At 35.5% G+C, this 72,089-nt stretch overlaps 1 protein-coding gene and 1 pseudogene across 1 annotated transcript; one reads left to right on the top strand and one right to left on the bottom strand.

Annotated features, from left to right (window-relative positions):
• Positions 1-13,703: 13,703 nt before the first annotated feature.
• Positions 13,704-15,357, bottom strand: PGK2 (phosphoglycerate kinase 2). Its single transcript, XM_060615716.2, is given in 2 exon segments — positions 13,704-15,045; positions 15,048-15,357. Coding segments are annotated over 2 exon segments (1,251 nt in total). The 5' UTR covers positions 15,235-15,357; the 3' UTR covers positions 13,704-13,981.
• An 11,200-nt stretch (positions 15,358-26,557) lies between these two features.
• Positions 26,558-27,911, top strand: LOC132666430 (serine/threonine-protein kinase Chk1-like; annotated as a pseudogene).
• The last annotated feature ends 44,178 nt before the right edge of the window (positions 27,912-72,089 follow it).

Consider the following 72,089-nt stretch of genomic DNA (forward strand, 5'->3'; position numbering starts at 1 on the left):
CCAAAAGTATTCCGTCAAACCTGCAGTGGTTACACTTTTGCTTTTCTCTTCCTTCAGGTACAAACTGACAAAAATAATCCTTCTAAAGAAATCAGTGTCTAAATAATTTCAGAGTTTTAGGAATATAGTAAGAAAAAGTTAAATACCTTGAGCAAATATAACTTCCATTTTTAAAAAAATGGTTTAGCATCATTAGGTAATATTTGCTTTTCTAAAAATGCAATTTCATAATCAACAGCTATAAATAACACATTAAACTTATACCAATTGCTTTCTAGTAAAGGAATTATGTATGTTTTTAGAGAGAAAAAAAACACACCTAACGTTTAGACAAAATTTAACTAGGATTTTTGGCAGAAATGTTCTGTTACCTTTCCAAATTTTTTCCTGTGGTTGATTTTGAGTTTCATAGCATTGTGGTCTGAAAATATACACGGTATGATCTCGATCATTTTGTACTTGTTGAGGCCTGATTTGTGTCCCAGTATGTGGTCTATTCTGGAGAATGTTCCATGTGCACTGGAGAAGAATGTATATTCCACTGCTTTAGGATGAAATGTTCTGAATGTATCTGTTAAGTCCATCTGGTCCAGTGTGCCATTCAAAGCCATTGTTTCCTTGTTGATTTTTTGATTAGATGATCTGTCCATTGTTGTGAGTGGGGTGTTGAAGTCCCCTTACTATTATGGTATTACTATCAATGAGTTTCTTTATATTTGTGATTAATTGATTTACATATTTGGGTGATCTCACATTTGGCATGTAAATGTTTACAATTGTTAGGTCATCTTGGTGGATAGACCCCTTAACTATGATATAAAGCCCTTCTTCATCTCTTGATACAGTCTTTGTTTTAAAGTCTAGATTGTCTGATATAAGTATGGCTACTCTGGCTTTCTTTTGTTGACCATTAGCATGATAGCTGGTTCTCCATCCCCTTACTTTCAATCTGAAGGTGTCTTTAGGTCTAAAGTGGGTCTCTTGTAAACAGCATATAGATGGATCTTGTTTTCTTATCCATTCCATTACCCTATGTCTTTTGATTGGAGCATTGAGTCCATTGATGTTTAGAGTGAGTACTGAAAGATATGAATTTATTGCCATTATGTTGCTTGTAGAGTTGGAGTTTCTGGTGGTGTTCTCTGGTCCTTTCTAGTCTTTGTTGCTTTTGGTCTTTTTTTATTTGTGTGTGTGTGTGTGTGTGTGTGTGCACGCGCGCGTGTGCGTTTTCATCTTTTCTCCCCTCAGAGAGTCCTCCTTAAAATTTCTTGCAAAATTTCTTTGTCTGGGAAACTGTTTATCTCTCCTTCTATGACAGCCTTGCTGGATAAAGAATTCTTGGCTGCATATTTTTCTGATTCAGCACACTGAATATATCCTGCCACTCCTTTCTGGCCTGCCAAGTTTCTGTGGATAGGTCTGCTGCAAACCTGATCTGTCTTCCCTGGTAGGTTAGGGACTGTTTTTCCCTTGCTGCTTTCATGATTCTCTCCCTGTCTGAGTATTTTGTGAATTTGACTATGATATGCTTTGTTGATGGTTGGTTTTTGTTGAATCTAATGGGAGTCCTCTGTGCTTCCTGGATTTTTATGTTTATGTCTTTCCCCAGGTTAGGAAAGCTTTCCCCTGTGATTTGCTCACATAACCCTTCTACCCCTATTTCTCTCTCTTCCTCTTCTGAGACCCCTAAGATTCTGATGTTCCTTTTTAATGAGTCACTGATTTCTCTAATTCGTAAATTGTGCTCTTTTGCCTTAATCTCCCTCTTTTTTTCTGCTTCATTATTCTCCAGAAGTTTGTCCTATATATCATTGATTCTCTATTCTGCCTCATTCATCCTTGCTGCTATGGCAGCCATTCAAAGTTGCAGCTCAGTTACAGCACTTTTTATTTCATCCTGGCTAGGTTTTATTTCTTTTATCTTTGCAGAAAGGGATTTTAATCTATTTTTGACTCCAGCTAATATTCTTATTATAGCGATTCTAAATTCCGGTTCAGACATCTTGTTTGTATCTCTGTTTTTTAAGTCCCTGGCTGTCATTTCTTCTTGCTCTTTCTTTTGGGGTGAATTACTTCGTTTCATCATTTTGAAGGGAGAAAAGGAATTAATGAGGTAAAAAATTAAACTTAAAAATATATTAAAATTAAAAAATTAAAAACAAACACATACACACACACAAAATCGAATAAATGATGCTAGATCCTACGTGTGTTTTGGTCTGGGTGTTGAAAGGGGCTTGATACATTAGATAAAAAAGGGGCAAGAAAAAAAAAAGGAAATCACTTGAAAATTTGAAAAAATAAATACACTGAAGTTGACTAAAATGAAATGATGGAAGTAAAATAGATTTTGAAAAACTTTACACAAAAGTAAAAAAATATAGTAGAAAAAATTAAATAAAAATATTTTTAATAAAAATTGAAAATAAAAATGAATTTTTTCTCTTTTTGTATGCAAGAAAAGAACAAAAATGAAAAAGAGAAAAAAGAAAAAAGAAGAAAGAAAATTGAATAGATGTACTGGCAAACAAACTGAAATATGACTGAAATTACTTCATTTTCCCCTATAGGTCAAACTATGAAGCGTTTCATAGTTCATAAACTAAGCAGGCAGAGACTTCTGTTCCTGAAGAGCAAGGTTGGCCCAGTTGGGTGGGGCTTAGTGTAATGGCTCCGTTCTCCACTAGATGGTGTGGCTTTGCTTTCTGGAGTGGATTGTTGTGGCACTTGTAGGTGTGTATGCGCATGCGCGGGAATGGTGATAATGGCGTTACCCAGCTACCCAGTCTCTAGTATCAGAACTCTGTTCTCCCTGATCAGCAATCGCGCACCTGTCCTGTGTCTTCAGCTTCCGTCCACTTCCCGCTTTTACACAGTCTGTGACCAAGCCCCAGGCAGCACCTCCCTCCTGAGTTTTGTCTCAGATGCGGCTGTTTTTCCTGACCCCTTACTTCTGAGGGACCGTGGCTTTGACCCATTCTGTCCCTCTGCAGGAGGGTCTCACGGAACAATGGCCAGGTGCCGGCCGCACTCAGGAATGTTTGCAGGACCGTGGTGCTACCGGTGCCCAGAGACTGCAGCCGGGTGCCAGCCCGCTCCAGAAAAAGTTCGCAAGATAGTGTAGCAGCAGCATTTCAGAGATTATGGAAAATCACTAGACGTCTGGCACCAGGTTTCACCCTTAATGACCTTGTTCCAGCACCAGTGAATGTGGTTGTTCTCTTGGGTCCACTGGGGCCTTGCCTTTAGGGGACCCACACAGCCTCTACCAGGTGTCCTCCCAGCAGGGGAACCGCCTCTCCCCATTTGGCCTGAAGACCCCCAGACTGCACTCTGCTGCTGGGATTCACCCTTCTCACCAGAACACCGCCAGGAATTGTGCTGCGGAGTTTCAGACTCTGCACTCCCCGTTTACAGTCTTAATGGAATCTAAACCCTCTCCTTTCTCCTTTCTCCCTTTTTAGTTCAGTCCCTGAGGCTGTTTCCACTTTTCCACTTTCTCTCCAGATGCTTTTTGGGGGGTGTTTTTCCCATACTCTCCCCTCCACCCCATCTCTGTCCTCTCTCTGCATGCAAAAGTGGCTTCCTGCCCCCCCCCCCCACTGTTTCTCTCTCCCCCCAGTTCACCTCTCCATGCTGTGTACCTGCTGAGTTCTGTGGTTCATGTTGTGCAGATTGTTGTGTTAATCCTCAGATCAGTTTTCTAGGCAAGATGGTTCAGTGTTGGTCTGGCTGTATTTCATGGACACGAGACACACAAAAAACTTCCATGCTGTTCCTCCACCTTGGCTCCTCCCCTGACAGAAATATTCTAAATCAACCACCTGTTCTGCTGACCTCTAGACAGATCTGTAAAATACATGAAAAATAAAGAATTGTCATGAGATTTTATAGTAACCCATCTTGGGAACATTGAAGGGCATCATGTTCTTTTTAATTGCTTTTTTCTTCTTTTATAGGTAAAGATAACTAAGAACAACATGAGCACATTTTAGAGCAGGGGTGGAGCCAATATGGAAGCCAAAACTGATCTTTTTTTTTCTTCAGCATTTAAACACACACATATTCAGAGGTCATATTTGGGTAGAGATTTGTTTTGAAATAAGCTTTGTTTTGGCGGGTTGGGAGATTGTGTCTTCTGAAGCATTCTGTGAGGTTTGAATCTACAATCCATCTTCAGGAAGGCCTCTGTATGATTCTGAAGAATTAGAGAAACCTGCAAGCATCCAGAGAGAGACATTGAAGACTCAGCTTCTTAGTCTCCTTAACTCTGGGCTCAGAGCCGTCTTCAGCATGCTTGGCTACCTGAGTTTTGAGGGACAGTGGGTTCAGCACAAAATGAAAATGTCAGGCTCCATGTCCAAAAGTATTAGGAATTACAGATGGTCAGGGCCCCTGGGTGGATCAGTAGGTTAAGTGTCCAGTGCTTGATTTTGGCTCAGGTTTGTGACTTTGAGCCCGAAGTCATTCTCTGTGCTGCCAGTGCAGAGCCTGATGGGATTCTCTCTGTCTCTCTCTGTCTCTCTGTCTCTCTCTCTCAAAATAAGTAAATAAGGTTTAAAAAAATTACAAAATGGTAGAACATTAAAGCAAAAATGGAATTCTTCTGAGACTGGAACCCTGTGTGGCTGACTGCACAGGTCACACATCTGTGACATTGAGCCCGGCTTCAGGTTTCCTTCTGGGTTGAAAGCTCAGTTTATCTGCATTGAAAAAAAAATCTGGAGATTCAGAGCAGAAACTGCAAGAGTAAAGGGTTTGTGTGGAGCACGCACCTATAACTTTTGGCAAACCAAATATGTTAAATGATGTGTATGGTGTATATAGTATGAAAGGTATGAGAAGTACCTCAGTGATAGAAGTTTTTCTTTATTAGAAAATTCACATGGAGAACAATGAAGTAGCAAAGTGTGATTCTATTAAAATTGAATAAGGTCTTTTGGAAACCTATTGCCCACATTATCCCATAAAGAATGGGGTCACAAGTCATCAGCACATTATTTGTCAACTCAAATAATACACTTCATCTATGTTATGTAGTACTTATCATAATGAAGTAAAAGCATTTGCTTATTTTTTTCTTTCACTCATAGGTCTGTGAAATATTAGAGGAATTGACTATCTTATTATAAAATTAAGAACTAGTACTGAATACTTGAATGTGTGAGTAAATTAACCTACCTTCAGAACAAGATTATTATTTATAAGACACATTTGATGTGCACAGTTTCAATCTTTAGGAGAAAAACTGTCTTTCTTTTAATTTGTTATTCCACATGTAATGTATTCATATAAATAATGAGACCAGTGACGTCTACTCCTAATAGACAATGTGTTTGTTTTTGTCCCTTGAATTCAGGCTTGATTTCCTCTTGCATGACAGACGGCTTCCATAATGTGGCTCAGCCTCTCATTCCATCTGAGTCACATGTGCGATTATCTAAGCACTCCTGAAGCTGCCCATGGCCCCACACAACTCATCAGAACTTCATGTATGACCCTTGAAGGAAACAGTGGAAATTAAAATTAAAAAAAATTTTTTTCCAAGTGTATCCATGTAGGGGTGCTGGGTGGCTCAGTCAGTAGAGTGTCGGACTTTAGCTCAAGTCATGATCTCAGGGTTCCTGGGTTCAAACCCCACGTCAGTCTCTGTGCCTGGAGACTGCTTTGGATTCTGTGTCTGCCTCTCTCTCTGCTCCTTCTCCACTCAGGCTCTCTCTGTCTCTCAAAAATAAACATAAAAAAAAAGTGTGTCCATGTAGTGATTTAAATTTTTTAAATGTTTATTTACATTTGAGAGACAGGGACAGAGCATGAGTGGGGGAGGGGCAGAGAAAGAGGGAGACACAGGATCTGAAGCAGGCTGCAGGCTCTGAGCTGTCAGCACTGAGCCAGACCTGGGGGGGGAGGAGGGGCAGGGAGGGGAGTGTGTGTGGGGGGGTGGGCTTCGATCTCATGAAGCATGAGATCATGACCTGAGCCAAAGTTGGACATTTAACTGACTGAGCCACTCAGGTACCCCTCCATGTAGTGATTTAAAATTACACTATAGCCTTTGGGAAATCTTATTGCCTATAATATAAGAGGCCAAAGAAAGGGTTTAGATTGATGTTCTATTTAGCTTTGCAAACATAACTGTGATGCTAGGCTTTTATGTAATTTATTTTGTAAGCAGTGGCCAAATCCACTGTTTCTCACGCTGTGCCCCAATCTGCTTTTGTAAAAACCCAGAAGAACACTTGAAAACTATTGTCATAAATTCAAACTGCTTGAGAAAAATTGGTGAAAGTCTATCACAGTTGTTTGACAATACTCTGTTAACCCTGGTGTACCCATACCTTTTACATACTTTCCTTTTGTTCTCTTTTTCAGTTTCATTTTAAGCATATTTTTGTTATTCTAAGACAAAATAATGAATTAATTTATCAAAACTAAAAACAAACAAAACAAACAAACCAAGGACAACAGCAACCAAGAAGCAAAACGAAAATGAAAACAAACTGAGTGGTTTAGATTCCTACTAAAAAAAAAAAAATGGCCTATGGTTTTAATTAAAGATTCAGTATGAACATTTGGACATATAGTGATTTATTTCCACATGAGAAAACTTATATAGCCCTTGCCATTAAGGAAAATACCTGTGATATATCAAATTTAACATGCAAAGCCAACCTTGCATTGTAGAAATATAAAAGGTTCCAAAGCTGAGTTATATGTTGGACTGAGGGATAGCTATCTGCTGACTAAAACAATCCCATACAAGAAATTTTTAGTGGATGAGTTTTGACTGAAGAATGGATAATTTCAGCCAACTTAAAACCTATTATTTCATTGCCCTAATTATAATGGATTCCATAACATAATATCTATAAAATATGTTAAGAAATCAAGAACATGTTTGAGTCTGAAACAAAAATAAAAACAAAACCAAATCTTCAGTTTGCTGTCCAACATGGAAGAACCTTACAAAGTCATCATTGTGTACTAATATAAGTAAGGTTGAATGAACTGAAAAATAAGCTCTTCTTAGATCTGTCAGAGCTGTTAAGCCACAGGACCAACTGCTGCCTCCAAAACTGCAGAGAAGACAGACACATAGATATAGATAATCACAATCTACCAGAGAGGAAATCCACTAGCAAAGAACTCCACAGAAGCCAGCACCATGATAGGAAAATTAGGACTGTAACTGAGGAGTTGACAGAGGCTCAGTGTAGATAAGCCTGAGAGATGAATACTTCATCTCAGCCCCTAGCTACTTGGTCCCCCACACTCACTTTTGTGTTTTAACTGCAGAAAGTCTGTCAAGTCCTCGCAGTAAAGATCAGAGAAAAATCCCCTCAGGCTTCTGAGGTGGGAAGAAACTAGCCATTTCAAAATAAGACAGAGCATTCTGATCTGCTTAACAAAACCTGCCTTCAAGAGAAACTGTTTTACCAGAGTGTAATTTGCTGGGGATTTTTCAGAGCCTGGTGGACTTGGGGAAAGGAAAATACCCAACTTATCTTGTTCTAGCCTTCCACATAGGGTAAGTTGCATACCAACTCCAGCCCCCTCTAGCTTCCCTGTACCACCAAAGGGGGTGAAAACAAAACAACAGTTGCTAAAAGACTGACGCTGAATCATAGGACTATAAAATAATTCCTCTATGCCCACACCTTACCAGTGTATTACTGAAGGTCTATTTACCACAGTTCCTTTTACTTAGTACATCCTGTCTTTCCACACAAAAATCTGCACATAGATGCTTATAACAGTTTTGTTCATAATTACCAAAACTGAGATGCAATTAGGATGTGCTTCAGCAGGTAATGGAGAAATAAACTGTGATACATCCTAAAGAGAAAGGAGCTATCAAGCCATGAAAAGATATGGAGGAAACTTAAATGCATACCATAAGTGAAAGAAGCCAACACATCATGATTCTACCTGTATGACCTTCTGGAAAAGGCAAAACTATGGAGATAGAGGGGGCATCTGGGTGGCTCATTAGGTTGAGTATTGGACTCTTGATTTCATTTCAGGTCATGATCCCCAGGTCATGGGATTGAACCCTGTGTTGGGCTCCACACTGAGTGTGGAGACTTCTTGGGATTCTCTCTCTCTCCCTCTACCCCTCTCCCCTGCTCGTGCCCATGCTCTCTCTCAAATAAAAAAAAAATTAAAAATAAAAAAAAAAAACCCTACAGAGATAGTAAAAAGGTCAACTGTTCCAGAAGTCAAGGTCACAGAGGGATGAATAGCCAGAGCACAGAGAATTTTTAGGGCAGTGAAACTATTCAGTATGATATACTATAATGATGGATACATATCATAACACATTTTTCAAAAACCTTGGAATGTACAACACCAACAATGAACCCTAATGTAAAATATAAAGTTTGGAAATGATAATGTGCCAATATAGGTTCATTGATTGCAACAAATGTACCAGGCAGTTGCTAAACATTGATAATGGGGGTTGTATATGTGTATGGAGACAGGGGAACATGGACACTCTGTACTTCCTGTTCCAATTTGCTATGAACCTAAAACTGCTCTAAAAAATATGCCCTCCCAAGAAAGCAAGTGATCTGACCAAGAAAAAAAAATCTTACCAAAATTAGAAAAGAAAGGATGACAAATTTAAAAGCTGGATCTTTAAAAGATTATTAGTGTAAAACTCTGAAAATAAATGATTCAGCTTTCACTTCTGATTAAGGTGGAATAGCAGGGAGTAGATATACCATCTCATCTGAACGAGTGAAAAACAGGCAAAATCTATGAAACAACACTCAAGGGAGAAGAAACAAAGAAGGTAAGCCCACAGTTGCACTGTTTACTGTCAGGCCACTAAGTAAGGAAAGGAATCTTGGGGTCTCTAAGGGAAGGATAAACCAACTAAAATATTCTCTTTTATATATAAACTCAAATGCTTTTCTAATTTGTCATTTTCCAAATATTTCACTCTTAATTTTTATCAGACATCCCCACCTTTCTTGGTTTATTATTAACATGGATTGAATTAGGAAACCCAAGCTTTGCTATGATCACTGGGAGATGTCTAATAACTAACTAAAATATGAAATACTTAAAAGCAAAGTTAATGGAAGCATAAATCCATGAAATATAGCCACCTAATTTTTAAAACAAAGTTTCTTCACAGCTTTATTAACTAACATTGCTTGAAATAAGCTATTTAAATACAGTATTTTTAAATAAAAAATGCACAGAAAATGGGGCACGTGGGTGGCTCAGTCAGTTGAGTGTCTGACTCTTGATTTTGGCTCAGGTCATGATGTCACAGTCGTGGGATCAAGCCCTGCATTGGGCTCCTGACTGAGTGCGGAGCCTGCTTAAGATTTTTTTTTTCTCTCTCTCTCTCTGCCTCTCTCTGTCTCTCTCTCTCTCCCCCTTTCTCTTTTCTGCTTGCACTTTTTTCTCTCAAAAAAAATGCACAGAAAATAAGTAAATGGTAACCTCCAAGTGCATGTGTTAAATAATTCAAATTGCAACCTTGGAGGAAACAAGTAAGTCCCACACTTTTGGTTTGAACCCAAAACCCAGAGAAGTCCCACCATCCTGTGGTTAACACCATAATTTTCAGTTTCTTTTTAAAATTGGTTTTGGGCTCAGTCGGTTGAGCATCTGGCTTCAGCTCAGGTCATGATCTCCTGGTTCCTGAGTTTGAGCCCTGCATTGGGATCTGTGCTGACAGCTCAGAGCCTGGAGCCTGTTTCAGATTCTGTGTCTCCCTCTCTCTCTCTCTGACTCTCCTGACTCACACTCTGTCTCTAAAAAATAAATAAACATTAAAAATAATTTTAAAAAATTGGTTTTAAAAAGTAAAAAACTATTTTTAATGTATATAATTATTAAATGTAAGTATAAAATTGGGTTAAAGAAGTGATGGGGATTAAGGAGTGCACTTTTTGTGATGAGCAACAGTGATGTACAGAAATGTTGAATCACTATATTGTACACCTGAAACTAATATTACGCTGTATGTTAACTATCTGGAATTTGAATAAAAGCTTAAAAAAATAAAAAAAAAAGATAAAAATAAAATGAAATAAAATTTCAATTACAACTATATACTATATATTATTCATAAATATACACATCATACATGTATGTATGTGGTATGTAAGTATGTGTATATATATTCACACATACACACAAATATTTCTTACTTTCTAGGTCTGCTTGAATTCTGTTTTTTCCCCCCAATCTTCTAATTCAAGGCACTGATTCTTTCCCTTGCAGTTTTAATTCTTTTATGTAATGGTTCTAACACCATTTAATATTTTGTATTAGCAATACTTAAATTTGTCACCTCCTTTACCTTTTGCCAGCTTATTTTCAGTCTCATAGTGCCTTCTTAACTCATTTTACTTCCTTCATAATTTTTTTCCATGAAGTATGCTTATTCTCTAAATGTACAGAAACATGATCTTTAAGATCTTTCAGTGTCTTCTAAAGTTTTAATAAGTCTTTCCATTTGATGTTGTTTTAAATTCACCTTTAATTCTTTTTTTTAGTAATAGTTTCGACTGAGCCCATGATCACTCAGTCAAAGAATGCACTGCCCTTATTCCCAGTGAGCTAGATATGATCACATTGCTAAGTTCAGGCCAAAAGAACTTCTTGTTCTCTTTCTCAAAGACATGGTGCTTACTCTGGATTCCTCTTTCTCTATCCTGTTGGCTGGAAAATGTCAACAATTGAATTGATCTTTCTGCTCCTAGAGATGAAAGCCAGGTGCAGGTGTTAACAGAGCCATTTTCCTAGCCTGAATCTTTGGATCGGCTCAAGAAGTGCCTACTTAGCCATTATCACCCTGGGGAATGTCACATGAGAAAGAAAGAAATCTCTGTGTTGACATTTTGGGCTAGATTGTTCTTTTTTGTGAAGGCTGTGTTTGTATTGTAGGTTGTTTAGTAGCATCCTTGGCCACAGCAACAAGATGCCTATAGTTCCTCTTCTCATCCCAGTTGTGACTAACAAAAATGTTTCCATTCTTTGGCTAATATCCTCTACAAGGAAAAATTGTCTCTGGGTGAGAATCACTAGTGCAGAGACTAATGTAGAAATTGTTACCTGTAGGTGGGGTGCTGCCTTAAAAAAAAAAAACCTCATACAACATAATATTCACGTAGAGGTCAGGTGGAAGGAAGAGAGTAAAATGGCATGGAAGGCTGGGAGGTGCTGATCGTGTTTCTGCTGTGGCATTTGGTAAAACTGTAGTAGGCACAACATGTTCCTGTAGAGCTTAAAGCTACAGAGAAAGTGTTTAGAAAGAGGCAGAATATCAGTACATTTGGTTATTACATGCTGTCTTAAGCAAAATACTGCAACCCCAAAATGAGCATATCCAGGAAATATTGGACAATTTCTTTGTTGCCTGCAACCCAAATTGGCTAATACACCAGGAAAGTAAGTTCTCTCAGAGTTGGAAAAGCTAACAGTCTCACTCTCACAAACAACACAAGAAAGACTGTCAGTTTTACTCAAAGGTCTCCCATTTGGAGTCTTCAGCCAAAAATAATGAGGAGGCCACAGGCAAATATCAGGTGATAGGTGTTGCCTTCCCACTGCCTACTTTTTTGGAGGGCCACAAGTTAACTAATCTTAAAATGAAGAAAAAGGAAGTTAGCCCAGCAAAGCAACCAATTAATTAAAAGCAAGAGTCAGGAGAATAAGAAACATAACTAGAAGATATTTTTGGGTGAGCTTCTTTCACACAGAGATCTTGATTCTTAAGTTGAAAAGTCACTAACCTGGCCTTGAAAGGTTTTCAACTGTGTGATATGAAGAAATCCTTGATTTCTTAAAACCACAGCATCAAAGAGGAAGCTATGAGAACCATGTGGTGGCCTAATGTGGCCCAACTCTCCAACATCAGCTTTAGAAGATGGCATGGAAGATTAGGAAACAAGGAAAATTTCCCAGGTGATCAAACTTGGGGCCAAAAAAGGGACAATGGATAAGAAACTTCCTCCCAGAGAAGAAAACCAGTCTGACCACGAAGTTCTTTTACTGCCAGGCCGTGGGAGCTTTTGAAATTCTGAGCCAGCACTATTTATTTCCCAATCGTAATGAACCAATGAGTTTTTTAGGTGAGGGTTTTTAATTGTACTTTCTTATTTCTTCGCCACCATTGTATATTGAGTGTGTATGAGTGCTGGAGGTGAGAGAAAAATAAATGACTGCACTTTTCTGTTCATCAGACTGTTGGGCTCCCCACAGGATATCGAAAAGATTGTGTATCACCCAGAGATAACTCAGTTTTGAGTGGGATGCAGTAACTGGACATTTTATTATATTTCTTGGAGAAAGGATATTTTCTTTATGTAGGAAGAAGGATACATGGATACTCATACATGGATACTGGGGTGGCCAGAGTGAAAGTCTATCAGGAGCCTTTACTTTTCCCTTGATATTTATTGCCTCTCCACTTCCTTTTAGTAATAGAATCTGTTGATCTTTAGTTGAGTACAAGGTGTCCAGCTACAGAGAATACATTCCCAGGCCTCTCTTGCAAAATAGACCCCATCATGCGACTAATAACCAGCAGAACACAAAATGGCCAATAAAAGAAAAATTCCTGAATTTTGGGGGACATGTGTGTAAAAGAAACACATTGCCTTTCACTAACTTCTCCTTTGGACTGGGTATCAAGCAGTAAAAATGCAGACTGACACCTCACACACAGAAATGTAACTCACTTATTGAGAGTAAGAGATTTGTTTCACGAGGTTGGTTCCCTAGATGACCTCATGGAGAAGAGTCCACCTTTTTGCCATGGACTTTTATGAAAGAAAATAATATGGTATAACCTTATTTCAACTGCTATAATTTTGGGTTTTTGTTTTACTTGTTTTTAAATCTATATCTTAACTCCTATATTTTCTCTGGGATTATCATGGCATTATGAATATCGTCCTCAGGAATATGCTGAAGTTTTGGGCATATTAACATTAAAAGTTTAATTATTTAATTAATTTTAGTTTATTTTAATTAAGTTAATTTATAGAATTGACCTGGTGCTATGGGCCGTAGGCTATTACAACTGGGATAAGTTACTCTGCATTTTTACTCTAAACTTAACAGTATTGCCTTGTGACAGCTCTTTGTATATAGAGTTAGGCAAAATATTTTCCAATAAGTATTTTAATTTATTCTACATTTCTGAGTATTTTCTTATTCTATTTTCTAACAGGGAAGACTTTTTATATCCTTATTTTTCTCATGACTATAAATATATTTATCTCAAAAATCTAGTTTTAAGATTTAGCAATTACATATATTACGTATTTATTAAAACAATTCTGCTTTACATATTAAGCAATTATTTAAAATGTGGATTGAATTTGTAGATCCCATATGATAGTACACAGACATATATATGTAGTATAGTGCATCCACACATACAGACATAATTCCTTTCTTGGGTTTCATTTCTTTCCCTTTTTAACTTCTTGAATTCAATAAATATCTTTTATTTCTCTTCTTTCTTATTTAGTAAGAAATTTCCTTTTAGCTGAGCTTTGTTACCCATGAATTCTTAAACACAATTATTTTTCTTGATTTATTTTATTGTTTAAAAGTTTGTTAGCTTCTACCCCAACCTTCAACAGTTTGGGTTTTCTCTTGTTTTCCATGTTTCAAGTAGTGAAGCAGTAACAAAGCTGTAGTAAAATTAAAAAAGAGAGAGAGAGAGATTAAGTTTATTCAACTCACTTTAATATGCAATGCAAGATTATGTCCTTCCTGTGTATCACAATGGTAAAGTTCAAATGAGATCTTGAAGAGAGCAGGCAAATGCATGGCCAAACTGGGTTGCATTGCTGTACTAATGTTAAGAGTTCCTGATAGCCAATCTCTTAGTCATTGCATAGGTCTTGATCTGGGGCTAACTAACAAAAGTCAAGTTGAAATGTAAAGCACTAAGTTGAATTAAAGCCTATGGACAGGAAATAGTAGACAGGAATATTGTCAACTATAGATTGCTGAGAGCTTCCACGCCAGGAAGGACTTTACCTTCCAGAAGTTCCAGACTAGCACCTCCTCCAGTGCTCACGTGGCTCATTTTATCTTCAGTGTTCCATTTGGCACAGCAAGTAGCAGTGTCTCCACCTCCTATAATGGTGATACAGCCCCTGGAAGTGGCCTTCACAATTTCATCCATGAGGGCTTTTGTTCCATTAGCAAAGGCGTCCCATTCAAATACCCCTACAGGTCCATTCCACACAATTACCTTAGCGTGAGCCACAACTTGAGCATACTTCTTGTTGGTCTCAGGACCACAGTCCAAACCCATCCAGCCAGCAGGTATGCCTGATTTTACAGTGGCTTGGCCAACCTTAGCATTCTCCTCAAACTTGTCAGCAGTGACAAAGTCAGTAGGAAAGGTAATGTTCACACCATTCTTACTAGCTTTAGCCATGATATCTTTGACAATCTTGGCCCCCTCTTCATCAAAGAGGGACGCACCAATCTCCATGTTGTTGAGTACCTTAAGGAAGGTATAAGCCATTCCACCACCAATTATCATCTCATTGACCTTATCCAGCATATTTTTGATCAGTTGGATTTTGTCTGCCACTTTGGCTCCACCAAGTATAGCCAGAAAGGGTCTCTCTGGGTTTTCTAAGGCTCTGGCAAAGTACTCTAGCTCCTTTTTCATCAGGAATCCAGATGCCTTCTGGGGAAGATTCACTCCCACCATCGAACTGTGGGCCCGGTGAGCAGTGCCAAAAGCATCATTGACATATACATCCCCTAGTTTGGAGAGTGATGCTCGAAAGGCTTTTATTTTACCTGGTTCAGCTATAAGCTTATTTCCAGAAGGATCTTGGCCTTTTCCTTCTTCCTCCACATGAAAGCGCAGGTTCTCCAGTAGGATGACTGAACCAGCAGCCGGGTTGGCACAGGCTTTCTCCACTTCTGGGCCCACACAGTCCTTTAGAAACAGAACATCCTTGCCCAGCAAGGATTTGAGCTCAGCAGCAACTGGCTCTAAAGAGTATTTATCAGGCATGGGAACACCATCAGGTCGACCTAATGACTCATAAGAACTACTGACCTGGCTCCATTATCTAGGCAGTACTTGATGCTTGGGATGGAAGCTTTGATTCTCTGGTTGTTTGTAATCCGGTTCTTCTTCATGGGAACATTGAAGTCTACTCTCATGATGACTCTCTTCCCTTTAACATCCAGTTTGTCCAAAGTTAACTTCTTAGAAAGAGACATCTTGATAATACAAAGACAGAAGCGGACACCTGGATCCCAGTGCTGAAGAACCACTTTACTGCTCTCGGCAGGCTGGATGGGTGATGCTTTCCAACGGCTTTCCTCTTGGCCCGCCCCTTCCTTTTCATCACTAAGTCCCCCACAGGGCAGGCGTGATTGAACTAGGGAGAGGGAAACTTGGCTCTGCAATTGGTTAACGGTGCTGTCAATCTTGATTTGGAATGTGTTGCCGTAAAGCGTCAAACTGCCCGTGCTGAACACGAACCCCGAGTAGTGACTGGTAGCTGGCTTGCAGTGAGAGCTGGGGCAGTGAAGAAACCTTGGAATAAGAATAGTTCTGCTAAGGCTCTTGCACGTTCTTTTTCCACATCTCTTTTGACTCTTGGTCTTTTAAAAACAAAACAAAACAACAACGAAAAAACCCTCGACCATGTCAAATCTTAATTATATTGAGATATAAAAACTGCAGTACCAAATAAAGAGATGGGTTGAAATGATGGGTCTATAAATCCTTATTTATTCAAGGCAACATATTATGCTTCTGTTTTTCCTTGATACATATTTCCGTTAACAGTCTAGCTTGTTGTTAGCCATTGGCTTTAGGTATATTCTAGGGTAAGCGGGAATGATTTGTTTTTATTACCTTGCTTATTCTGTTCTCAAACAACTGTGAGAGAATGCTTGGTGGCTTCTTTAGGATAATCCCATGAGACAAAGAGGGTAACAGTTAAACACTGCAGGTGATAGTGACTTTTCTTTCAGATGACAAAGTTATGATAAGCCCTCTTTTTTTGGGGGGGGGGCTTTTTGATTCATTACCTGTATGAATCAGAAATTGAGCTGAAAAGAGGAATGATTTTCATGAGGATGAAAATGTCTATATGAATTGAAAATGAGTAAGAGATTTAATTTTTGGGGAAAGAATATATGGCTGATTGGCTTAATAATAAAAACTGGCTTTGTAATTAGTTGATATGGCAGTTTCCATAAGTTGAACGTAGCATATATTATTGACAAAAATATGTTTGAGGCATAATCCAGTAGGATGGCTATAATTTAAAACAAGGCAGACAATAACAAGTGTTGACAGGGATGTGGAGATATTGGAATCCTCACATATTGCTGGTAAGAATACAAAATGCTGCAGCCACTTTAGGAAAAAGGTTTGACACTTCCTCAAAATATTAAACATGGAGTTACCATAAAACCCAGCAATTACACTCCTAGGTATATACTACAATGATAAAATTATACTCTTACAATGGCTAAAATTCCAAACTATGACAATAATACATGCTGTCAAAGATGCATAGCAATAGAAACTCATTTATTGCCAAGAAGAATGAGGTATGCTACAGCATTGTTTTGGAAAACAATTTGGCAGTTTCTTATAAACATAGACTTACAATACAAGCCATCAATTCTACTCGTAGGTTTTTGTTCAAGTACACAGAAAACCTATACTCTTTCAAACTTGTGTATGCAAATGTTTAGATCAACTTCATTCATAATTGCCAAAAACTAAGTGCTTTTCAATTGGTCACATCTATAAAACTGTAGATATATCCATGCAATGAAATATTCTCAAATAAAAGGAATATGCTATTTACTTATACAAAATCCTGAATACAAGTTCAATGTATTTTACTAACTAAAGAAGCCAGACATAAAAGTATGTAGACCTCGTAAAATTCCATTCACATGACATTTGAAGAAAGATGAAACAAAGGGATAGAAAGCATATCAGTAGTTGTCAGGCCTTAAAGGAAGATGGAGGAGGTCAACTATTATTAGTTGAGATTTTTAGTATGATAAAACTTTTCTATATAGCACTACAGTATTGAGTACAAGTCAAAATCCATAGAATTATATATTATAGAGACTGAACTTTAGTGAATGTAAATAAAATAAAATGGACTAGGATGTTGAGAAATCTCAGGTTGGAATGCAGACTGACAAATAAGCCAAACTATTACAATAGATGACAAATACCATTAAAAATGTTGGGGATAAAAAAGATCACTTAAGTAACTTTGGAAGAAAGGTTTCTAACTGATAAAGCTGAAGACAAAAAGAACCATACACAAATGTAATCTTCCGTTGATAAATTTGTTTATCTTTTTACTCTTGGAATCTCTGATTTTCACTTCTGTTGTATGTCTCTTCTACTTTTAGCCAGAAAAAAATTCAGTGGGCTAGAACTCATTGATTAAGTTGGGCTTGCATGGATAATCCAAGACAAATGCCTTATATTAAATTCCATAACTAAACTCATAGCTACTGTTACTGTTACTATGGTTTATATCTCTATACACTTTGTTTTCTATATCATATAAGATACTAGTGCACTTGAAAAAGTTAATAGTTTATGTCTTGTGATAACTGAAAGTAGGAGAGACAGAGCTATAAAATGGCAGTGTTTTTGTATGTTATTGATGTTACGCTGGTATAAATTCAAATTAGACTGTTATAACTTCAGTTGCTAACTACCAACAAAAATAGTTATAGAATATACACAAAAGTAAATGAAAACCAAATTTCACTACAAAAGTTAAATAAAGACAAAAGAAAAAAAACAATCAGTAATGCAGGAAATAAGGGGCAAACAAGTTATAAGGCATATAGAAAACAGCCAAATGACAGAAGTACTTCCTCCTTATCAGTACTTACTTAACTGTAAATGGGTTTAACTCTCTAATTAAAAGACAGAGATTGGCAGAATGAATTTAAAAATATGATCCAGAGGCACCTGGGTAGCTCAGTTGATTAAGTGACTGACCGACTTTGGCTCAGATCATGATCCCGCAGTTTATGAGTTTGAGCCCCACTTCGGTACCTGTGCTGACAGCTTGGAACCTGGAGCCTACTTTGGTTTCTGTGTCTCCCTCTCTTTCTGTCCCTCATTGCCCACACTTTTGTCTGTCCTCTTTCAAAAATGGATAAACATTAAAATATTTTAAATATGATCCAACTGTATGCAGTCTACAAAAGACTCAGCTTAGATCCAAAGGCAAAATTGATCGAAAGTGGAAGGATGGAAAAAGATATTCCGTGCAAATAGTAACCAAAAAAGAACAGGAGTAGCTATACTAAAATTAGGAAAAAAAATGACTTTAAATGCAAAAGGATTAAAACAACAAAGAAAGACAGTATATATTAATAAAAGGGGCTTAATACAGGGGCACCTGGGTGGCTCAGTCAGTTAAGCTCCAACTCTTAGTTTTGGCTCAGGTCATGATCTCACGGTTCATGAGTTCAAGCCCTGCATGCATTGGGCTCTAAGCTGACAGCCCACAGAGACTGATTGGGATTCTCACTCTCTCTCTTTGCCCCTCTCCCATTCACATGCATGTGCATACATGTTCCCTCTCTTTCTCTGTCAAAATAAATAAAAAAAACTTTTTAAAAAGGCTTAATACAGCAAGAAAATCTAAAAATTATCAGCATTTGCACATTTAACAGATCATCAAAATATATGAAGCTAAAACTGGCATCATTAAAGGGACAGTTTAGACAGTTCCCCAACAACAGCTAGAGATTTCAATAACCCATTCTCAATAATGAATAGAACAACCAGATAGAAGATAAGTAAGGAAAGAGAAGACAATCCAATAAACCAATTATATCTAAAAGACATACATAGAACATCCTACTCAACAAGAATGTACACATTCTTCTCAAGTGCAATAGGACATTTTCCATGATAGACCACATATTAAGCCACAAATTAAGTCTGAATAGATTTAAAAAGTATATATAAAGTTCTTCTGTGGTCATAACTAGATGAAGATAGAAATCAATAACAAAAGAAAAACTGGGAAACTCATAAATTTGTGGACATTAACACACCTTTAAACAACCAATTAAAAAAAGAAGAAATCACAGAGAAATTAGAAATTGCTTAGAGAAGAATGAAAATAAAAACAATATAATTAAATGTATGGAACACACAAAAAATGCAATTCTAAAGTGGAACTTTCTTGCTATAATGCTTAAGTTAAATAATAAGATTTCAAATTAACAACCTAAGATTACAACTTAAGAAACTAGAAAAAAAAGCAAACTCATATGTTGCAGAAGAAAAGAAATAATAAAGATTAGGACAGAGGTAAATGAAGTTGGGAATAGAAAAACAATAGAAAAAATCGATAAAATAAAAACTGGGGGAGCATTTGGGTGGCTAGTCAGTTAAGTGTCTGACTTGATTTCTGCTCAGGTCATGATCTCACAGTTCATGGGCTCAAGCCCTATGTCAGGCATTGTGCTGACAGTGTGCAGCCTGCTTGGGATTCTCTCTCTCCCTCTCTCTCTTCCCTTTCCCCCCAAAATAAATGAATAAACTTAAAAAAATGGACTAAGAAAAAAAATCCAAATTACTAAAATCAGAAATGAAAGTAGAGACATTACTATTGATTTTACAGAAAGAACAATGATTATAAGGAAGTACTATAAATAATTTCCTATCAACAAATCAGATATGCTATGTTAAATGGACAAATTCCTAGAAACACATATGCTGCCAAGACAGAATCATGAAGAAATAAAAGATCTGAATAGATTTATAACTAGTAAGTTGCTAGAATCAATAATCAAAAATTTCTTTACAAAGAAAAGCCCTAGACCTGATGGCTTCACAGATGAATTCTATCAAACATTTACAAGCAACTAAACACCAATTCTTCTTTAACTTTTTAAGAAAAATGAAGAGGAGGAAGAACATCCTAGCTCATTCTGTGGTCTCAGAATTACTCTAATATCAAAACCAGACATAGGCAACTTAAGAAAAAAACAACAAAAAAACCCCTGATGATCAACATCTCTTATGAACATTGAAGCAACACTCCTCAACCAACTACTAGCAAACAGAATTAAGCAGCATATTAAAAGAACTATACAGCATGGCCAAGTGGGATTTATTCCTGGAATGCAAGAATGGTTCAATATATGAATATTAATCAATGTAATACACCACATTAGCAGAATCAAGGAAAAGAAAACACATCATCTCAGTTGATGCAGAAAAAAACATTTGACAAAATCCATCACCTTTTCATGATAAAAACAGTCAACAAACTAGGAATAGAAGGAAAACTACCTGACATAATAAAAGCAATATGTGAAAAATCCATGGCAAACATCATACTCCATAATGAAAGACTGATTGCTTTTTCTCTATTATCAGGAACATCTCTCTATTATCAAGAACATCTCTCTATTATCAGGAATATTTTCTCTTTTCTCAGGAACATCTCTCTATTATCAGTAATAAGGCAAAGATTATTATAGCACTGGAAGTTCCAGCTAGAGAATTTAGGCAATAAAAAGAAATAAAAGTTATCTAAATAGGAAAGGACAAAGAATAATGCTCTCTGTTTACAGATGGTGTCATTTTTTTTAAATGTTTATATTTTGATGGGGGGGGGTAGTTGGGGGAGGGCAGAGAGAGAGAGAGGGAGTCACAGAATCTGAAGCAGGTTCCAGGCTCTGAGCTGTCAGCACAGAGCCCGACGTGGGTCTTGAACTCATGAGCCATGAGATCATGATCTGAGTCAAAGCCAGATGCTCAACTGACTGAGCCACACAGGTGCCCCCAGATGGTGTCATTTTGTATGTAGAAAACACTACTCCACCAAAAAAATCTATTAGAACGAACAAATGAATCCAGAAAAAGTAGCAGGATACAGAGTCAACACTTAAAAATCTGTTGCACTTTTATACATTAATAATAAACAATCTGAAAAAGAAATTGCAAAACAACTGCATTTATAATAGCAAGAATAAAATACTTGAGAATTAACCAAGGAGGTAAAAGACTTGTACAATAAAAACTATCAGGGGCACCTGGGTGGCTCAGTCAGTTGAGCGTCTGACTTTGGCTCAGGTCATGATATCATGGTTTTTGAGTTCAAGTCCTGAGTCAGGCTTGCTGCTGTCAGCACAGAGCCCACTTCAGATCTTCTGCCCCCCTCTCTCTCTGCACTTCCCCACTTTCACGCTCTCTCTCTCTCAAAAATAGGTAAACCTTTAAAAAACATCGCTGAAAGAAATTTAAAAAGACATAAATAGGGGCACCTGGGTGGCTTAGTCAGTTGGGCATCTGACTTCGGCTCAGGTCATGATCTCCGGTTCATGGGTTTGAGCCCCGCCTTGGGCTCTGAGCTGACAGCTTGGAGCCTGGAGCCTGCTTTGGATTCTGTGTCTCCCTCTCTCTCTCTGTCCCTCCCCTGCTAACTCTCTCTCTCTCTCTCTCAAAAATGAATAAACATTAAAAAAATTTAAGAAACATAAATAATGTAAATGGAAATATATCATGTGTTCTTAGATTACAAATCTTAGTATCATTAAAATGTCAATGCTACCCAAAGTTATCTACATATTCAAAGCAATCCCTATCACGTTCTCAATGATATTTTTGTAAAAATAGAAAAAAAACTATCCTTAAATTCATATGGGATTGAAAGAGACCCCAGACAACCAGAACAATTTTGGAAAAGAATGATGCTGCAGGAATTGGACTTCCTTTCAAATTTACCACAAAGCTATCGTTGCCTAAACACTGTGGAATTGGCATAAAAACACACATACTGGTCAATGGACTAGAATAAAGAGCCCAGAAATAAATCCTCACATATATGGTCAAATCATTTTTAACAAGAGTATCAAGACCATTAAATGTGGAAAATACAGTCTTTTCAACAAACGGTACTGGGAAAATTGAATATTCACCTGTAGGAGAATCAAGTTATACACTTATCTAATACCATATACAAAAAATACCTCAAAACAAGTCAAAGATCTAAATGTAAAATTTTAAACCATAAAACAGGGAAAAAAAATAGGGCAAAAGCATCATGATATTACATTGGCAATAATTCCTTGGATAGGACACTGAAGTCATAGGCAACAAAAGAAAAAAAATAAAGTAGACTTCATGAAAATTAAAGGAGTTTTGCATCAAAAAACACTATCACACAGTAACATAGTAAAGAGTCAACCCACAAAATAGATAGTATTCGCAAATTGTGTATCCAATAAGAGGTAAGCATCCAGAATATACATAGAACTCCTAAAACTCAACAACAGAAAAACAACTTTATAAAAATAGTCAAACGACTTAAATAGCCACTTTGTTAATAAGCACCTAAAAAGGTGCTCAATATCATTAATCATTAGGAAAATGTAAGTCAAAACTAAAGTGAGATAGCACCTGAGCCCATGAAGAGGGCTACTCCTCATGGAGAAAAGAAAAAAGAAAAGAAACGAGAAAAGAAAGAAAAGAAAGAAAGCAAGGGAGGGAGGGAGGAAGGAAGGAAGGAAGGAAGGAAGGAAGGAAGGAAGAAAAGAAGAGAAGGGGATGGAGGGAGAAAGGAAGGGACGGAGGGAGGAAAGAAAGAGAGAGGCTGGGAAGGAGAAGTGTTGGCAACAATGTAGAGTCAGTGGAAGTTTTACACACTGTTGGTGGGAATATAAAAGACACACCTGCTGTGCAAAATAGTATGATGCTTCCTCTAAAAATTAAACATATAATTACTATATGATCTAGTAATTCCTCTTCTGGGTACTTATCCAAGATAATTGAAAATGGCATCTCAAAGAGATATTTGTACATCTATTTTCATAGTAGCATTATTCACAATAGCTAAAATATAGGGGCGCCTGGGTGGCTCAGTCGGTTAAGCATCTGACTTCGACTCAGGTCACGATCTTGTGGTCCGTGAGTTCAAGCCCCGCGTCTGGGCTCTAGGCTGATGTCTCGGAGCCTGGAGCCTGCTTCTGATTCTGTGTCTCCCTCTCTCTCTGCCCCTCCCCCATTCATGCTCTGTCTCTCTCTGTCTCAAAAATGAATAAACGTTAAAAAAAATTAAAAAAAATAAAATATAGAAGCAACCTAAATGTCTATTGACAGATAAGTGGATTAATACAATGTGTTATATACATATAATGGAATAAAAAGGAATGAAATTCTTGCACAAGCTACAACATGGATGAAACTTGAGGACTTTCTGCCAAGTGAAAAAGTGAGTCATAAAAAGACAAATGTTTTATAGTTTCACTCATATGAGGTGCTTAGTGTAGTCAGAATCAGAAAGACAGAGGATAGAATGGTGGTTGCCAAAGATTGAAAGAAGGTAGGCATGGAGAATTATTGTTTACTGAGTACAAAGTTTCAGTTTTACAAGACAAAAGAGTTCTGGAGATGGATGGTGGTGGAGGTCATACAACAATGATGGATGTATTTTAATATCATTTGAACTGTACACTTAAAAATTATTCAGATGGTAAATTTTACATTATATGTATTTTGCCATAAAAATTTGGAAAAAATAGAAACATTCTAAATCAAACTCACCATCAAGAAAATGAATAGGCAAGCATACACTGGGAGAAACACACTCATAAAACATGAATCTAATGACAGTGTTATCCAAGATACATAAAATACATTTAAAATTTAAAAATAAAAGACAAACATCCCAACTTTAAAAACAGGCAAAAATTTGAACAGACATTTCCCAAATAAGATGTGTGTGTGTGTGTGCGCGCATGTGCGTATGTGTGTGTGTAATATATGTATCTGGTCAGGACATGAGAAAGTGCTTAATTTCAATAACCATCAAGAAAATGAAAATTAAAACCACAATAAGAAACTATTACATACAATAATGGTAAAATCAAAAAAATTATTAGCATCAAACATTGGTGAGATTGTGGAGAAACTGATTCTCACATTCTTAGTGGAATACAACCATTTTGAAAGAAGATCTGGCAGTTATTTATAAAAATCCTACATCAATCCTGTGACCCATCAGTTATAATTTTAGATATTTATCCAAGATAACTGAAAATATATGATGACAAAAAGGGGTGTATGGGAATGTTCATAGCAGCTTTGTTCATAGTAGCCAAAAAATGTGAAATATTCCAGGTATAGTCATAAGTTGGAATGCTACTTAGAGAAATAATATTTATAAACTCCGTTAATACAATAATATGACTTTAACTCAAAAAGCATTGTGGTGTTAAAAGAATTCTTCTGTAAATGAGTGCATATTGCATGATTTCATTTATATGAAATAAAAGAGAAAAATTATAATGAACAAAAAATTAGAAGAGTGACTACTTCTGGGGTAGAAGTAGGAGGACTTAGTGGAGACATGAGGAAATTTCTGGAATGATAATACATTTCTATATGTTAATAATTGTTTGAGTTACACATATATGTTTGTAAAAATCCTCAAAAATCTGCAAAATACTTTGAAATTCATCAAAAGTAACTTGGAGTAATGCATGGGTAGAAGGATGGCTAAGTGGATGGATAAATGATAAAACATGTAGTAAAATGTCAATGATAAAATCTAGGTGGTGTGTATACAGGCATTTTCTGTGAAATTCTTCAATTTTATTGTTTATTTGAAAAATTACAAAATTCAAAAAAAACAAAACAACTTCTTAATGTTTATTTTGATTATTAGTAATTCTCCTGAAGTCATTAAATATTTATATTTACATGTGAAGAACAAGACCATAAAAAGAGTATTGTAAAAAAAAATTTAAGTTGAAATTGCTTGGAATCCATTTTAGAATTTACAGTAGTACTTGTATGTGCAGCTATGTAATTTTCTAGAACTACACTTAAATCCCAAGGGCAAATATGGAAGACTTGCATAGTTGAATATAGTTGTTTGTGTTTTTATGAGAAAGATATATAGTTGGTGCTCTTTAAATGTAAATTTCAGAAGCAAGGAGTGGATCCAGTCTATTTACTTAGGCCTAATGAATTTATAACTGGAACTCAAAGAAAAATTGCACTGGAAAAGTATGGAACAGAAAGCTTGACTCCTATTTCTGGAGTGGTTGAAAGAGAGGGAAGCAGTGCAGGGTGAAGACTGAACTATCATTGTCTTAAGTTGATTTGCTTTTAAGGAAAATAAAATATTGTAAATATAAATAGCTGCTATGAATAAATGGAAATTTTGAGTCAGAAAGTACAGAGTTCGTTGTATTTAATATTTGGACACATTTTATTTTTTAGCATTTAACTATTTCTAAACCAGTATGGTTCTAGCATTGAACCAGTATGGTTCATGGTTGTTTTCTTTTTGTTTTGTTTTCTTTTTAGCGACTTATAAAACAGTACATCTTAGATGAGGTTTAGCGAGCCATTGATATCCATTCCAAGGTTATCATGCTTCATTAGCCTACACTTTGAAACACTTGAATTTTCCATGTTTTATATGTGGAAGATGTTAACAGTGCGTAGCAAGGAGTTTGTATTTTTAGAGACAAAGTTAATAGTTGTTTTTACAGGAGAAAAGTCTAGCCAGAGTGTGTAAGAGACTCACAGGGGATGCCTGTCACTTTTGTTCCTTCATTCTCACACAGTATTTCTTTGTCCCATTCCCAAATTTACTTTCTAAACTTCCCTCCATAATGAAACATGACCTTCTCTGTCAAAACCACTTCACCAGTGCAGGATTTATTTTTGGAAATGTTTTATAATTATGCGACCTGAATTTGTTGCTTTGCATTCATTTGGAAAATTACATGAAAGTGTCAATTCTTGCATGAGTCATCTGTGTAACAGGAATAACTCCTACTGTGAAAGGCTGCCTGGATCAATAAAATAACTGATAAACATCAGTCATTAAAGTGATAAATAGGTTCTGATTGTTCAGAGTAGTAAGAGATATTAGTTGTAACTCTTAGGTATTGAAGACCAAAAGATGAAATATGCTGTTCTGTATTGGCATCTTTCTGTAAGGACAACTTGCGGTGTATGTTGCATTGAGCTAAATCACAAGGGCTTTTTGTCTCTCCTGTTTTCCTTCATGTAATGAGATCAAGCCCTGAGGATATTTTCTCCCAAAATTAAAAATCCTGATGGCATATATCACCCCACTTATAGGTCAATCTGAAATGTCTTCTTAACAAAATCCAGTTTTCATGTGTGTTTACAAACCTTTACATCTTCCTGCTTTTCTTGGGCAGGTTTTCTTGGTTTTCCTTATGCAAATATCCTCTATTTTTCTAGCAAGTCCTTAAATTGCTGCTAGCATGACTGCTTTTCCCCATAGTGCTGATTGAACTCTAGGGCGAAGAGATCTCATTACCGATTATTAACTTTTGGAGATATTAAAAAAATCCTATAAAAATTGATGCATATTATGGGTATAATCCATTAATATCTCTAGTAGAAACTTTTGAAAAATGTGGAGGAGTTTAGCTTAACTTTACCTTTCTGTTGACCTTAGAATATACATTCCAGATTTGGAATTCTTGTGGTGGCGGGCAAAGAATGGCCTGCATGGTCCACCATGAAGTAATGGAAGTGCCCTTTGTGGAAGACTGGGGCTTGGTGCAGACTTGGGAGAAGGTGTCTATGGAGAAGTTCAACTTGCTGTGAAGAGAAGAATTAAAGGAGTAGTTGCAGTCAGGATTGTAGACATGAAGCATGTCATAGACTGTCTAGAAAATGTTAAGAAAACGATCTGTATCAATAGCGTGTTAAATTATGAGAGTGTAGTGAAATTCTACTGTCACAGGAGAGAAGGCAATATTCAGTATCTATTATTGGAGTACTGTAGTGGTGGAGAACTTTTTGACAGCATAGAGCCAGACATCGGCATGCCTGAAGAAGATGCTCAGAGGTTCTTCCATGAAATTATGGCAGGGTGGTTTATTTGCATGGTATTGGGATAACTCACAGGGATATTAAGCCAGAAAATATCCTTTTGGATGAAAGGGATTACCTCAAAATCTCTGACTTTGGCTTGGCAACAGTGTTTTGGCACAATGACATGAGTGTTTATTGAACAAGATGTGTTTACCTTACATTGCTCCAGAACTTCTAAAGAGAAAAGGATTTCATGCAGGACTCATTGATGTTTGGTCCTATGGAATAGTACTTATGGCAATGTTGCCATGGGACCAGCCCAGTGATGGTTGTCAGGAATAGTCTGATTGGAAAGAAAGAAAAATACATACCTCAACTCTTGGAAAAAATTGATTCTGTTTATCCAGCCTGGCTGCATAAAGTCCTAGTTGAGAATCCATCAGTAAGAATTACTACCCCAGACATCAAAAAAGATAGATGGTATAACAAACCACTCAAGAAATGGGTAAAAAGGCCCTGAGTCACTTCAGATGGTGTACATAAGTCTCCTAGTGGATTTTCTAAACACATTCAATCCAGTTTGGACTTCTCTGTGGTAAGCAGTGCTTCTAGTGAAGAAAATATGAAGTACTCTAGCTCCCAGCAAGAATCATGGACAGGTCTTTTCTTATGGGACACTGGCCCTTCATAATATTGATAAACTGGTACAAGAGATCAGTTTTTCCCCATCCACATGTTCTGATCGTATGCTTCTAAATAGTTACTTGGCACCCCAGGATCCCCCCAGACCCCCTGAAAGAAACTTGTGAGAAGTTAGACTATCAGTAGAAAAAGAGTTGTATGAGTCAGGTTACTGTATCAACTGATAGGAGAAACAATAAATTGATTTTCAAAGTGAATTTGGTACAAATGGTTGAGAAGTTCTTGGTTGACTTTCAGCTTTCTAAGGGTGATGGATTGGCATTTAGGAGACACTTCCTGAAGAGTAAAGGGAAGCTGAATGATGTTGTGAGCAGCCAGAAGGCCTGGTTTCCTGCCACATGAGAGATCCATTGGATTCCTGGTGAATATAGTGCTGCTGTATTGACATTATTCTTCCTAGAGAAAATTATCTTGTTCTGCAAACTGCAAACAGTAGTCTCTGAAGAGTTATCTTCCTTCTAGCCAAACATTTTCCGATTCTTTTTGTATGTTCTTCATATAAACAATACCTATATCTTCATTGTAAGTAAAGCTTTTGGGGAGGGATGGATAGAATTCATTAGATGTTTCTTCATTTTGTGTTTGGTATCTGAAGACCCATGTGATGGAAACCAAGCTCTGGGGAATACATGAGCTTACCAGCTTTTATACCAATGTAATGAAAAATTTAATGAAAAAAAATCAACCATCATTTTGGTTTCATACAGAAAATACATGTTTCCTCCATGTTGATTTAATTATATGGGTAGATTAGTAAGAAAAGCAATTTTTATGACTTTTGGAAAGTAGATATATCAGTCTATTATGTGAAGCCAACTTCAAAAAATGTATCTTCAAGATTTGTACTTGTTTTTGCAAGGGCCTGACACAGTATATAAATAAACCTGTTTTGAATTATAACTGCTAATTAAAATTGCAAGTAAGTACATTTTTTTCCATTATAGTTAATAATATATAAAATAACGATTGATCTTTCAAGTAGAAGTTGAGCATAAAACCCTAGTGCTTAACTGTGCTTAACTACCTTTACTCTAAAATTACTATTGCACATTTTAAATTTTATTCTATATTATTTTCTACGTTCACAGCCATATTTTAATTCTTTATTACACAAATAAATTCTATTTCAAAAATGAATAGCTAACTCTGTGGACTTACTGGTGACCAAGCTTCTAGGTGGTAGGGAATAAAAGAGGGAGAAGTAAGAAACCATGATAGAAAAGGATCTGATTCCTAGTTCGTTTGCTATCAGATTTACTAAGACTTTGTTCTTGTGATAAAATTTATTTTTTTAATGTATTAAGTTGAGGCCTGTATTCTTTTTTCTTTGTAATTTATAAAATTAATCATCTTGGTCTGAAGCTAAGAACATACGAAATTTTATGGTTAGAGTTTATCACTTAGTGTATACTGGTAAATTGTATTACTGCAGTATACCCATAGGAGAGATAAATTTGTACCAATACAGGCTCCTAAGAATTGAGTCAATAAATTCTCAAAAGCTAACTTTTGGTCCCTGTCCTCCAACCTGTTCCTCCCTAGTTTCTTCCATCCCAGTAAACTTTACATTCAGTTCTCCAGTTCCTTGAGCCAAAACCCCAAGAATCCTCTTTGGCATTCCCACCTCAAGGTCTGTCTTTTTTTTCTGTTCCGTCCTCTAGAGTCCTTTACTCCCAAAATTTGTGTGCCTTGTGCTTCACTTGGAGTTTTTGCTTAAGTGTCACATGCTATGTAAAGTCTTTCCTTGATTTATCTAAAATGTTACCCCACTTCTATCACTCTTGCCTTTATTTTTTCATAACACTTATTAGCTGACATTATAAGATATTTTTATTTACCTAGTAAAGTCTGTTTCCCCCATTGCAATATGTAGTAGATAATCTCCTTGAGTTCAGGGATCCTACCTGTCCTGTTCAGTTCTATGTCCCCAGCACTTAGAAGGGGGCCTGATGTATTACAGCATGCAATGAAGAGTTGTTTAATGAAGAAATATACACTCAGTTGATCTTATCCATCCGCAGAAAATACCGGGAAGCTGAACCCTTCTCTCCATTTTGATTGCTACCACTCTAGTTTAAGCTTCTTCATTTCCTCCCTAGATTTCTTACTAAAAACTAATGTCTTCCCACCTCTACTTTTGCTGTTTCTCAACTCAACCCCCTCTCCCTCAAAGTTGTTTCTTGACATAGGTCCTAAGTTTTTTGTTTGTTTGTTTGTTTTTAAGATAAATTGTACTGTGACATTCCCTTGCTTAAAAACCTCCAGTAACTTCCCATTGTATCAAAAATGAACTCTAAATTCTTTTCTTGGACTGACCTGGCTCTGCAAGATATACCTTCTGTCCTCTTTGCTCACCGTACTACAGATAGAGTAGCCTTCTACTTCTACTTCTATTCATTGAATGTACGAAGGCTCATTCCCCTTTCAGGGCTTTGATGTTTATAACTGCCACTGTCTGGAACCCCTTCCATTAGTTTGCATGGCTTATTTAGCATTCAAAACTCAGCCCAAATGTTTCTACTATCCCCAATCACTGTCCAATTGTTTCTTTTTCTTCATGGAACTGATTAGTATCTGAAATTATTTGTCTGTCTCCCCCACTAAAACGTAAGCTTAGACTTTGCCATTTCTTTTCATTTTTGTGTATCTTTTTAAATTTTTTTATTTTTATTCATTTTTTTAATGTTTTATTTATTTTTGAGAGCAAGAGAGACAGAGCACAAGCTGGGGAGGGGCAGAGAGAGAGGGAGACACAGAATCTGAAACAAGCTCCAGGCTCTGAGCTGTCATCACAGAGCCCGACGGGGGGCTTGCACTCACAGACCACAAGATCATGATCTGAGCCTAAGTTGGATGCTTCACTGACTGAGCCACCCAGGTGCCCTTGTGTATCTTTTAAAAACAAAATTCCCTGCTCCTTCCCCCTCCCTGCCCCTTCATATATCTTGTACTTGGAATGTAATAGGTACTAAATAAATATTTATTGAATAAATGAATGAATTAAATATCAGATGAAGAAAATTTTACAAAATATCATAAGGGGAAGGTGAATAGATGGATAGTTAACAAACTTTCTCCGTTATTGGAATTTGTATAGAATGGTGGGGAAAGTTCCAGTCAGACTTGGGCAGATTAGCTCTCACATTAATAATTATGTGCACATTGACACCTGCCTCTGTAAAGAGACTGTTAATAACTACATTGTAGGGTTGTTTTTAATCTTAAATGAGTTAAGGTGTGTGAAGAGTATAGTATACTGTGTTGCACAAAAGAAATTCACTAAACATAAGCTGCCAGAATTTTTCTGCAGGGTTCATTATGTTATTGGGAGAAGATATTTACTCCCATTATTAAAAGTAATATTTGCTTTTCAATGAAATTTTGTAAAGTGTAAAAATGGGGGAAAGGAATTATTATTCAAAGATAACAGCTAAAATTTTTATGGCAAGATCAACATATGCTGTGTGTGTGTGTGTGTGTGTGTGTGTGTAGTGTGGAATGTGGTGGGTGTGATTATTGAGATAAATATAAATATATAAAACATGCACAGTTTAACAAGCAGATGTAAAGTTAACAACTGTTCAACTAAACTCAATTGAAGAAAGTTCATTTCTGGACCCTCACAAGCCTTCCCTTGTACCCCTTCCCAGTCATAACCTATCCCCTTCACTCAGAAGTAATCATAAAATTTACTTTCATAACAATCCTCTCCTTGGTTTTCTTTAGTTTTCTCAGCTAATTATGCATATTTAAATGATACAGTTTAGTTTTGCCTGTTTTGGAAATTCATATAAATTAAGTTATGCTGTATATAATTTTTATGTGTTGCTTTTTCTTTATATTCATGCAATTACAGTATAGGATGCTATTTTGTGAACATACCACTAATTATGTATTCACTCTACTGCTAATGGATGTTTGGATTATTTACAATTTGATGCTATTATTAATACTCTTGCTAAGAACATTATGTATATGTCCATGAATTTCTCTAGGTCCTTTCATCTAGGGTACATACCTATGAATGAAATGGCTGGGTTTTAGGGTATGCCAATCTTCAACTTTAGTAGAATAATGGTAAACTGTTTTCTAAAATGATTGTACCAGTTTATGCTGCTATATGAAAAGAGAATGAAATTGCTGGAAAAAAACAGTTTTGAATGATCTATTAAAGTATAAGAATTTTCATAGCAGCAAAATATGTGTTTCTAGCATTTCAGACTTTCACCTACATTTGATACTATGTCTAATTTTTGCCAGGTTATTGATGTGTAATATCTGTTTGGTGTTAATTTGCTTGTTCCTAAGTTTAAATGAGGGTGAGTATATTAAAGATATATATATAGATATATATATGATATATAAGATATATGTAATATTTATATATTATACAAATATATAAATATGATTTATATAAATATATATAATATATGTGTAATATTCATATATATAATATATAATATATAATATATAATATATAATATATAATATATAATATATAATATATAGGGGTACCTGGGTGATTCGGTTGGTTAAGCATTCGACTCATGATTTCAGCTCAGGTCATGATCCCATGGTTCTTGCTTGAGAGGGAGCCCCGTGTCAGGCTCTGTGCTGGCAGCATCGAGCCTCCTTGGGATTCTTTCTCCCTCTCATTCTGTCCCTCCCCCTCCATCTCTCTATCTCTCAAAATAAATAAATAAACATTAAAAAATATATCTATATATCTACCTCTATCTATCTATCTATATATCTATCCATCTATCCATCTATTCCACTATGTTATGCAGAGTTTTTGGTGCTGACCTGACCAATAACCTAGTCATGCAAATTACTTTAGTCACTAATTTTTATGAATTAAAAATAAAGCAATCCCCCTTTAAATAATATTTTAAAAACATTTATGAATTAGTAAATTTCCTTTTGATACTAGCAGCAAACTATTATTTTTTCACTCTAAAAAAGGTCCAAGAGCACTTAGGATCACTCTAAAAGGTTAAGTAGGGGCTGTGCAATGCAATGTAGCTTTGTATAGAGTGCAGAATTAGTTTGAAGTAATTCACATGGTTACATCATGCACAGATTAGCCAATACATAGATTTTAAAGGATATTCTTACTGTTTTGTATATTATCCTATTGTTCCTCCATCTATTCATCTATCTTCTAACATAATTCTATTACATAAATATTAGGTAAAGTTTACTATTTCGCATTTTGTTTTTATAATCTAATTTTTTTAATAGAACATACAAAGGACATACACAAATATGCCCCAAATTAAATGGCCAAGTTGTCCAAATATCAAACAGATAATTTTTTTAGAACTCACACACACTGAATTCCTACAGATCTCTTTTTTTGTTTTTGTTTTAATCATCAATAGAGGAAAGCACTTAATAAGACAAATTCTTGATGTGAGGGCTAAGATAGCAACTTTAATTACAATGAGATTAATAAGACATTATAAATAAAGACATTGTAAATACTAAATAAATAAGATAACTCATCACCAGTTTAAAATAATTCTAAAAAAGGATTGATGTGTTACTTAGATTTTGTTTCATTTTCCCTGAACAGTCCAAACTGTAGATGCTGTTATCCTATGTAACAAGAAAATTGTATTCTGAAACTTATATTTTTAAAAAATGTTGCAAAAAGGAACACATCAATTAAAATTTTAATAAAATACATTAAAAGCTAGAGAGTTTAAATTCACAATAACAAGTTATTTTTAACTTATTAATAATATAGGAGTTGTTTTTCTAAAGCTATTTCAAAAACTTAAAATAATTAGCTTTAAGCGTATTTTTTATTCTAAAATAAAATAATATGTTATTTCATCATAACCAAAAAAATTTCAAACTACCTGCTTATTTGCCTTAAAATACACACATTCAGAAGATTCAGCTTATTAGATAAATTTTATTAGTGCAAAGCTCAAAATTTTAAAATTTATTTTTATTTTTTTAATTTACAACCAAATTAGTTAGCATATAGTGCAACAGTGATTTCAGGAGTAGATTCCTTAATGCCCCTTACCCAATTAGCCCATCCGCCCTCCCACAACCTCTCCAGTAACCCTCTGTTTGTTCTCCATATTTAACAGTTTCTTCTGTTTTGTCCCCCTCCCTGTTTTGATATTATTTTTGCTTCCTTTCCCTTATGTTCATCTGTTCTGTGTCTTAAAGTGTTCATATGAGTGAAGTCATATAATGTTTGTCTTTCTCTGAGTGACTAATTTTGCTTAGCATCCACGTAGTTGAAAATGGAAAGATTTCATTTTTTTGATTGCCAAGTAATACTTCATTGTATATATATACATCACATCTTCTTTATCCATTCATCCATCGATGGATATTTGGGCTCTTTACATACTTTGGTTACTGTTGATAGTGCTGCTATAAATATTGGGATGCACGTGTCCCTTCAAAACAGCATACCTGTACCCCTTGGATAAATACCTAGTAGTGCAATTGCTGGGTCGTAAGGTAGTTTTATTTTTAATGTTTTGAGGAACCTCCAGACTGTTTTCAAGAGTGGCTGCACCAGCTTGCATTCCCACCAACAATGCAAAAGAGATCCTCTTTCTCCGCATCCTCACCAACATCTGTTGTTGCCTGAGTTGTGAGGTTGAGCATTTTTTCATGTGTCCATTGGCCATCTGGATGTCTTCTTTGGAGAAATGTCTACTCATGTCTTTTGCCCATTTCATTGGATTATTTGCTTTTTGGGTGTTGAGTTTGATAAGTTCTTTATAGATTTTGGATATCTGATATGTTGTTTGAAAATATCTTCTCCCATTCTATCCATTGCCTTTTAGTTTTGTTGATTGTTTCTTTCACTGTGCAGAAGCTTTTAATTTTGATGAGGTCCCAATAGTTCATCTTTGCTTTTGTTTCCCTTGCTTCCGGAGATGTGTTGAGTAAGAAGTTGCTGCAACCAAGATCAAAAAGGTTTTTGCCTGCTTTTCCTCGAGGATTTTGATGGCTTCTTGTCTTACATTTAGGTCCTTCATCCATTTTGAGTTTATTTTTGTGTGTGGTATAAGAAAGTGGTTGAGGTTCATTCTTCTGCATGTCACTGTCCAGTTTCCCAGCAGCACTTGCTGAAGAGACTGTCTTTATTCCAATTGGATATTCTTTCCTGCTTTGTCAAAGATTAGTTGGCCATACATTTGTGGGTCCATTTCTGGGTTCTCTATTCTGTTCCATTGATCTGAGTGTCTGCTTTTGTGCCAGTACCATACTGTCTTGATGATTACAGCTTTGGAGAATAGCTTGAAGTCTGGGATTGTGATGCCTTCTGCTTTGTTTTACTTTTTCAAGATTGCTTTGGCTATTTGGGGTCTTTTCAGGTTCCATGCAAATTTTAGGATTATTTGTTCTAGCTCTGTGAAGAATGCTGGAGTCATTTTGATAGGGATTGAATTAAATATGTAGATTTCTTTGGGTAGTATTGACATTGCAATGATATGTGTTCTTCCTACCCAGGAGTATGGAATCTTTTTCCATTTTTTTGTGTCTTCTTCAATTTCTTTCATAAGCTTTCTATAATTTTCAGTGTAGTTTTTCTCCTCTTTGGTTAGATTTATTCCTAGGTATTTTATGGTTTTGGTGCAATTGTAAATGGGATTGATTCCTTGATTTCTCCTGTTGCTTCATTGCTGGTGTATAAGAATGCAACCAATTTCTGTGCATTGATATTATATCCTGCAACTTTGCTGAATTCATGAATCAGTTCTAGCAGTTTTTTGGTGGAATATTTTGGGTTTTCCATATAGAGTATCATGTCATCTGCAAAGAGTAAAAGTTTGACTTCCTCCTGGCCGATTTGGATGCCTTTTATTTCTCTGTGTTGTCTGATTGCAGAAGCTAAGACTTCCAATACTATGTTGAATAACAGTGGCGAGAGTGGACATCCCTGTCTTGTTCCTGACCTTAGGGGGAAACCTCTCAGTTTTTCCCCATTGAGGATGATATTAGTGTTTGGTCTTTCATATATGGCTTTTATGATCTTGAGGTATGGTCCTTCCATCCCTACTTTCTTGAGGGTTTTTATCAAGAAAGGATGCTGTATTTTGTCAAATGCTTTCTCTGCATCTATTGAGAGGATCATATGGTTCTTGTCCTTTCTTTCATTGATGTGATGAATCACATTGATTGTTTTGCAGATATTGAACCAGCCCTGCATCCCAGGTATAAATCCGACTTGGTTGTGGTGAATAATTTTTTAAGGTATTTTTGGATCTGGTTGGCTAATATCTTGTTGAGGATTTTTGCATCCATGTTCATCAAGGAAATTGGTCTATATTTCTCCTTTTTAGTGGGGTCTCTGTCTGGTTTAGGAATCAAGTTAATGATGGCTTCATAGAAAGAGTATGGAAATTTTTCTTCCATTTCTATTTTTGGGAAGCCTTCAAGAGAATAGGCGTTAACTCTTCATTAAGTGTTTGGTAGAATTCCTCAGGAAAGTCATCTGGCCTTGGACTCCTGTTTTTTTTGTTTTGTTTTGTTTTGTTTTGTTTTGTTTTGTTTTGTGGGGGGGGGGAGATTTTTTATTACTAATTCGATTTCTTTACTGGTTATGGGTCTGTTCAAATTTTCTATTTCTTTCTGTTTCAGTTTTGGTAGTGTATACGTTTCTAGGAATTTGTCCATTTCTTCCAGATTGCCCATTTTATTGGTGTATAATTGTTCATAATATTCTCTTATTATTATTTTTATTTCTGCTGTGTTGGTTGTGATCTCTCTTTCATTCTTGATTTTATTTATTTGGGTCCTTTCCTTTTCTTTTTGATCAAACTGGCTACTGGTTTAGCAATTTTGTTAATTCTTTCAAAGAACCAGCATCTGGTTTCATTAATCTGTTCTCCTGTTTTGTTTTGGGTTTTTTTTTGGTTTTAATAGCATTAATTTCTGCTCTAATCTTTATTATTTCCTGTCTTCTACTGGTTTTGGGTGTTATTTGCTGTTCTTTTTCCAGTTCTTTAAGGCATAAGGTTAGGTTGTGTATTTGAGGTCTTTTTCCTTCTTTAGGAAGGCCTGGATTGCTATATACTTTCCTCTTATGACCACATTTCATGCATTCCAGAGGTTTTGGGTTGTGGTGTTATCATTTTAATTGGCTTCCATGAACTTTTTAATTTCCTCTTTAACTTCTTGGTTAGCTCATTCATTCTTTAGTGGGATGTTCTTTAGTCTCCAAGTATGTGTTAACTTTCCAAATTTTTTCTTGTGGTTGATTTCGAGTTTCATAGTGTTGTGGTCTGAAAATATGCACAGTATGATCTCAATCTTTTTGTACTTGCTGAGGGCTGATTTGTGTTCCAGTATGTGGTGTATTCTGGAGAACGTTCCATGTGCACTGGAGAAGAATTTATATTCCGCTCTTTAGGATGAAATGTTCTGAATATATCTGTTAAGTCCATCTGGTCCAGTGTGCCATTCAAAGCCATTATTTCCTTGTTGATTTCATTAGATGATCTGTCTATTGCTGTGAGTGGGGTGTTGCAGTCCCCTACTATCATGGTATTACTATCAATGAGTTTCTTTATATTTGTGATTAATTGATTTACATATTTGGGTGCTCTCACATTTGGCACATAAATGGTTACAATTTTTAGGTCTTCTTGGTGGATAGACCCCTTAATTATGGTTTAAGGCCCTTCTTCATCTCCTGATACAGTCTTTATTTTAAAGTCTAGATTGTCTGATATAAGTATGGCTACTCTGGCTTTCTTTTGTTGATCATTAGCATGATAGCTGGTTCTCCATCCCCTTACTTCCAATCTGAAGGTGTCTTTAGGTCTAAAGTGGGTCTCTTGTAAACAGCATATAGATGGTTCTTGTTTTCTTATCCATTCTATTACCCTATGTCTTTTGATTGGAGCATTGAGTCCATTGATGTTTAGAGTGAGTACTGAAAGATATGAATTTATTGCCATTATGTTGCTTGTAGAGTTGGAGTTTCTGGTGGTGTTCTCTGGTCCTTTCTAGTCTTTGTTGCTTTTGGTCTTTTTTTATTTGTGTGTGTGTGTGTGCGTGTGTGTGTGTGTGTGTGCACGTGTGCGTTTTCATCTTTTCTCCCCTCAGAGAGTCCCCCTTAAAATTTCTTGCAGGGCTGGTTTAGTGGTCACAAACTCCTTTAGTTTTTATTTGTCTGGGAAACTTTTTATTTCTCCTTCTATTTTGAAGGACAGCTTTGCTGGATAAAGAATTCTTGGCTGCATAATTTTCTGATTCAGTACAGTGAATGTGTCCTGCCATTCCTTTCTGGCCTGCCAAGTTTCCATGGATAGATCTGCTGCAAACCTGATCTGTCTTCCCTGGTAGGTTAGGGACTGTTTTTCCCTTGCTGCTTTCATGATTCTCTCCTTGCCTGAGTATTTTGTGAATTTGACTATGATATGCCTTGTTGATGGCTGGTTTTTGTTGAATCAAATGGGAGTCCTCTGTGCTTCATGGATTTTGATGTCTGTGTCTTTCCCTGGGTTAGGAAAGTTTTCCACTATGATTTGCTCACATAACACTTCTACCCCAATTTCTCTCTCTTCCTCTTCTGGGACCCCTAAGATTCTGATGTTGTTCCTTTTTAATGAGTCACTGATTTCTCTAATTCTTAAATCGTGCTGTTTTGCCTTCATCTCCCTCTTTTTTTCTGCTTCATTATTCTGCATAAATTTGTCCTTTATATCACTGATTCTGTGTTCTGCCTCATCCATCCTTGCCTCCGTGAACTTCATTTGAAATTGCAGCTCAGTCACAGCATTTTTTATTTCATCCTGACTAGCTTTTACTTCTTTTATCTCCACAGAAAGGGATTCTAATCTATTTTTGACTTCAGCTAGTATTCTTATTATTGTGATTCTAAATTCTGGTTCAGACATCTTTCTAGTATCTGTGTTGGTTAAGTCCCTGGCTGTCTTTTCTTCCTGCTCTTCTATTTGGGGTGAATTCCTTCTTTTCATCATTTTGAAAGGAGAAAAGGAATTAATGTGGTAAAAAAATGAAAATTAAAAAATATTAAAATTAAAAAAATTATAAATTAAAAAATTAGAAACAAACACATATGCAAAAAAATAGAATAAATGATGCTAGATCCTGTGTGTTTTTATCTGGGTGTTGAAAATGGCTTAATAGATTAGAGAAAAAAGAGGAAATTAAAAAAAAGGAAATCGATTGAAAATTTGAAAAAAATGAATACACTGAAGTAGACTAAAATGAAATGATGGAAGTAAAATAGAATTTGAAAAAAATTACACAACAGTAAAAATATAGTAGAAAAAATTAAACAAAAATACTATTAATAATAATTAAAAATAAAAATGAATTTTTTCTCTTTTTGTATTCAGAAAACGAAAAGAAAATGAGAGACAAGAAAAATGGGGAAAAAACAGAAAGAAAATTGAATAGATGGACTGGCGAACAGACTGAAATATGACTGAAATTACTTCATTTTTCCCTAGAAGTCAAACTATGAAGAATTTATAGTCCATAAACTAAGCAGGCGGAAAGACTTGTGTTCCTGAAGTGCGAGGTTGGCCCAGTTTGGCATGGCTTAGTGTAATAACTCCATTCTCCACTAGATGGCGCTGCTTAGCTTACTGGGGTGGACGATTGTGGTGCTTGTAGGTGTGTATGCGCATGCGCGGGAGCAGTGACAATGGAGTCGCCCAGCTCTCCATTGGAGCTCTCCATGGAGTCGCCCAGCTCTTGCCCAGTTCTCCATTTCGGAACTTTGTTCTCCCCAGTCAGCAATTGCACATCCATCCTTTGTCTTCAGCTTCTGTCCACTTCCCGCTTTTGCACAGTCCGTGACCAAGCCCCAGGCAGCACCTCCCTCCTGAGTTTTGTCTCAGATGTGGCTGTTTTTCCTGACTCCTTACTTCTGAGGGACGTGGCTTCGACCCATTCTGCCCCTCTGCAGGAGGGTCTCACGGAACAATGGCCGGGTGCCGGCTGCACTCAGGAATGTTTGCAGGACCATGCTGCTACCGGTGCCCAGAGACTGCAGCCGGGTGCCAGCCGGGTCCAGAAAAAGTTCGCGAGATAGTGTAGCAGCAGCGTTTCAGGGATTATGAAAAAATCACAACACACGTCTGGGGCCAGGCTTCACCCTTAATGACCTTGTTCCAGCACCAGCAAATGTGGTTGTTCACTCGGGTCCGCTGGAGCCTTGCCTTTGGGGGACCCACACAGCCTCTACCAGGTGTCCTCCCAGCAGGGGACCGCCTCTCCCCGTGTGGCCTGAAGAACCCTGGACTCCACTCTGCTCCTGGGGATTTGCCCTTCCCACCAGAGCACCACCAGGTATTGTGTTGCGGCGTTTCAGACTCTGCACTCCCCTGTTTACAGTCTTAATGGAATTTAAACCCTCTCCTTTCTCCTTTCTCCTTTTTAGTTCAGTCTCTGCAGCTGTTTCCACTTTTCCACTTTCTCTCTAGCTACTTTCCGGTGGAAGCTTTTCCCATATTCTCCCCCCCCCCCCCCCCCCGCCCCCTTCCACGTTTCCGTCCTAACTCCACACACAAAAGCGGCTCCCTGCCCTCCATGGCTTCTGTCTCCGCCAGCTCACTTCTCAGCAATGTTTACCTGCTGAATTCTGTGGTTCAGGTTGTGCAGACTGTTGTGTTAATCCTCAGATCAGCTTTCTAAGTGTGCAGGAAGGTTTAGTGTTGGTCTGGCTGTCTCAAAATTTTTAACAGAAAATGAAAACGTGGTATTTCTTGAGCAATCATCTACTGAATTTTCATCAAAGCTTTTTATCTCTTAAGACCACTGATTTATCATAGTTGTGATGAATCTGTAGTGATTTGCATAATATAAAACCTATTTAGCAATTAAAAAAATTACATCTAGTTGATTGATTTTTAATGTAATAAAAATGTTTCCCTTGTAATATTTCTTGGGGCTTCATCCATTATAACATGTTGAAGATACTGACATAGAGAAGAGATACAGGTGAGGAAGGAGACTACTGTAGTCTGCATAAGCTCTAGCCAAAGGAGAGACAAATAATGAGAATGTGTTTTTGTATCTCCAGCACAAATTAGAGAAATTGGGAGTTATTATAATACTGCAGGGGACAAGGAAAATTGATTTTGAAATCCTATCATAATAGAAATAGTTTTGAAGAATATATACATTCAAAATGTGACCACACATCACTAATCTCTGTACAGGATGGAAATGTGCGCAATTGATTTTCATTCTGTGTCCCTTCCTGGTCTTGGGATGCCAGTAGTGATTAGACAGATTTCCTTTAGCAACTATAAAACCTACAGGAGTCCTATAAGAGTTGAAGATTTTTGAATTCCTGCTTTTCTTGGGAAGGGGTGGTAGAGAAGAATTAGCCTTCTGGAATTCCAAAGCCCAGAGAGAGAGAGAGAGAGACTAGGCTTCTGTAGAGGATTTTTGTTGCACTATTCACCTTTCCCTTGTGTCCTGTTGACATCAAAGCAGTGAGTACAATCAGGATGGACTTAATTGGAATAGTAGTTGGAAGGAGTACATCTTGTGAATTCTATCTAATAGGATAAGTGCTGGACAGTCTTGAAATTTTGGTTTCACAGCTCAGCAAAATAAAGGTTCAAGCAAAAAAGAAAAAGAAAGAAAGACAGAAAGACAGACAGACAGAAAGAAAGAAAGAAAGAAAGAAAGACAAAGGCAAAAAAGAAAAAAAAATAAATGTGCACAAGAAGCATGAAACCAGTACCTTAAAGATTACTTTTAAATATCTCTCCTCCCCCCACATTTTTAAGTGTGTCAGTTGTAATGTAAGGCCAATGTTTGTCTAGGTGAAGTGTGGAGCCAAGGACAATTATGTTTAGGTGTGGCAGTTTCTATCTCTCAACTGATAATCTGGGAAAGAAGAATGTATTGAAGTATATGAACTATAATATTTCCTAGAATATAGATAACATCCATGGTATAAATAGGAACAAGGAACAGGGAATCATCCACTGCAGTATAGGAGACTCTCTTAATTGATATTTTCTTCCAGTTTCAACACACACACACACACACACACACACACACACACACACACACACACAAGTGAACTTAGTGCCTGAGATTTGGCTCACCCCACAGACATTAGTAACCAAGGCAGCAAAAGCATTTATAAGGGGAAAATTTCAATATATCTGAGGAGTTTCCACATTATGAGAGAAAGGCAACAAATAGTACTATGTATCTAAGGAGGCAAACGAATGGGAATTCAACACAAGATTAAAATAAATGAGAAACTAACCTTAGGGAAATAAAAAGAGTGGAAATATGAAGGATGATGAAGCAGGTAGGAAGCATTACCCCTGGAACATACTAGACAAAAAAAAAGTTGAAATACAAAACTCAAGGGGATGGGCTGTTTAATAAAATAGAAATACATATAACTAAAGAATGAATTAGTGATCAGATCATTTGTAGAAGAATATTGACATAATGCACTAGAAAAGAAGAAGAAGAAGAAGAGGAGTGAGGACAAGAAGAAGAAGAGTGAGGACAAAGCCAAGGGGTGTGGAAAATTAACAGTAGTGACAGTATCCATCACAGAGAAGTCATAAAGGGAGAGAAAATGTATGAAGGTGATAAAACATTTGAAAAAAAATCCTATGATAGAATAAGGACATAAGATCTCAGGTTAAAAGAAGACATAACATGATATGCAGAATAGCCAACATTGGAAACAAACAAACATCCTAGAAATAATATACTGAATTTTAATATTTAAAATTTAATTAAAATTTAATTTTAATATGCTGAATTCACACCAAGAAAATATTTTTTTAAGTTTCTAGAATGGAAAAAGATGATGAAATACAAGGGAAAAGATTCTTATCGAGATCCCATTTATCAAAATAAACAAAAAATGATTTTTTACAAAAACTTTTATTTCTAGCTAACATATAATGTAAATAGAAGACTTAAAGGTATTTTAAGTCATTAAAAAATATCAGAATGTTAATCTCAGTGTGGCTATTTTTTTAAAAAAGAAAAAAAAAACAGCTCTGGGAAAGTTTATTCTGCCAGGCAGCAATTTAAGTCTAAAACAAAGCAATGAATCTGGGAAGCTAAGTATGACTTAAAATCTTAGTAAAACTCATTTTCTAAATAAGTAATGATCACAGTTTTATATCTTTCTAATTGAAAAAAATTGTGTTTGTTCCTTACCAGTAATCTTATGGAAGCTGTAGGCTAGGTATTGGGCAAGGGAACTTTTATAACAGTTTGTAGTTTATTTTTTTAATTTATTTTTTATTGAAAAAAATTTTATTGAAAGATAGCAGATACACAATATTATATTTGTTTTAGGTATATCACATAGTGATTTGACAACTGTATACATTATGCTATGCTGACCACAGGTGTATCTACCCTCTGTCTACAATATCAGTCACTCTATATATTCTCTATGCTGTACTTTTTAATCCCTTGACTTATTCATTCCATAACTGGAAGCCTGTGCCTCCCAGGTCTCTTCATCTATTTTACTCATTCCCCATCCCAACCCCTCTGGCAACCATCAGTTTGTTCACTGTATTTATGGCTCTATTTCTGCTTTTCATCTGTTTGTTTGTTTATTTGTTTTGCTTTTTAAATTCTACATATAGGTGAAATCATGTGATATTTATCTATCTCTGTCTTTCTTCACTTACCAAAACACATTCTAGTCCCATCCATATTGTCATAAATGGCAAGATGTCATCTTTTTTATGGCTGAGTAATATTTCGTTGTATGTATGTATCACATCTTCTTTAAACATTCATCTATCCATAGACACTTAGGTTGCTTCTGAATCTTGGCTATTGTAAATAACGCTGCAATAAACATAGAGGTACATATATGTTTTCAAATTAGTGTTTTTGTTTCCCTTGGGTAAATATGCAGTAGTGGAATTACTAGATTGTATGGTATTTCTATTTTCAATTTTTTGAGGAAACTTCACACTGTTTTCCACAGTGGTTGCACCAATTTATATTTCCACTGACACTGCAGCAAGGGTTCCTTTTTTTCTATATACTTTCCAACACTTGTTGTTTCTTGTCTTTATGATTTTAGCCATTCTTACAGGTGTAAGGTCATATCTCATTGTCGTTTCAATTTGTAATCCCATGATGATTAATGATAATGGTCACAGTTTTTAGAGTTTTTATTGCTATAAATGATAAATTGGCTTCTATATTATTCGTATTTATTGCCTATATAAAAAGACACTGTTTATGGGAATAGGTTGATCTTACATTGGGCTTCCTTGCTAAACTTCTTTAGTTTAAATAGAAACTCAAAGAAAAAAAAAATATACACGTGACTTAAGGGATCATTTAATCTCAGCATAATTAAATCAGGTTTTTTTACTTTTATCTTTTTACTTACACGTATCTTAATATATTGTTTTGACATGGTCTTCCAGAAATATTTTGAACACTTGCAGTGATATCAGGCATATTAAATACATTATGCTTTTCTTACAATTTAATTTCTCTGAAATCAGGATGCTCCTGGAATTGAAGACATTCAGCAGTATTGTTTTTCCTTTTGTTGACCTATATAATAAGTATGTATTATAAAATTGATGACATCTTCTATTAGATTAGACATATGACAACACTACCATTCACTCCTAAGTGACCAATCTTGATCACCCAATACATTGAAAAACTTGATCTCTCATTATAATATTAGTGGTAGAAGAGGTTGACAATGCATACCAGGAAGTATGCATTTTTTAGGGGCGAGGGTCATGCTTAATAGTTGTTGGTATGGGAGAAAAGTCTAGCCAGCATGTGAAGAAGACCTATATGGGGAAACCCCCTTGATGCTTTCACCATGCTTATCCATATCACCCCACATGTAGGTCAACCTGACATTTCTGTTTTATTGAAATTAATTTTCACCTATGTTTACATATGTGCACACAATTCTATATTTTGCTATTTCTCTTGCCCAGGTGTTTTAGATTTTATTTGTGCAGATAGCCCTTAACAGCCTCTCCAGCAAGTCTTTTTTTTTATAGTTTTTTTTTTCTTTTTAAAAAAACCACTTAATGGAGGTATGATTGACATACAAATAGCTGTACATATTTGACGTATACAACCTGATGAATTTAGAGATAAGTATATATCTGTGTAACTGTCACAATAATCTATGCCATAAGCATATCCATCAGCTCCAAAGTTTCTTACTGCTCTCTGTATTTATTATTTCATGTGTGAGAGATAAGAACATTTAACATAAGATCTATCCTCTTAGCACATTTTTAAGTATATAACACAATATTAACTATAAACTCTATGGTGTATAGTAGATCCTAGGACTCATTCATTTTGTACACTGAAATTTTGTACCCCTTGACTAATACCACCTCATTTTGTACACTGAAATATTGTACCCCTTGACTAATACCTCCCACCCAGACCCTGGAAAACACCATCTACTCAGAAATCCAGGAAGTCTATGAAAGACTGCCTGACTGAGTGTATCTTCCTAGAGAAACAAGAACCCTGTGGGGAGAAGATCTCAATATAGGTTATTAAATTTTGAAGATGTTAAAAAAACTTTGAAGTAAGTCGCAAGATATAATCTATCATTTAGTCCATTAATAAGTCATTTAAGAAGTCATGTTCAGTTTAGTTTCATTTGAATTTCCTGTTGATGATGTATGTGAAATCTATATTGACCTATGGTGTGTACAGAGTTCTGGGTGCTGAGGTGATAGATCATCTATATTAATATAAGCAAATGTAGTTACTTATTTTATTATCAGAGTAGACTAATCTCTCAGTAATATTATACTTATTTTTATAAAGCAATCAATCTCCTTTTAAAAATTGCTAGTGAACTATAAATTTCTCCCATCCAAGTACTAACCAGGCCTGACTCTGCTTAGCTTCCAAGATCAGACAAGATCAGATGCGTTCAGGATGGTATGGTCATAGACGTGAACTACAAACTTCTAAAAATAAAAATTATATTCTAAAGATTTTCTTTTTTGTGTGAAAATGTTGGTTTTATTTATTTTTGTTTTTTATTTTTAAATATAATTTATTGTAAACTTAGCTAACATACAGTGTATACAGGTGCTCTTGGTTTCAGGGGTGGATTCCCATGATTCATCCCTTACAACACCCAGTGCTCATCCCAACAAGTGCCCTCCTCAATGCCCATCACCTCTCCCCCACACCCCTCCCATCAGTCCTCAGTTTGTTCTTGTATTTAAGAGTCTCTTATGGTTTTTGTCTCCCTCTATGTTTGAAAATACTTTTTCTCCTTCCCTTTCCCCGTGATCTTCTGTTAAGTTTCTCAAGTTCCACATATGAGTGAAAACATATGATATCTGTCTTTCTCTGACTGACTTATTTCACTTAGCATAATACCCTCCAGTTCCATCCACATTGTTGCAAATGGCAGAATTTCATTCTTTCGCATTGCCATATTATTTCTTGAATGTTTTAGAAAATTCTTGAATCTTTTGTAAACCAAAGTGAATTTTTTTTGTCTTTAGCAAAGTCTGGAGTACTTGTGTGGTTCCACTCACAGATTCCTTTTTATGTTTCTTTTTTCTGTTTTATTTTTTATGACTTTCAATCTTTTTGTATTTCCAGTTTTAGATTCATTTGTATGGATATGAGGGAAAAAGGTTTATATGATCTGATCTGAGAATTGAAGGATGAGAATTTTGGTTGTAGGCCTTTTATGACAATTATTAATCAGTGGTCATGTAGAAAAGCAGGTCAATTTGTTGTGTTTCAAGACTTTGTACTACCACAAGAAGAGAATAACAATGAGTGTAATACTTCCAGAACACCCAGAATTAGGACGTTTTGTAAATAGGTCATAAGAGATTATAATACCCTAGGGTAGTACAATATTATAGTAGGATCTTTAAGTTGATGTTGACTTTTATTTAGGGTAAGTTTATAATTTGGGTGGTATTTGTTTACATTTTTGGGTGAGGGGATATTTTGTTATGTTCTGCAATGATGAATCAGTTTAAATAACAGGATAGACTGGGGTGCCCGGGTGGCTCAGTCGGTTAAGAGTCCAACTTTGGCTCAGGTCATGATCTCGTGGTCCGTGGGTTCGAGACCTGCGTCGGGCTCTGTGCTGACAGCTCAGAGCCTGGAGCCTGTTTCAGATTCTGTGTCTCCCTCTTTCTCTGACCCTCCCCTGTTCATGTTCTCTCTCTGTCTCAAAAATAAATAAATGTTAAAAAAATTTTTTTTTAAATAATAAAAAAAAATGACAAGATAGACCTTGTTCTCAGAAACAGGACAGGAGAAGCATAGGGGAAATAGGAAGCATTAAAATTTGTGATTATCTCTTTTAGTTTTGAGTTTTGTTTGGCTGTGTCATTTTTGTTTTCCTTTTCTGGGGCAGAGTTTTCCATTAAGGAAAGTTCTTGGTAATGGTGTTGATTCAAGAGACTGGGGCCTCAGGTTAGGGTGTGGGCTGTAGGGCAATTTACCATCCACAAAGAGCATGTGGAGCCTCAGCCTTTGTGAAGATTTTGGCCCTCTTATTCGTTACTTAGGCCAAGAAGAGTCTCTGTTGAGCTACTGTTGAGAAATATAGACCAGCATTGTGTCTGGCTCTCCTTGGATGAGACCTTCCTTTCTATCTTGTTTATAGTCTTGTCTTAGATTATATCCCTTTATCCAAACCAAACACTCCACTGTCTTATGAGCTGGCAGTACTCCTGCGACTAGGTGTCCTGACTTTTGTTTTCTTCAGCCTCGAAGCCTCCTACTCACATGCAGTGATATCCATTTATGGCCCTGACTGACTGGATGTGTGTGGTCCCTGAAGTCTTCTAGCACCCTCTCTGCTGCACCCCCAGGACACAAGATTCCCTGACTTTCTACTAACTTGCTTAGTTCTCCCATGAGTGGTAGGTCAAATTGTATTTGTCTCTTGCCCTTCATGAGCATTAGACATTGTTCCCCTCTGAATATCCTGGGACTGCATGTTATTATTTTTATTTTTTTTTTAATGTTTATTTATCGTTGAGAGACAGAGAGAGACAGAGCATGAGCGTGGAAGGGGCAGAGAGAGAGAGGGAGATATAGAATCCAAACTAGGCTCCAGGTTCTGAGCTGTCAGCACAGAGCCTGATGCAGGGCTCGAACTCACAAACTGGGAGATCATGACCTGAGCCGAAGTCAGACGTTCAACCAACAGAGCCACCCAGGCACCCCTTGGGACTGCATATTACTTATCTTTTATACCTAATACAGTATTTCATTACTATCTTAGGCACTTCCTTGCACATAAGCACCCCGTTCTTATGTTATATCCCAACTGTACTCATGACACAAATATTTTTGAGAAAATCAACAAAATGTCAATTTTAATTTTTGATGAGGATGAAAAGAACTTTTTATTTATTTACCATGCCATTCACATTTTTATAAAATGAATACAAATTTGATAGAAATGTGGGATTCTATACAAATATATATATATGTTCTATACAAATATATATATATATATGTATATATATATATATACATATATATACATATATATACATATATATATATGTATATATATATACATATATGTATATATATATATTTTTTTTTTTTACCAAGTGGCTGTGAATTAGCTGCACATTCCTGAACCAGTCACATCCCTAATATCCTGTAGTCTACTTGTTGTACTCTTACCAAGTCTCTAAACAGAATCCATTTTATGCTGCTCTGGCACTAGTCCTATATTTCTAGTGTACCTTTTGGAACTTATTTATTTTTAATACTAGGTCATATTGTTCATACATCTTCTGTGATTCCTTTGACATGAAGGGACGACCTCCCATCTATATGCATTATATTTTGTAGTCACTGCTGAACAAATATTTGTAAATCAAGGACGTGCGATGTTGTTTATTCCTGCTTTTCATATGTTTATGGAAGTTACAATGAATACATGACACATATAAACCACTTTCAATTAAGTAATATTTGCCTTAATTATTAAGTAATGAGACTCTGTTTTGTAGATCGCTTTAGTGATTGATTTGAAAAAGAAGTAAATGAAAAAGTGAGGAGAAGTAAATGAAAAGTGACTAAAAAGTTTTCAGTTATGCCATCCATTGAATCATGTCAACCTTAACAGCTATAACTCACATGATTTGATGAGGTTATGTTGAACTCCATCTTTAGCTCTAGCATTAACAAAGGTTGCAACAGTGTTAGCTCAGGCTGTATCAAGAGAGGAGTAGATGACATTGATGTTAATAAACTGAGGCCCTGTTGATTACTATAAATTAGGATTTCAGGTACCAATTAAACAAAATTCAGTAAGTGCTACTGGGGAAAAATAAGGTAAAAGATATGATCCAATAAACATCTATCTCCACAACATAGTACGTGAACAATGAGCTATTTTATCTCAGTAAAATAGCAAGTGGATTTGCAGGCTTGTTCTACCACCATGTGACCTCATTCAAGACCTTGTATTTTTTCATGACAGCTAATGCCTTCATTAGCTCAGGAACAGGAGCTAACTGAAAGAAATTAGCATGGTTATACAACATTGTCTCAAAAAAGCCACAGTCACTGAGAAAATAGACTGGTCTTAAAGATATAAAACTTTAATTTTATTAACAGTAGGTAACTATATCTGATTTACATGAGTTAATTAAATCTGTATTGAACACATGTAATGGGTTAAATGAAGTCAGTTATCAAAAGAAAAGTTACAACTCTAACCTTAAAATAGGCTTCTTATATTGTATCAATCATTTTTGCAATATATACATGTATTAAAGCATAATGTTGTACACTTTACACTTACACAATGCTATATGTCAATTACACCTCGATAAAGCTGAAGGAAAGACTGTAAGTACTGCATGTTCCCCTCCATTAGAATAGTGTTATTTCAGTGAATGGATGTATCCACCATTGTGTAATGTTTGTAATACAATGTTTAAAATATTTGTAAAAACAGGGGCCCCTAGGTGGCTCAGTTGGTTAAGCATCCAACTTTGGCTCAGGTCATGTTCTTGCGGTTTGTGAGTTCAAGCCCCGCGTCAGGCTTTGTGCTGACAGCTTGCTCAGAGCTTGGAGCCTACTCCGGATTTTGTCTCCCTTTCTCTCCGCCTCTGCTCTGCTCACACTCTGTCTCTGTCTCTCTCAAAAATAAATAAACATTTAAAAAATACTTGTAAAAACAAAATTTCTGAAGTGTTATTTGTTTCTATGTTGAGAACAGTGTTAATTTAGTAAATGGATGTTCTAACCAAAAAAAAAAAATGGGGAAGATTTCTTCACAATTTGCTGTATGAAGACAGAAGCTAGATTAAGATTTTTTCTTTTCCTTTCTTTATTGTGAAAAAATATACATAACAGAAAATTTACCATTTTTTAAATCATTTTTAAGTGTGAAGTTTAATGGCATTAAGTATATTCACATTGTTGTGTAACCTCCATCATTCATCTTTAGGATTTTTTTTTCATCTTCTCACATTGAGACTCTATCCCTTAAACAATGGTTCTCCATATCCCACTCTTTCCCAGCCCTTGGAAACCACCATGCTACTCTCTGTCTGTTGAACTTGACTTCTCCAGGTCACTCATCTAAGTGGAACCTTACAGTATTTGTCCCTATGTGACTGGCTTGTATCATTTAGCATGTCTTCAAGGTTCATCCGTGTTGTAGCAAGGCTCAGAATTTCCTTCCTTTTTAAGGTGGAATTATATTCCATCGTATGTACACATCACCTTTTGCTTATCCATTCATCCATTGATGGACACTTGGGTTGCTTCCACCTTTTTGCTATCATAAATGATGTTATTATGAACTTGATTGTGTGAACCTCTAGTCTAGTCTCTGTTTTCAATTCTTTTGGGAATAATACCTGAAAGTGGACTTACTGAATCATATGCTAGTTCTATGTTTAATGTTTTGAGGAATTGGCATATTGCCTATCACAGTGACTGCATCATTATACGTTCCCAACAACAGGGCTCAAGGGCTCCAATTTCAACACATCCTCACCAACAATTGTTAGTTAAACTTGTTTATGCACACTCACAGCTGGAAATGATGGCAACCAGGCAGAGGAAATAATATTGGCAGAGGAAGGTGACTTGATTATTGCCATTTTTTCTATTTATTGTCCTTTTATTTTTCTTTGGAAATAAGTTGGCTTTTGGATTTATCTATTTTAAAAATCCCAACATGCATTTTTTATGGGATATGAGTGATGAGTAGAGGGAAACTATAGGTAAAAAAAGAAGTGGCATTGATTACTTTGTAATGAACAGGCCAATGTTCGAAGGGAACTTGAATATTGATATTCTGTACAGAGGCTGTGCATGGCTGTGCATGAGACAAATTTCTCAATCATATTACCTAACGTATTCAGGGACAATCAGAATCATGTGTCAACCTTCCCTGACTCATTCTTATTGAAACCAGAAAGTCTATTTATGAGTTTTCCCTAAGAAACATGAGTGGCTATCATCAACCCTGACTCCTTCCCTTTTTCTTGTCAAACCTGTGTGGAAAATCAGGTAACAAAGAGGTCTGCTTGGCTGTTTCATAAAAATCAAGGGACATACTGTAATAAATGCCATGTAGTGTTGGCATAAAGACAAGCATGTGGACCAGTGGAAAGGATAGAGAGCCCAAGAATAAACCCTTACATATATTGTCAAATAATATTCAGAAAGAGTCCCAAGCCATTTAATGGGGAAAACAGTGTTTTCAACAAATGGTGCTGGGGAAACTGAATATCCAAATGACAAAGAATGAAGTTGTACCCTGACTTTATACCATATAAAAATTGAACTCAAGGGGCACATGGGCGACTCAGTCGGTTAAGCGTCCAACTCTTGATTTCAGCTCAGGTCATAATCTCACGTTTGGTGAGATTGAGCCCCTTGTTTGTCTCTGCACTGACAGTGTGGAGCCTGCTTGGGATTCTCTCTCTTCCTCTCTCTCTGCATCTCCCTTGCTCATACTCTCTCATTCTCTCAAAAATAATCATTTAAAAAAATTAACTCAAAATGGATTAAAAACCTAAATGTAAGTACTAAAACTGTAAAACTCTTAGAAGAAAACAGGGAAACACTTTATGACATTAGATTTGGTAATGATTCTTGAACATGAGACTGAAAGCATGGGCAATTGGATAACATCAAGTTAAAATTTTCTGAGTAGTAAAGGGCACAGTAAGCAGAGTGAAAATGCTACCCACAGAATCGGAAAACTATGTGCAAAACATATACCTGAGAAGGGGTTAGTATCCAAAACACAGAATTCCTGCAACACAAGTATAATTAAGGGGAAAAAAAACAATCTCATTAAAAAATGGGCCAAAGTAAATGAAATTAATAAGTCAGAGAAAGACAAATACCATATGATTTCACTCATATGTGGAATTTAAGAAGCAAAACAAGTGAACAACAACAAAAAAGAGATAAACCAAAAAACAGACTCTTCTACAGAAAACAGATGATAAACAGAGGAGAGGGGGGTGAGGGGATGGATGAAATAGGTGAAGGGGATTAAAAGCACACTTATCTTGATGAGCACTGAGTAATTCATAGAATTGTTGAATCACTATATTGTGCACATGAAACTAATGTAACATTGCACTTTAATTATACTGGAATTAAAAATAAATTTTTAAAAATGGGCTAAGGACTTGAATAGATATTATTCCAGGGAATACACACAAATGGACAATAAGCCCATGAAGGGTGTTCAATACTACAGATCAAAACCATAATATGATGCCAACTCATACCCATTAGCAAGTTGCTATAAAACAAAACAGAACAAAACAAAACAGAATATACAGGTGTTGGTGAGGAAGTGCTGAAATTGGAATGCTTGTGAACTTTTGGTAGGAATGTAAAACTAGATAGCTGCTGTGAAAAAGAGTATGGTAGTTTCTTCAGATATTGAAAATAAAATTACTAATAATCCAATACTTTCATTTTGTGTATAAAAGTATTGGAAGCAGAAACTCAAAGAGATATTTGCTCACCTGTGTTCCTAGGAACATAATTTGCAATAGCTGAAAGGTAAAAATAAGCCAAATGGCTGTTGACAGATCAGTGGATCAACAAAATGTGGTCTATGCATCCAATGGGAGAGAATTTTGCCTTAAAAAGGAATGATATTCTGACACATGCTATAACATGGATTAACACAGGTTGGGGGATATTTACTATGTGAAATAAGCAAGTTGAAAAAGGACAAATATTGTGTGTTTCCATTTATAGGAGGTGCTTAACATAGTCAAACTAGTAAATACAGAAAGTAGAATGTGGAGCTGGGGGCAGGGGAAAATGAGGAGTGATGGTTTCATGGGTATGGTTTGAGTTTGGAAGACTAAGAATTTCTGGAGATGAATGGTGGTTTTGCACAACTGTGGCTTCAACAACAACAAAAAAGAGACATCACTTAATTCACAATTATGTGAATGTATGTGATGCTTCTCAGCACTAATGCCACAGAATTAAAAAAAAAGGTAAATGTCGTATATTTTAGGGGATCTCTGTGCTACAAAAGGAGTAGAGGCTATTGTTTTTTATTATTATAAATATCACAAATGCAATTTACAAATGAGATTGATACTTTATGGTTTTGTGACTTCCTATAAAATCAAATGTGTAAGGAGAGGAACTGAAGAGGTTAACTATCTTCTCTAAGCCATATGTTGAGGGAATTACTTTTACCTGGGTTCCAAATTATCAGAAGAACTCAGTGGGCCAAGTGTACATGTGCAATAGGATTGTAGAATGATTTTTTATTGTTCCTATCTTTTTGTCACACATACTTGTATCCCTTAAATAAAGTGTATATTTTCTAGCACACAGGTTACCCATTTATAATAATTATTTGTACATATTGTTCCAAGATATTTTCTTGTTTTTACTTTTTATTTATTTATTTTTAAAAGTTTATTTATTGAGAGAGAGAGAGAGAGAGAGAGCGAGCACATGATCAGGTGAAGGGGAGACAGGGAGGGAGGGAGAGAATCCCAAGCAGGCTCCACACTGTTAGCACACAGCCCAATGTGGAGTTCAAACCCATGAACCATGAATCCTGACCTGTGCTGAAGTCAAGAGCCAGATGCTTAACCAACTGAACCACCCAGGTACCCCTTGTTTTTACTTTTTAAAATGCATCACTAGGGTGCCTGGGTGGCTCAATAGGTTAAGTGTCTGACTTCGGCTCGGGTCATGACCTTTGGGTTCATGAGTTTGAGCCCCGCATTGGGCTCTCTGCTGTTAGTCCAGAGCCCACTTTGGATCCTCTGTCTCCCTCTTTCTCTGGCCTCCCCAACCTCGGACATGTGTGCACCCTCTCTCTTTCTCTCAAAAATAAATAAACATTAAAATTTTCTTTAAAAAAATGCATCACTGATCATACAAAAAACACCCTATGAAAGGAGGCAGATTCAGCAGTATCTCTGTTGGCAGTATTGTCTTACTTGTGAGTGAACTTGTGGTGCTCAGATTTGGTGAGAAATTGACAGTAACAGATGATGAGCAAACTCTGAAATCAAATGAACTAACACATAGAGGTGTTCATAAAGCAAAGACCTTAAAATAAACATTTGTTCAATTAGCCATTCATTCATGGCATGGGTTTTGATGGAGCACGGTATTCAGGAGTGATCAGCCTTTCCCCTGGGACAAAGAAGGCCACATTGCTAATTCACTGCTCTGAGCTCCACATTGTCCCCCAGGTCTACAGTTGGGTAGCCCCTTACTCACCTATTGACTCCAAATCCAACCCCCTCCTGCATCTCAGGTCCTTACAGTACAGTGGCCAGGAATTCCAGTTCAGAGTGACCCAAAATATGTGGAAATCAAATCCAGGGGGGTCCACCCGACAATCATGCCTGCCTTCCTCTGCATTGTGTCTTGTGTCTCTCGTCTCAAAAATACCTTAACTCTTATTTGAACTTTCCACACCAAGGATATTAATGCAGCTTTGGAAACCCAGGAAAATGTATTCATCTCTTGTCCTTACTGCATCAGACATCAGCAGTGGCCAGCTTAGGTACTGAGTTGCTTCTCTAGGGCAGACAATATAAGTCTTTAGTAATCTAGTCCACATGAATTTCTGCCTTGCCTCAGGAAATATGAATCTGAGTAATTGAAAAGCCTGAACTGAGCACATTCTATACCAAGGGATTGCAGAGAGAAGACAGAGCACAGAAGTTAAGCAAGAAATGAGTGCAAAGAGATTTGATAAGGAAGGAAAACACATTCTATTAATTTATGCAGAACTAAGTTTCATGGATTTGTAGAGATTTAACAATAAATAAATTGATACTCAGAGTTCTATTGGTTCACTTTGTGAGTGTAAAACATATGAGAATATCCACAACTACATTTCCTGGCACCTTTCAATTTTCTTATTTTTAAATATTTATCTGATCAATTATAAATAAAAGCTTTTGATAGAGCTAAAACTTGGAGGAGTAGCTCTAAAGGATAACAATATTGTTTCAACCAGAAATTACTCTCAAATTCTTTGAGTATGTAGGGAAAGGAAAAATCATTTTATAGAGATGATAGTATATTTTTTTGTGTCTGTTCTTATATAGGATATCAATGTGTAACTACATTCCCAGATTGGAAATCTATGGGTAAGTTAATATGGAATTTTATGGAATATAGACTAGACTATAGGACCATAAGCACTGGAAGACACCACCAACTCTCCATAGAGAGTTAGCTACTGGCATTATTTTTTAGAAAGTTTAATCTGCTTAACGATTTAAGAATCCACAGGTATATATTTAAAGTACATCTTAAAAATGAGCTCTAATTATTTCAGAAGGAATTCCTTTGAGAACATATAGTATTTTCTCTATTATTGGGAAGAATCTAGAGATCTTCAAGTTTTACATACACATATAATTTTTTTTTTGCAATTGTTTAAAAAGCTATTGTTTTAGGATGAGTGTGCATAGAGAATTAGATAACATGACTACATAACGCTTATGTAGGTTCAACTCCAGCTTCTGCTAATATTCTAATGACAATTTATTTAAGTCACTCTGTTTGGGTGGGTATCTCACAACTTTGCAGTGGTCTAAGTAGGTTAATTTTTATTCCAATTATTGTTCTGAATACACACTGTCATGCTTACTTTTCCACCACTCACTTTCTACACCCTAATCCAGGAAATCTTGGTCTCAGCAACATTTCTATTGTATCTCCAATTTTAATCACAAACAGGGACACTATGGCTACTTTTTTGGCAAGCTGATGTATTCCTACCCGCGCTTCCAAATCACAGCTATGTGTACCTAGTAATTTTTCAAATCCTTGTTCAGTTGATCCGAGGGAAAACTTACTCCTAATTATTTATTACCTAGAACATTGGATGGCTCTTATTCACTTATTGATGTATTTATAATAGTTTCTGGTTTCTTTACTATCAAAGAAAAAGTTGTTATGAACGTTCATGTACAAATATTTGTATGGATATACGATTTCATTTTTCTTGGTTAAATCCTTAGGAATGGAATGGACAAGACTGATAGTTGTAAATTTTTTTACTTCTAAGAAGCTGCCAACTCTTTTCAAATATGGTTGTACCAGTTAACATTTCCAACAACAGTGTGTTCAAGTTCCAACTGCTATACCTTCTTTTACTTAGTCTTCTTAATTTTTGTTCTAATGGTTTATAGTTCTATTTCATCATTTAATTTGGAATTCTCTAACAATAAATGATGTTGAACATCTTTTCATGTGTTTATTTCCTGTCTGTATCTTCTGCAGTGAAGCATGTGTTCAAAACCTTGCAAATTTATACATATATATATATACATACATATAGGTCTTTTTGTTGTCAGAATTTTTATGTAAACTTGGAAACAATTTCAGTATCACATATGCAATTTTGAAGAATTGTGTTTATTATTATTATTAATTTATTTTGAGAGAGAGGCAGAAAGAGAGGGAGAGAGAGAATCCCAAGAAGCCTCTGAGTTGTCAGAGTAGAGCCTGTCATGGGGTTCAGTCTCACAAATGGGGAAATCATGACCTGAGCCGAGATCAAGAGTCAGAGGTTCAACTGACTGAGCCACCCTGGCGCCCCTGAATGGTGTTTTTGTTGCTTAACAGTGTATCAATTACACGTTTCTAATTTTGAAAAAGTCAAAATTATCATTTTTTTCACTTATGAACTTTATTTTTCATTGATTCTAAGAAAACTGCCTACCAACTCACACATGTCTTTGTTTCTTCCAGATGTTTTAGATGTTACATTTATGTCAAGGATCCATTTTGAGTTAATTTCTGCATAAATTTCAGTGTATAGATCAACGTTCAGTTTTTACGCATATGGATACCATACTGTTGCAACATTATTTGTTGAAGGGGCTTTTCTTTTCCAACAGAATGTTTTTCAACTTTGTTGAAAATAACTTGGTCACTTATGTCTATGTTTGTTCTAGGCTCTGTTCATCTTGATGAAAATACCATATTGTCCTGATTACCTAGAATTATAAAATAAGAACTTCCTTCTTTTCTAACATAGGCATTTAGTAATATAAACTTCCCCGTAAGCACTGCTTTAATTTTTAACCAAATTACTGGATATTTGGTTTTAGTTTCATTTAGTTCCAGTAGTTTCTTAATTTTCCATTATTGTCTCGGGCTTTGTGACCTATTTATTTGTGAGTTATCTAGTGTCAGAAAACAAATGAGAATGTTCCAGATAAATTCTGTAATTGATTTATAATTTATTTCCATTGCAGTCAAAGGTCGGATGTTGTGTGCTGTGAATTCACTTTGAAACATTGAAATGTCTTATAAGAACCAGAATATATTCTATTTTAATAAATATCTCTTTATACTGAAAAATAGGGTGTATTTGTATCACAGAGGGGTAACTTTTAAAAGTAGCCTAAAAATCAACTTTGAAATACAACATAAGAAATGGAAATAATCTATAATCTGTCCTATTAGTAAGTGGTTAAAAATTTAGTGCATTTTAGCTTCGATTCACATTTCTGTTGAAAACTGATAAGGAATGTGCACTCCACAGAGTCTGGGTGCTAAGTTGCCCAATAGTCTGTATGCCTATAAGCCAATTTAATCATTTGTTTTATGAACAAAATGAATCAATCTCTTATTAAATATTAACATTTCTCTTTTACAAAGCCATAAACTCTATTAGGAAAATAGCCATGATCTACTAAGTTGGCATTGTAAAAAAAATTTTCCATGAGCTTTTCTCATTGTTAATAAAGGTAAAAAAATAGTGGTATAATCCTCTTTCCTGCTTATTTAAGTAGAACTAGTTTTAACAAGTTACTGTAGAATCCTACAGTAACACTGTGGATAGATGAACAATGCAAGCATTTTAAAGTACCTGTTTTACCTATCTAAAATTTTATCTGTTTGTCTATGTTTTTCAGTAACATACTACTCTTACATAAATATTAGAACAAATTACTAAATAGTAAGACAATTTAGTATTGTTTAATTTTTGTTTGTCAAATGTGGGGTTCTTCTGTGTTCTTTTCTTTCTGTGTTCTTTTTCTAAGACATGTTATAGCCACAACCATGATTTATTGAGCAGTTTTGATGTTCTAGGCATCCTGACAGCAGTTTAACATATGTCATCTCATTTAATTCTCACATTGAAACTGCTGCAATCTGTTCACAGTCACCTATTACAGATGAGATAGCTGGGATTTATAGAGGATAAACAATTTTCCCAAGAGCACATGTCAAAAGTGGCAGAGCTGACCTGAGGATTGTGAGCGACTCACCTGTTAGACATCTAACCGCAAGGACACATTTCCCCACTGTCAGTACAGATGACTTGATCATGACCTCCCAAAGCAAAGTAGAGACCAGGAAAATGCCCCACATGGTTTGTGGTGTTACACTGATGATATCTATTTTTTTCAGGTTTAAATCTGGTGTCTGAGCACCAAATTTGTTTTCTTAATAAATGCAAAGGACCTCAGATAAATATAGGGACAAAATGAAATGACTAAACCACACAGATCACAAATATTTTATTTTTCTGTAAGATCTTGCACACTAAATTCTTGCACAACATGTAGTTTCATTTCCTGAAATAAAGAAAATTGTGTTACAGGGCTGCCTAGGTGGCTCAGTTGGTTAAGCATCCAACTTCAGCTCAGGTCATGATCTCACGGTTCAGGGGTTCTAGCCCTGTGTCTGGATCTGTGTTGACAGCTCAGAGCCTGGAGTCTGCTTCAGATTCTATTTCTCCCTCTCTCTCTGCTCCTGCCCTGCTTGTACTCTGTCTCTCTCTCAAAAATAAATTTAAAAAATTAAAATAATTTTTTAAATTAAAAAAAAGCATTAAAAAATTAAAGGAAAACAAAATTGTTTTCCAAAACTTCTTGATTTGTAGGTGATTCAAAGGTGATCCCTTAAATTAAAATTTTAACAAAGTAATTAGAAGCCAAAGAGTTCAAATTCATAGTAGCAGTTATTTTTCTAATGATACTTCAACTACTAAGCAGAAGAGTTCATTAATAGATAATTTTTTAAAAGAAGATAAAAGAAGGGCCACTTACTCTATCAGATATTAAGGCAAATATTAAGCCATTATTGAGAAAAAGTCACAGGGTGGTATAAATAAACCAAGACAGCAGAAAAGAAAATTCAGGGACAAACACTGTGTATTTAGACACTTTGTTTATAACAGAATTTGTATCAAATATTAGTGGGAAAATAAAACAATTGATATAGAAATTGTTTCTGACAAATTGGTTTACTCTCAGCGGAAGATATAGATCCTATGTTATCTAAAGTATTTTTGAAAATATTTTAATATAAAAAATATTTTTTAGGAAAGAATTCAGGACAAAATGAGGCTGGGGATGTAGGAGTTTCTATTAACCCTATAGAGTGTTTTATGTAAGAAAGGTTAAGTTATTTCCCACAAATATTTTATTGTATTTATGTATTTAATTAAACAAATTTTTTTTTTTGAAAGAGAGAGAGAGAGAGAGAGAGAGAGAGAGAGAGAAAGAGCGCTTAGGCATGTGGGGATGGGGCAGAAGTAAAGGGAGAACCTTAATCTTAAGCCTGACTCAGAGCTAGACCTCATGACTGTGAGATCATGGCCTGAGCCAAAACCAAGAGTTAGACAGTTAACCAACTGAGCCACCCAGGCACCCCTATTTCCCACAAATAAATGTCACCTATTAGGAGGATGAAACCTGAGAGACTAACATTATTATATAATTAATAATTACCAAGTGGATAACAATGTCCATGTTTAAAATTTTTTTTTTAAATATCAAAATTATTCACATGTGGTCACATCAATATCTGCATAAAAAACATAATTAGATATTGTTTGCTAAAAATATAGCCTTGGTTTTGATTGTAAGGAAGACGTGTGTGTGTGCACGTATGTGTGTGTGTGTGTGTGTGTGTGTGTGTGTGTGTGCATGTGTGTGGCATCCTGTCATTTTTGAGATAATTTTTTCCAACAGACTATGTCCATATTTATACTGTATCATTAAAGCTGATATTCAGCTTCAGTGTTTCAGAATTTTCTGAAAACAATTGGAAAGAAGAGAAGAGCTTGATTTGCAAATGATCATATAGTGTAGGAATTTTCTCTTACAACACCTGCAATTTTTATCCAATATGAAACTGGGCTGCAACTTTCCATAACCAAATGCTAACTTGGTTAGTTAGCTAAGACCAATCACAGCACCTGATAATACAGAGGCGAGTTAAGATTTCCTATCATACGTGCACTTAATTTCTAAGAACAAATTCTAAATTTATAAAATTTATAATGAGTTCCAGTTATTAAATATGTCAGGTCCAAAGTACCATCCTACTTATAGCATCCCAGGGATGAAGATAAATGTTCTTCTGACATTAGTATGCCTGATGACTCCCTTGACAATTACTCAAAAGATCATTATATGGATAAACCAATAATGGGTAAACCGAATACAATTAATGGATAGGTCCAATACAACCAATGGGTAGTCTATTCATTGACTGTATCTTATGTATGTCACAGGATGGGAGAGAGATGTGTCTTACTTTTGTAATGCACATAATCTCCTTGTATCCAAATATTGAAATGAGTAAAGAAATATAAAAATAAGAGTAAAGAAATATAAAAAAAATCTTCTTGTATCCTTGAAATGAGTAAAGAAATATAAAAACAAGAGTAAAGAAATATAAAAAAAAATCTCCTTGTATCCAAATATTGAAATGAAATGAGTAAAGAAATATAAAAATAAGTATTGATTTATCTTAAAATGTTAAAATGTGAGCAAATATTTCTAGCACTCACTGTCTCCACATCAAAACCCTCAGTATTCCCTAAGCCTTCCATGCATTTTAAGTTGGTAGACCATGTGCTTGTAAAATCTTTCTCATTCTAACCTGTGGGTTTCTGACTGTCAAAGAAAAGACGGTTATGCTTGTCTGGCACTAATAATATACTGCATTATGTCTTTAACATTGCAGGTTTTTTCTTTTCTTTTTATAACTTATTTTAATGTTTATTTTTGAGAGAGAGACAGAGAGAGAGTGCGAGCAGGGGAGAGGCAGAGAGGGAAATGCTGAATCCTAAGCAGGCTCCAGGCTCTGAGCTGTCCGCACAGAACCCAACATGGGGCAAGAACTCATGAAGCATGAGATCATGACCTGAGCCGAAGTTGGACACTTAACTGACTAAGCCACCCAAGCACCCCTGCAGTAGTTTTCCTATCCTGGCTCTTTCCCATGGACAGGAACACACAAACATCACTTTTTCTAAATCAGTTAACCATCATTTTTCCAATATCTTCTGTGATGTAATATTCTGGGAAAATATGATGTCAAATGTTTTTCCCCCCTTTATAAGTAACATATTTTTCTTTACTTTCTAAGGTGTTTTATCTCTTTATTTTATCCTTTAATTTTAACTTATATACTTTCCCCTATTTTTATAGTAGGAATGTTTTTTCGTGAATTTTATTTCACAAGCATTAGACTGACTACATCTACACATGCAGGTATTGCATTTTATGTTGTTTCTGCTCCGTGTCCCATTCTTAGAGCCATGTAAACTAAAAATTTAAATTTAAATAATGAGATTACTCTTAAATATTTTGGTAGGAAGAGGAAGACAAATATTTCGATTTAACGTATCATCCAATGCATCACAAAATGAAATTTTGGTAATCATGTTCAGATATAGTAAAGAGTTGACGGATATGATTCCAATAAGTCAGAGCAGGCTTAGAAATCCATCCTAGTCATTTATTAGCAGTTTTACCTCAGACATGTTATTTAATCTCTTTGCATCTCAGTTTCTGCATCTATAAATGTGTTCCATTATTCACACCCAAAGTTTGGTCCAAAGATTTAATGAAAACGCCATGCAATACAAATGTGATATGCTAAATGTTTTACTACATGCACAATTAATAAATGACAGCTTAGATTAGAAGCAAGTATAGTGTCAGGTAGCTCAATTGCAAATTATGAATAATAAATAATAGCTTATACAAACTAGCAGGATCTGTTATAGATTCAGTATATATTTTCCCTCACTTTTATCCTCACAGCTTCTCTACAAGGGAGGCAGTAGTATTATTGTCCCTAATTGCAAATGAGGAAACTGAAGCACGGATAAGTTGGGTGTCAGCAGGAGCTATTCTACAAGTGATATGAGGGTAAAACCTCTCTATCAGAAGGTGTGGGACAAATAATGTCCCCAGCACTCCCATCCCTCCCTCATTGTGTACGTCTCCTCCAAGGACTGCAACATACTGCCAACAACGTTGGAAGTTTTTTGTTTGTTTACTGTAAGTTACACTTTTATGGAATCATTTATCTACTCTTTAGAATGGTTTTAGGATATCAGTCTGAGTTTAATTTTCCTTGGCAGCTAAAGTTTAACTATCATATGTATATGCTGCCATCTTGTGGTCATTTTCTAGAATTATCCCTCACGTGAGGAATTTTCTACACCAGAGATGAATTAATAGCCTGGCACAGAGAAAAAACAACATGATTTTGCAGCTTTAATGATTTCATATAAAAGTTACATATTTATATAAAAATTATATAACTAAAAGAACTATAGTTGACAGGAAACACCCAATCTAGGTATGGGATCTCCTGGCAATGATAATAAGTAAAGCACTCACTGGCAAAGAAATCTTGCCTGTTATGACCAGGTTATCAAGTGCTTAGATCTGAAATTTAACTGGCTAACTCAGGGATGATTGCATCCATGCATCCTGTAATGCATTGTCCCTTTAATGCACTGAAATACTTACTCCTCCTCTATGAGCTGGAAGTCCTGACCACAGATGGCTCTACTGTCTATTTTCTCTAAAAATCGCCCTTATTCATGACCACAGACTCTTAACAATGTTTGTTCTTCCATTCCATGAGCATGGAAGGTTTTTTTCATTTCCTTCTGTCCTCTTCAATTTATTTCACAAGTGTTCTATAGTTTTCAGAATACAGAACTTTTACCTCTTTGGTTAGGTTTATTTCTAGGTATTTTATGGGTTTTGGTGCAATGTAAATGGGATCGATTTCTTGATTTCTCTTTCTGCCACTTCATTATTGGCGTATAGAAATACAACAGATTTCTGCATGTTGATTTTATATCCTGCAACTTTGCTGAATTGTATTAGTTCTAGCAATTTTTGGGTGGAGTATTTTGGGTTTTCTACATAGAGTATCATGTAGTCTGCAAATAGTGAAAGTTTGATTTCTTCCTTGCCAATTTGGATGCCTTTTATTTCTTTTTGATGTCTGATTGTTGAGGCTGGGACTTCCAATAATACTATGTTAAATGGTAATGGTGAGAGTGGACATTGCTGTCTTGTTCCTGATCATGGAGGAAAAGCTCTCAGTTTTTCCCATTGAGGATGGTATTAGCCGTGGGTCTTTCATATATGGCCTTTATGATATTGAGGTATTTTCCCTCTCTCCCTACTTTGTTGTGGGTTTTTATCAAGAATGGATGCTATACTTTGCTAAATGCATTTTCTGCATCTATTGAGAGGATCATATGGTTCTTATCCTTACTCTTATCAGTGGGTTGTATCATGCTGATTGATTTGCAGATGTAGAACCACTCCCATAGACAAGGAATAGAATAATACTTTTAATGTACTGTTGGATTTGATTGGCTAGTATCTTGTTGAGAATTTTTGCATCCATTTATCAGGGATATTTCCCTGTAATTCTCCTTTTTTGTGGGATCTTTGGTTTTGGAATCAAGGTAATGCTGGCATTGTAGAATGAATTTGGAAGTCTTTCTTCCATTTCTATTTTTTTTTTTTGAACAGTTCAAAAAAATAGTTATTAAATCTTCTTTAAATGTCTGGTAGCATTCCCCTGGAAAGCCATCTGGCCCAGAACTTTTGTTTGTTGGGAGATTTTTGATTACTGATTCCATTTATTTGCTGGTTATGAGTCTTTACAAATATTCTATTTCTTCCTGTTTCAGTTTTGGTAGTTTATACGTTTCTAGGAATTTATCCATTTCTTCCAGATTGCCCAGTTTGTTGGCATATAATTTTTTATGATGTTTCTGATCTTAGAGTAAAGAAAATCTGCCAACCTCATCATTGACTAAGATGTTAGTTGTGGGCTTGTCATATACCACCTTTATTTTGTTGAGGTATGTTCTTTCTCTACCTAATTTGTTGAGAGTTTTTATCATGAAAGAATGTTGAATTTTGTCAAATACTTCTTCTGCATCTATTGAAATATGATATTACTTTTATCTTTTTCCATTAATATGATGTATCATATTTATTAATTTGCATATGTTGAATCATTCTTGCATCACAGGGATGAATCCCACTTGATCACATGTATGATACTTTGAATGTGTTGCTAAATTGGGTTTGCTAGTATTACATTGAACATTTTTGCATCTATATCCACCAGGGATATTGACTTGCAGTTTCCTTTCTTGTAGTGTCCTCATCTGGCTTTGGGATCAGGGTAATGTTGGTGTGCTAAAATGAATTTGGGAGTGTTTCTTCCTCTTTTTTTTCTGTTTGTTTTTGTTTTTGGCAGAATTTGAGAAGGATTAGTATTAATTCTTCTTTAAATATTTAGTGAAATTCACCAGCTAATCCATCTTGCCCTGGGGCTTTTCTCTTTTGGAGGATTTTGCTTACCAATGCAATTTTCTTACTACTAATTAGTCTGTTCAGATTTTCTATTTCTTCCTGATTCAGTCTTGATAAGTAGTATGTTTCTAAGAATTTATCATTTCTTCTGGATTGTCCAGTTTGTTGGCATTTAGCTCTTCACAATAGTCTTTTAACATTATTTTTTATTTCTGTGGTATCAGTGGTATTTCTGTGGTATCGTCTTTCATTTATAATTTTGCTGATTGGACCCCTTGTTTTTCTCATTAGTCTAACTAAAGGTTTGTCACTTTTCAAAGGAACAACTCTTAGTTTTATTAATCTTTTCTCTTAATTTCTTGCTCACTATTTCACTTACTTCTGTCCTAATCTTTATTATTTTCTTCCTTTTGAAAACTTTGGGCTTAGTTTGTTCTTCTCTATTTCCTTGATGTGTAAAGTTAGAGAGTGTGTGTGTGTGTATATATATATATATATATATAGAGAGAGAGAGAGAGAGAGAGAGAGAGAGAGAGAGTATATATATATATATATATATATATATATATAAAGATACACATATATAGAAATATATGTGTAAAGTTAGAATATATATGTTTTACATACTATACATTATATATATGTAAATAAACTATATGTGGTATATATAAATAAAATAAGCTATATGTAGAGAGAGTTTTACTGCTTCCCCTGAGATTTTTTAGACTCTGTTGTGACTATATCATATTTCAACTTCTCTGTGTGGAAAGATAAATTTCTTGCTTTTTTCCCCCCTACCTCCACAGGAAGGTGTAAATCTGGAGATCTTGCCTCCATAAACATCCTACATGCTAATCTCTATGTCAAAGTTTGCTTATTATATCAGGCAAACTAATAGTAACACTCATTATCTGTATTTGTAGTTCAGACATCTCGGAAGAAGCTCTCTAGGGCGTCACCTCTTATTAATGTTGGTATGATACTCCTTTTTTTATGATTCATCCATGATTAAAATTACAAATAAGTATTCATTGTTACTGCAGTAAGCCATGAAATCTGGCTTTCCTAGGTGGTTCTATGTTCATGTTTCCTAATCCTATGTATTGACATTTTTTTTTTCTTCTTTTGAAAATCTCTGCCTGGCAGTTGTGTTTTTCTCTTCAATTTATTATTGTACCTTAAATTTGCTGCTGGTAATTCTATCACTTCATATCCTCGTCCTATGCCTTGTTTATGGGAACAGCTCAGCTTCCATATTCCCTTTGAAATGTTTCTCTATTTTACTAGTACACGAGGAATCATCTCATCCATCTCATTCCTTTGCAGTTTAGCATTTAAATTAATTCATTTCTTTATCATTTTCTAATATTTTCTTTCTGTTTGTCTTGATTGCCCAATATTCAGATTTTTTTAAATCAGAAGCTATGCTGTCCATTCATTCTTTTACTTGTTAAGCTCCTCCTACTCACATTTGCTCATCAGGAAACCAAGGGGTTTGGCACCTATTTGTCTTAAAGGAGGTAAATAGTTAAGAGCAGGTGCTGGGAATTGGTCCATTTGCTGGGAATTGGTCCATTTGCATTTGTATCTGGGTGCCAGGATTTGTAATTTCAGATAAGCTACCTAAATTCTCTGAGGTTCAGATTTATAATCTGTAAAATAAATATATTATCTACCCTATAATATTATTGAAGAAATTAAATGAGTTAACGGAATAAGGTTCTAGAAGAGTGTCAGTAGTAAGCACCATATGTGTGTTAGCTACAATACTTGCAATACGATGATGCCTATGATAGCTAGTGATTTTAAATGTTTTGTTCCAGTAATTTTTAGACTAAGATGACCAAGAGATAAATTTCAAAATAATTTTTCCATTCAACTGCTTCCTCCTCTTGTCATTTGCATGAGAAAGTGTCTTTTATAATCACCTCCAGAGCCTATACGGTTTCTAATCCTTATACTTTAGGCCCATCCAGGGTTAAAGGAACCAGGATAAGATTGCCTAAAAACCTGAGGGATACCTCAGGGAGATAATGAATACAAGGCTAATCACCTGGTACATCTGAGCCTGCCCTAAATTTGTTTGTTTTATAGCATTTAATCTGCTCACACAGCAGGTTTATAGTGGAAAGACCATTTATCTTATCTTTTAAGGTGCAAGGGAACTGGGAACTAGATTTGTCAATATTTGTTTATCTGGCAGCACCCCCTGACTTAGAATCTGGACGTCTTGCTTCTCAGGTGAGTGTCTAGCCTCTGGGCTGCTCCCCAATGAAGACAGTTATGAAACGCCTCTCTCACTTAAAGCTCACTATGCTGACAATGCTGGCTGGCAGCATGAGCTTCAGCTGGGAGCTTGTAGTGGTCTCTGCCCCAGACTTCCCCAAATCAGGATCTCAGACAGTGGGGCCCAGGAATCTGTGCTTTACCAGGTTCTTCAAGTAATTCTTAGCACACTCAAGTTTATAAAGCACTGTCCCAGGGTATATTATGAATGGAGTTAGACTGTCTGAGTTGGAATTGTTGCTCTGTCATTTAATAACTGTATGATTATGGGGATGTTGTTTACTACCTCTGTGTCTCCATTTCTTCTGCTGCGTTATAGGCTTGTTTATGGAAAGCAAACTTTTTGTATATTTGTCTACCTCAATGGGCCATGGACCTGGGGTGGCAAAGGAACTGAGAACAAGAGATGACAGTATAGTGAGGCACAGGACACCCGGAGCCAACAGCCCGAGGTACCGAGGTTTATTGTACATCTTCTTATATACGTTTTCAGGAAAAACAAATCAGCAATGGTTAACAACAGAAGCTTAGCAAAGCATGTCAACAATGTACATCTGATTCAGCTATCATATGTACCTTGCATAGGAGAGCAGTCTTGAAGATACCTATGTTCGGATAAGAATCTTTACGATAGAAGCAAAGACAAGGGAGCGAATGCACTGTGCTATAACACACACACACACACACACACACACACACACACACACACACACACATCTGGCTTCCTTTAAGCAAAACATCTCTACCTGCATGCTAAAGAACAGACCACATTTCCCAAGGACAATTCACTCAAGTCCTTTCAGGTTATTTTTGACCTTATGATCTTGAGTTTTCTCAGAGATCTTGGAGCCTGAACAAATATGTGCCTGTGGTCATTGTGGTGTTCTTTTTCCCACATATATTGAAAGTGCTTAGAACTTAAAAAGAATCAGTTAAAATATTACTATATTTATGGCATCACTGTTGCTGTTTAATTAATCTTCTTCAGCATGTTGCTGGCTGATGGAATTATTTATTTCTTGACAATGTTACATAGGGTAACAATTTCTGCTTGAACAATTGGTGAATTGGTATTATATAGGTTTCTAGCAATTTTGCCTGTTACAGGAATATTGCTAATTAGTCTTTTTTTCAGACAGAATTTATCACATTAAATATAGAATTTGGATACCTATAGGCAATTTGAATTAATCATTTAAAATTAATAAATAGTAATATAGAGTATTTCTTAATTAATGATTTCTCAGTATATTAGTATTCATTTCTATAGTACTAGTTTTGAGAATTTCTGAATCAGCCTGGCATTACACTAGTCCAAAGCATAATGTACTGGACAATCTGTGAATAGGGCTTTTAAATAAATGATTGGTTCTTTGTAACTATGTGAGGTGATGGTTGTTAACTAAATTTATGTAGTAAATATATATATTATATATGGTATATCTGTCTACATATGAATACATATATGTATGTATGAATACATATGTATACATATGAAAACATATTATATAAATATATACATATTTATTATATGTATATTTATACATATAATGTGTATATTATACATATATACATATACATATAATATGTATATTATACATATAATATATATTATGCATAGATATATATGTATATTATATGCACATATTTATTATATATATACATACATAATATGTATATGGCATGTTTTCACCAATATGTGTAATTTTAGAAACAAAACAAATGGACAGAGAGAAGCGAAAAAAAAGCGGCAAACCAAGAAAGAGACTCTTAGCTAGAGAACGAACTGAGGGTTGCTGGAGGGGAGGTGGGGAAGATAAGTTAAATGGGTGATGGATATTAAGGAGGGCACTTGTGATGAGCACTGGGTGATTATAAGTGACTAATCACTAAATTCTATAACAAACTAATATTACACTGTATGTTAATGAACTAGGATTTAAAATAAAAATTTGAGGGGCGCCTGGGTGGCTCAGTCGGTTGAGCGGCCGACTTCGGCTCAGGTCATGATCTCACGGTCCATGAATTCAAGCCCCGCGTCGGGCTCTGTGCTGACAGCTCGGAGCCTGGAGCCTGTTTCGGATTCTGTGTCTCCCTCTCTCTGACCCTCCCCCGTTCATGCTCTGTCCCTCTCTGTCTCAAAAATAAATAAACATTAAAAAAATAAAAAATAAATAAAATAAAATAAAAATTTGAAAAGAAAAAATATATATAACACACACATATCAAATAATTATGTTATATACCTTAAAGGCATACAATGTTATATGCCAATTAAATCTCAGTAAAACTGGAGGGAAGGCATAGACATAGAAAAGGTAAATGTTAAACACCTATTGGCAGATAAAATGGTCATCTATACAGAAAATCCTACAAAACCAATATACAAAAGCAACTAGAATTAATAAGTGATTTTAGACAGGTTACAAATATATATCAATATGCAAAAATTTATGATATTTCTATATACTGGCCCCATCTCATCAGAAATTGAAATTGTATAATCTAAGTATAGCATAAAATATGATATTCTTATTAATAAATTTAACAAAAGATAATCAAGACCTGTACATAAGATATTGCTATGAGATATTGAGGTAGACCTAAATAAAGATGAGATATCATGGATGGTAAAACTCAATACTGCACCAGTATATACAGATTTTCTTTGCAACACCAACAATAATCCCGATGTTAGGAGAGTACCTCTTTTTTAGAAATCAGTAACCTGATTTTGAAATTTATATTGAAAATCAAAGGATGGGTAAGACCAAGATAATTTTGACATAAAAGGATAAAGTTAGAGGACTTATACAACCCGACTTTAAGATGTATTATAAAGCTATATAAATAAGAAAGAGTGCTACTGGAATAAAAATAGTCATGTAGATCAATGAATCAAAATACAGAGTCCATTAATAAGTGAACACATATGTGGGCAATTTATTTTCAAAAAGGTGTCAAGGCAATTCAGTAGAGGAAAGATAACCTTTGCAACGAATGAAGCCAAAACAGTTACTTAGCCATACACCAAAAAACCAGTCTCATCTCTTATTTCACAAAGCATATGAAAATTAACTTGAAATTCATCATAGATCTAAATATTAGACATAAAGCACACCAACTATGAGATAAAACAAATTAGACAGTATTATACATATTTAGAAATGTATAAATACATACAGATATGAACATGTGTATAAACATATACATATTTATAAATGTTACTCAATGCAGTTGTGATATAATAAAAATAACACTAATCCTGGATTTAAAATGCTAGAGGTTTGGCTTGAGTTTTCTTATTATCTGTGACACTGATAAGTCATACATTTTCTAAAAATCAACTTCCTCATCCTTGGAATACAGAACAAAATGTTCAAAATTAATTCATTTCATACTTCTATGTCTGTTTCAGTACTAAAGGACAAAAAGTAACTTAATGACTATCATTTACCAAATATTTTTTTAAAGCAACTGAAATTATTTCTATTTTATTATTATTATTATTATTATTATTATTATTAATTTGTACATTCTGTTCTTTCAGAAAGGAATACTAATAGGTCAAAAACCTATTTTTCAGTAAATGTATCAAATATTTAAATAGTGAAGGATGGAACTGCCAAGAACAATGTAAAAAAAATAAAACACTACGTATCAAGGCACCAGATATGCTTTTAGTTATCGTATAATTTATAGTAGTGCTTGTATATTCAGGTATGTAATTTTCTGTAGATACACTGCGTGTCACTTACATGGATATTTGCATAGCTAAATATCCACTTGTATGGTTTTAAAATACAGATTGGTGAAAAGTCCCTCAGCAGTGCCCATTTCTGTTAACCACAGAAGCAGGAAGTGGTTTCAATACGTTTATTAAGGTTTATTCCATTTTCATCCAGACTCCAGGCATTTTTGCTCTGAGAAGGTTTGGAATATCATGCTTCTGCTGAAATTCTAGAGTAGTGAAATTTTTATAATGCTATGTTTTATTATTGTTACCCAGTGGGAAGTTTTAACAACCTGATGCTTATAAAGACACCAGTCTTCTGGCTTCTGCACACAATGCTACTTTCTAAAGTTTTGTAAGAGCTCATTTTTTCTGCTGTGTATTTATAAGGTGGGTAAATGAGGGAGTGGGAAAGCCATCTATGAGCTGTATACCATAGTAAATTTGAAAAATTTTAAATAAACACTTGACATGTGACGTATGCTCAAGTATACAGTATTAAAAAATTCTTTTGTGGTGAGTGACTAAAACAATTTAGTTTTCTATTTGGCTATTGGAAACTGATCTTCAGCAATATTGGGCTAAGGTGCCCAATAACATATACATGTGAAATTTACATCAGTAAATTTTGTATTATGTTATAATAAAATATTCTTGAAAAAGTTATTAAAGAGTGCTTACATAGAAAATGCTAATGGATTTTCTGGAACTAAGCAGTAAATACCTACTTTTATAGTCTTCACATTGCCATGAGATGGGCTCATTTTACAGCCTTGAAAATTGTTCTTATGGGCAGCTTAATATGGTTGCATATCTCACATTTCCCAAAGCAAAAGAAATCCCCACAGTGATATCATGGGCAGCTGAGAAAACTATACAGAGTAGTAATTTACTATCTATCTGTCATCAATCTTGTCATCATTGCATTACTCAAAGCGTTCTGTCATTTTTAGACTTTTCTTTTAGATTCTTTTGTGTTGATCAAGACCTATAAGATTTAAATACCCAAATTAAAAAAAAAAACAATGAAACAGTGTATTAGGTCACATTCACAGTCATGAATGGGTGCAAAGGCAAATACTGGATGGCTGACTTCATCATGGGCAGGTGACTTAATTGCTGGTGATTTTTGAGCAAGACTTGGCTCAAACGCCATACACCTACCTACTTATAGCTTGCCACTCCTTTGTGTTGTTCTTAGTTCACACTGCTTAGACAACATTCTGGAATTTTGTGCATTTACACTCCACTCTACAGTAGAAGATTAAAAACCAAGCACACAGTCTTATTAAAATTTCCATAAGATTCCAGTTTTTTTCCCTAAAAATTCAATGCCAGCAATATAGGTTTCTTCTGATACCTGAAAGTAGAGTTACTATGAAAGTTTTTGTAAGCCAAACTGGTATAAAGGGAGGAAGCATTACCA

Source organism: Panthera onca, chromosome B2 (assembly GCF_046562875.1).
Source record: "Panthera onca isolate mPanOnc1 chromosome B2, mPanOnc1 haplotype 2, whole genome shotgun sequence".
Taxonomy (NCBI): Eukaryota; Metazoa; Chordata; class Mammalia; order Carnivora; family Felidae; genus Panthera; species Panthera onca.